This window comes from Manacus vitellinus, unplaced genomic scaffold, assembly GCF_001715985.3.
Source record: "Manacus vitellinus isolate BGI_N305 unplaced genomic scaffold, ASM171598v3 scaffold_6_pilon, whole genome shotgun sequence".
Classification (NCBI taxonomy): Eukaryota; Metazoa; Chordata; class Aves; order Passeriformes; family Pipridae; genus Manacus; species Manacus vitellinus.
In genome coordinates this window covers 40,138,056-40,208,231 of record NW_021940750.1, presented here as the reverse complement: position 1 = coordinate 40,208,231, position 70,176 = coordinate 40,138,056, and the positions used below count along the sequence as shown (strand labels likewise).

The 70,176-nt window shown below is 46.0% G+C and overlaps 3 protein-coding genes across 3 annotated transcripts in view; 1 reads left to right on the top strand and 2 right to left on the bottom strand.

The window, feature by feature from the left end:
- The window catches only part of DLGAP5 (DLG associated protein 5), a 19,287-nt gene extending 7,543 nt beyond the window's left edge, over positions 1-11,744 (bottom strand). The window contains exons 1-12 of the mRNA XM_029964362.1: positions 11,376-11,744; positions 9,775-10,024; positions 8,535-8,737; positions 7,969-8,073; positions 7,066-7,150; positions 5,081-5,185; positions 4,250-4,320; positions 2,327-2,619; positions 1,811-1,932; positions 1,606-1,726; positions 1,129-1,214; positions 387-547 (exon numbers count right to left, since the gene is read on the bottom strand). Coding sequence (XP_029820222.1) covers positions 387-547; positions 1,129-1,214; positions 1,606-1,726; positions 1,811-1,932; positions 2,327-2,619; positions 4,250-4,320; positions 5,081-5,185; positions 7,066-7,150; positions 7,969-8,073; positions 8,535-8,737; positions 9,775-10,015 — 1,593 coding nt within the window. The 5' untranslated portion in view covers positions 10,016-10,024; positions 11,376-11,744. The remainder of the gene's footprint in view (positions 1-386; positions 548-1,128; positions 1,215-1,605; positions 1,727-1,810; positions 1,933-2,326; positions 2,620-4,249; positions 4,321-5,080; positions 5,186-7,065; positions 7,151-7,968; positions 8,074-8,534; positions 8,738-9,774; positions 10,025-11,375) is intronic.
- An 8,199-nt stretch (positions 11,745-19,943) lies between these two features.
- FBXO34 (F-box protein 34) lies at positions 19,944-59,677 on the top strand. Its single transcript, XM_018082634.3, is given in 7 exon segments — positions 19,944-20,058; positions 32,604-32,682; positions 48,164-48,363; positions 56,817-57,738; positions 57,741-57,781; positions 57,783-57,831; positions 57,833-59,677. Coding segments are annotated over 5 exon segments (2,223 nt in total). The 5' UTR covers positions 19,944-20,058; positions 32,604-32,682; positions 48,164-48,286; the 3' UTR covers positions 58,967-59,677.
- A 5,706-nt stretch (positions 59,678-65,383) lies between these two features.
- Positions 65,384-70,176, bottom strand: part of ATG14 (autophagy related 14) — a 17,603-nt gene continuing 12,810 nt past the window's right edge. The window contains exons 8-10 of the mRNA XM_029964158.1: positions 69,692-69,782; positions 69,482-69,567; positions 65,384-66,454 (exon numbers count right to left, since the gene is read on the bottom strand). Coding sequence (XP_029820018.1) covers positions 66,148-66,454; positions 69,482-69,567; positions 69,692-69,782 — 484 coding nt within the window. The 3' untranslated portion in view covers positions 65,384-66,147. The remainder of the gene's footprint in view (positions 66,455-69,481; positions 69,568-69,691; positions 69,783-70,176) is intronic.

The following is a 70,176-nucleotide window of genomic DNA, read 5'->3' as shown; positions in this document are numbered from 1 at the left end:
GTTTCTGCATTATTCTCATACTGAAGCATGGAACCCCTACTTTTCAGGTGAGCTCCAGGAATTTTCCAAAATCTCCCAGCTTTTGGTCCAGATAGACATTGACTGTAGCCTCACTCCAAACCAGAATAAAATTTGGCTACACACCTTCATTCCAGAGACAGACAAGATACACAGGCCACAAGAAGACACAACAAAAGAACTGGTCCATGAATCATAAATCAGAGTAGACCAACTGCTATTATTCATTGTCAGAAAGTGTTAAACAAGGATCTGCATTTTTTACATTAAAAAATAAAAAGCAATCTGAATATTAAAATAGTTTCAATCCACGGTTTGTAAATAACTCCATCAGTTTTATTCCAGTGGGTCAACATGCAAGTACATACCTGAAAATTAATCATATCCCAAAATCCATCCAGGTCTGTACACTTTGTTTCTTTTTCACCTTGTTTAAATTCACAATTATCAACCAGCCCTTCAAACTGTTTGAACCTTTCTTCTATCAGCAGTCTTGTCTGACCAACTGTGGTGTGAATCAGGTCTTTAGCTTTAGCAACAGGAAAAAAAAAACCAAAGAGCATATTGGAATAATCCCTCATTTCACAGTTGATTTAAATCGAGTATTTGAAGAGTCTGGAATTTGTTTGTGGTTTGAACTATGTTCCTCTACTGCAAACCTGCAATATAATTCAGATGGAGCATCCCTACCCACCGACCTGGTCTAAACTTGCTTCTTTCAAAAAAATCTCGAAGCATTAATGAGTCACCTTCATTTTCCCAGATAAGGGCACTTATTCTACATTGAAAACAAATCTTATTTTTAAAAAAATCAGCTTGGTTAGAGTCCATGCATTTAAATACACTCCAAACTGACAACAGAACACCTGTTTTGATATGCACTTTGTTCATGTCATCAGTCACCATCACATCAAGTGCTACACAAATTTTAGCAGTAGCAGACCATGACTTTTTGTCTCGAGGCAGACACAGTTCTAAACTTTATCCAATACAGCTTTTATTAAGTGCTGCAGACAGCGCTATTTATCAAGTAACAGACACATGTACTTCCCTCTGTCCCCTTCAGTTCCCACAACACCCCTTTTAGGGCCTATTGCAGCCCACTCTTACCATCCTCTGGAATGTCCAGCTCGAGGTTTCCATCCCACTGGAGGCACTGAGAGAGCAGCCTCTCTGTCTGAGTCCGAAGAATGTTTCTGAAAATAAAGGGATACAGAAAAACCAACGTTTTGGAGAATTTCCTGATTTGTGGCTGTTAATGGTGACTATCCTTTTGCTTTCAGAGAAGCCACAGTCTTTGAGCAGAAGTCATTAGATTGTTTTATTTTGCTGACTGGCTCAGAGGTAATTTCTTTTTTACTGCTTTCAAGCTCGTGTTCCTCTGGACAAGGTGTTAAGTCTCCAGAATTTTCTATTCTTCCCTTGCATTAACAGTACAAAAGGGAAGACAGGAAGGTGTGCCTGCTCAGGTCACTGCTGACAGACCCCCATCACCACTAAATTAAGCTGATCTTTACAAGCTGTCTCCTTACTCATGTTAAGGACCATCAAATGGACATCAGGGAAGTGAAACAAGTGAACCCAAACCTGAAATAGGGCACATCGTGCTCTTGCTCTCCTGTATCATCTGACTTCCCTCCAAGTGCTGTTGAGACAGGAGTTGTTTCATTTGATCTCTGAGTGGAAGTTTCCTCATCTGATTCACCTGCTGAAAAATAAGGAAGGAACTTATTCAGAATCCAGTGATAATTAAAAACATTGGAACAAAAAAACTAAGCGTGAGCTTCCCTACCTTCTTCTTCTTCCGAACTTGTGGTCATTTGCTTTTCTTGAATGCCTCTAACAGAAGGTAGAATTCGACTTCTTAAATTAGGATTTTGTGCTTTAGTTTCACTGGATTTTTCATTTTTTTTGCTGCAAAGAAACAAAAGTACATTTAGAGCTAAGACACATTGAGAAGTTGATATCAAATATGGCCAAATCCACCGAAATGTAGTTTAGAAGGCAATCCTCCACCCAACACTAGAGAACTCAAGCAAATCTTATTAAAATTAATAAATCTGTGCAGAGGGATATAGGGCAGAGGCCCCGATAGCTGCTTCTAAAGTATGGACAGAATTAAGGATTATATCCATATTTGCTGCTGTATTAAGTCCACATTTAATCAGTGAGACCAACCATGATGATCAGGTGCTACAACCCCACAACAGCTTGTTCCACAGTGAATCTCACACAAATCTTGTGTCAACACATAGAGAGGTTCACTTGCATTTTAGGCCCCTTAGAAAGAAAAAAAAAAAAATCTTACACTGGAGATTTTGAGAAATTCCAGAAAGCAGTGGGTGTCAGAAAAGCCTTTGCACTTGAAGGAGTCATGGGTTTAACTTTGTAGTTCGCTAATTCGCTCGGTGGCTGAAACACAAAGTTCCCGGGTGCAAAAGAGCACGTTTTGGGTCTCCCTGGAGCAGAATTGTTGTTTTCCACTGAGGTTTGTTCTTGCTCCAGCTCTACTGGTGTTGAATGTTTGGAATCAGCTGCAGGACCTTCTGCCCCTGGATCCACTTGAGCATTTTTCTCCACTTCAAGTTTAGAAGGAATTACCTGTAACAGCATAAATAGACAAATCAAATTATTACATCAATCGTTTGCTACAGGAAATTATAACATGAATTATAACATGACTGTCTGAAAGCCACCAGGAAGGGAACAGTTTCAGGTAGGTCACCTTCTACAACAGCACACCTCTACAGAAGTGAAGATTTACCAGCATTTTTGACACCTGCAAATCATTCTAGAGACAGGAGTAGCACTTCTCTACAAGGAATGCAACAATCCACTCAAGGGGCTAAAGCAGAACAACCTCACCTACCAAAACAATAATTACAATTAGCAAATGCTTGCTCCCACTGCTAGAAAAAATGCTTTAAGGTGATAAACTCCTCAAGAGGAGAATTACTGGCTCCAAATCCAACTAGCCTGTTGAATAATCACAGTTTACTCACATCCTGCAATCCAAAGGCTGAAAACCAAGCTGAAATAGGCTGATAGCTGAGGAATGCAGCCCAAGACAAGTGCAGTTGGGACCAAAGAATGTCATTAGAGGAGAAAAAAACTAAACAGTAAGTTGAATCCACATTCTTATGAGATGTGTGGACAGACAGTCACACAGAACACACTTCTGAGATACCCAGTTGAGAGACTGGTAGCCCAAACCAGCCAAAAGAACTTCGGCTGTTTTTGAAGAAAACAGGCATCTTCAATCCATTGAAAGTCTTGTTTTACTTCAGTGACCCCTGGTAGGAATTTAAACCTTGAATTCTGCTTTGAACACACTTTTTCAAAGGAGATGACTTTGTGGTTACAGCAAGTTTATCAAGTGGCAGGGACTCCTGCCTGGGAAGAGGTATTTGTCTAAGGAAGATATAAGTGCTCTTACCTCCTGTTTGTGTGTGATTGCACAATTTCAAGAGAACACTAGAGCACACACAGGTGCAGTTATGGAAACAGGAACAGAGATGGGATGTGTGAGAGGGAACAGTGGAGTGCAAGGAAGGAGAAAAATCATTGATAGAGGCAGAAACATTGTCATAGTGATGACACCATGAACCACAATGACTGCCTTGAGTTATAAATCTTGTCTGCCTTGCAGAGAGTAGCATTTCAGCTTTATTTTTTGGTGGTTCAAAACCTAAAAATGTGTTTATTTCTTAGCTTCTAGAGTCTCAGATTGTTACCCAAGATGGAAAGGATTCAAGGCATGCTTCAAAAAGGAATCAACTGCACAAAATTCACAACTGTTTGATTAAATCAGCAAGAGAGTCTTTTTTTTTTATTTACTAGTTAAAACATCGAATGTGAGATATGCCATGTAAGAACTTCTTGTCTATTTTAAATCATTGTGCAGTTAGTAGTCAAGTCATTCATCAATCACATCCATGTACATGGTGGGATTCTTAACACTGTGCTGTGCAGGACCAGGAGGTGGACTTTGATGATCCCTGTGGGTCCCTCCCAACCCATGGTATTCTATAATTCTATAGAAGCACTAAATTTGAGCTTAATTTTCAAAATATGGCAGTATAAATACATACAGCTTCTTCCCAAAATCTAGCTTATTAGTGAATTTATTACGTCTATGCTTGAACATTTATTTCAGCTACAGTGACACTGACTGTTATTGGCTTTTAAATCAGTTTTACTGCTTTTCCATTTCAGATATTAAACAACCTACCTTCGTGGTATCAGGTCTGACAGCTTGCTTCTGCTTCCCTACATTTGTTGTCTGTCTCTGTGACTGGTTACCTAGAACAAGAGAAACTCCCAGAGGTCAAAAAGGCACCTGATTAAGGTAAATCTTCCACCAAAAGACTGCCATAAAAATCCAATTGCTAAAGACAGGGAGAGATTGCTTTTCTTCTTAAGTGGGAGGTGGCTGGAGGGAAGAAAGAACATTGCAAAAGTTCATTCAAAAGAAAACCTGGCCCAGGATTTAATAGTCTAGTAAGAGATGCATCATCAAGAAAGGCAAACAGATTTATTAAGTCATTAGTCTTTAGATGTTGTCATATACTAAATATAAAAGTCACTTTATTTCCTCAAAGGTTGAAGAGAGAATGTCAGGCCAATTCAAGCCCAGATTTTTAATTTCTATATGGATTTCTGTTGGTGAATTAAATTCTAGTAAACAGGCAAACATGGACAAAGAGCAATTCCTGACCTGAGGAACAAAGGCTCTCATCTCACCCAGAGCTATCTGTTCCTGATCCCACATTTAATAATCATATGTCCATAAACAGCAATACACCAAAGTGGCAAATCTTGACCAGTTCTGGCTTTGTTCTGTGGGTCTGTAATTACCATGTGGACACTGATGCTCCACAGTGATGGATTTTATGGGAAACTGTCCAATGCTGGTTTCAACATCTTGGTTTAAATATTGGAAGAGAGTTCCAGATGAGAGTCTAAGTGATAGACTGTTCAGTCCTTTTCTTACATGACAATTTGGCATGATTTAGGCACAGCCTAAGTACAGCTGAGCCACACAACTCACTGCCTCACTTACCTGCAGTAGCAGCAGTAGCTGTTGGTTTGAGCACCTGCCTGGCTGCAGAGGCAGCTGCTCTGGTGATCCTCACATTTGAGGCTGACTGGGCTGCAGTCTGCAACACTGCAAGAGACAATAATTCCAGAGATTTCAGGAAGCTGCACTCAAGTAATAACTGAAAGTTCAAATTTTGAAGAAATCAGAAAAGTGCACAAGCAATTATCAGTTGCATTGGTTTGCCAGAATGAGCAGGGCTGGGGGTTTTTGTCCTTCTCCACGTTCCCTGCAATCAGAGTCAGTGCCATCCCTGTTGTACAGATGAAGCTTTCTAGAACAATAACTTTGCCATGGTTATTTGCACAGCTGGAAGCTTAAGCAAACCATCAGTGTAACAAAGTGATGCCCTGGCTATTATAGGACACATTTCCAAAGTCAGAATTTAATGTAAGTTAACAAAGCATTCTTAAGAATAATTGCCTCTGAAATACTTTATAAAATATGAGAAGTTCATGCACCATATCACCCATCTTAATAATTTTCATCTTTGTGTTTTAGTACTGTTTCTAATAGCTTTTAAAAATGACAGCATTTTCCTGCACAGAAAAATTTCATGGGGGCTCTTTATTCCCTACTCTGCCTTCCTGCATTTGCCTGAGATCCAGTAGCCCCACTTGGTTACTGTTATTCATGTCTTTAATGTCCAGCTGCCATTCTGCAGAAGCTAAAATGACAAGCTGGGGAAAAAAATTACTAGATAAATAATTATAACATTTGATTTATCAAACATTCACTTCACAAACGTTTTTATACTGGTGTTTCATAGAATCACAGAATGGTTTGAGTTGGAAGGGACATTAAAGATCACCTCGTTAAATACATATATTGCATGTCCTTGATTCAGCACAAAAGGAATAATCAATTCTAGTGGATGACAATTTCTCCAAATTTAAACATTTTAATTGTTATAACAAACAGTGATAATAGATCTTTTCAGTGTTCACTGAAGGCACTACTGAAATTTATTTAAAGGTCTGCTGCTTGCTGACTTAATTAGATTAATGATGTGAAAGTCATTTCACTCTGAATTAGTGAATATCTTGAATTAACATCAATATTCCACATGACTTGGCTGTATCTACTTAAGGCACAGACATCACTGGGCTGTGAGGAAGAATTTCTAATCAAAGCTACTCCCCTAAAGGTGGCATGGATTTTTTTAGCTGTTCTTTCTTTAAGAAATATATTTAATTGTCACACAGAAAGTGACAGAAACAGAAAGGACTGTTTCAAAATACAAAAATGTAAGATTGTACTTGTCATTTTTTGAAGAAGACAATCACACATTCACTCAGTTGCCCTGGTGTGCACCAGCAGTTTGGGCTCCAGGCTCCAACATCTTATGCTGATGTGCTTTACCAGCAGGCTGTCCTTTTCCAAACCTTTTCCAATGCTGAATTACACAAGTATTTTCACTGAGAGATCTGACATCACTGTACAGATGCATCTGTCTTCAGTACAGACAGAAGACAGACCTTAGTGAAAATATTTACAGCTCATACAAACAGCTATTTTTCAGGCTATCCACAATACCAAGGAAAAATAGTGCTTTCCTTATGTCAGCTGCTTTTCATCTTTCCAGATGAAGTCTCTTGCTCTTCTGTGACAGCAGCAGTTGCTACCTGTGATATTCCTCTCAGAGGCAAACAGAAAGCTCTGCACAGCTCCAGGAGCTAAGGCAGCTGGCAATCATGCAATCCTGCCCACTGACCTGTTTCTTTTCCCTCTCCTGGGGTGAATAATCATAACCAGGAATGCCAGTACCCTGCATTCCATTTCCCCCAGCCTATGGAGGCAACAAGCACATGAGATCCCTGGATGATCTGTTAGCTTGTCACAGCTGGTAGGAATGGTCATCCTCGAAAACTCCTCATTTCCTACACCCAAAAGCAAACCAGCAGCATCCTTTCACAGGCTCAGATGTAAGGATCATGCTACTTCCACACCTTTCTCTTTCTCAGCCCCTTTGGCTGTGCCCATCTGTTCACGTCCTGCTTGTGCGGGGCGCGCGCTCTGCCCGTGGGCACTGACCTACAGGGAAAAACAAAACAACATTCCTTCATGAAATATCAGACTTCCAGAAATTCAGCAGCCCAATTTCCTTCCTCATCTCTCTATTCTAGCTCACAGTAAAACAGAAAGTCAAATAATTTGGCACAGAGGGCTTTAAAAGGCAAAGAGACGCTATTGATAACTAAACCAGGTTGGTTTAGACATGTGTTAACATCCATTATCCAACTAGTTAAGAAATTGTCAGAAAAAGAATGAAGAAAAATATTTAAAATATTTATTATGAGATGAGGTGCCAATTACTGCCACATCTCAGTACACACTGGGTTTCAAAAATCAATTTAAAAAAAAAAAAATAAATCAATATTAACTCAGTTGTCCCTTTGTAAAGTTATGACTGGAATTCCTTCAAATACACTGAAGTTTTGTAAAGTAAGATTCAAAATGCAGCTTCTTTTACAGATTCCTGCTGGTGAAATTCCTTGCCAGAACCTACTTTTTTTATAAAATTAATAGCACAAGGGACTGCCATGCTTCACAGTAAAAATAAAAATTACTTTAGTGCTGGCATGTGTGAAGAATTAACTGATTCTTACAATATGTGACAGTTCAAGGGGGATTGCACTGGGTTCCCCAAGCCAAACCCAAAGTCTGTAACTTCAGTCTCACCACCACCTCTACACATTTGCAGTCCTTGCTGGCTACAGTATCTTGAAAAATTTGACTGAAAAACTGATCCAGAACTTGTAAAGATACAACCCTGAGTTATGGTCTGAAATGGCATCCTTCTCTAAATTTATTCACTGAGGTTTATATATACATATATAAAAAAATCAAACCGTAGAGGATTTAGGTGCTGTTGGTATCAGGGTTGGTATCAGAGATTTTCCTTCTTGGATCTTGGCCCTTGATCGTGTCATCCTTCCAGAGAAAGCAGGAGCTGCCTGGAAACATCCCCAGGGAAACAAGGGTTAATATACTCCTTTCCCCTCTCATCACTGTGAGAGTGAGCAAGAGGCATAAACGTGGAAAAAACAATATGTCCATGCAAAATGGGTCAAAGTGTGTAACCTGAAAAACTTTCAAAGTCAAGTGGACTAGAGAGGAGCGAGTTACTAGTTCTAAAATAAATCAGTTGTTTCATTTGTGGATGAATCATTCCAGTTTTTGAACTGAACAGAGTCATAAATACAAAAATCCACATATTGCTAGTATTTCCGGTTTTGTTTTGAAAAAATGAGCCAAATGACTCCTTCGTTGTCCCTTCTCATAGCAGAAATATCAGCGAAGCATTTCCAAAATAAACTGTTTCTTTGGAATAGCCCACAGATTTTGTACACGAGCAGAAATTATAGTAGAATTTACAGATGTAATTAACTCAAATATTAAATATTACTCTTCTCACCTTCTCTTTTGGCTTTGCTGGATCCTCGGGTGCAAGGGCAAGAAACCCAGGTGCAGCTGGTTTGTACAACCCAACTTTGAACACTCCCTTCTTGGCTTTCTCCCTCTGCTCCACCAGCTTGCGAAGCTCCTTCTGTTCTTTGTAGCGCTGGAGCATCTCCCTGCGCTCGTTCATCCTCTTGGTGGCTGCACTTACAGCTTGTTCTGCAGCAAAGAGGGAAGACAGATGTGCTTTAAAACCATGAAGGTGTTTTTGAGCCAACAATAAGCAAGGCAGGAACCTGCAGTAAATTTTTCCAAGCTGGAAGAGGAACACCTTAAGTCAAAGAGCAGAAAACTGTCTGGAATCTCCGAATTTTTTGAACTTTAGGTCAGCTTTGGATACTGAAGTCTGCCTCTGGCTGAGAATAAATAAGGCAGAAATTATATGAAATATTAAAACCTTAAGATGATGCCAAGCTTGAATTTTACGCCTACCTGAAAATTGATATCCACTTAAAGCTGAAATTTATTAAAGATAATAAAGATAAATTTATTAAATTTCATACTTGATATTATTAAATACAAACTGCACTTATCTACCAATAAGGGACTATCCCCCAATAATCTTCTGCTATCAAAATATCGAAGGTAAAAATATTTTTAAAGAACTCTGTTAACTTTTTTAAAGATTGACTTAATTTCTTAGAACACAAGCATTCAGGAGAGCCAGGGAGGCAAAATTCAGTATATATGCAGGCCCGATTTTCTGAGGGGAAAGATGAGTTGTCAAAACCTAGCAATTTTTAAAATAAAAAAATTATGCTATGCATTTACCCATTAGTAACTGTATATATAATTATAATGTACAATTGCCCATTTCTAAGCACAGTTCAAGGACATGACAGACACCAGTTGTACATTAGATGAGATTTTAGGTCAGAGCTTTTCACATCTTGAAGGACAAAGCAATCATTAAGAGACTTCCCACTGAGTATTAATAGCAAAATGCATTTTTCCTTTAGCTGCTCCAGCCAAATCAGAGCAAAACCTCACTCGCACCACCAGAGCAGGGAAGAGGATACACCTGTATCAAGATTTTATTTTCTTGATTTTAACAGTTAGAAGGATTGGTAGTCACGGGGTTTTAAATCTTAAACCTTTTCTTCAAATTAAAATGTTGACTGCAACTAGGTCCATTTGATAATGTTATTAAATCAACTTAAAGACATTTTTAACAAAGGTCTATAACGAGCCTTTACTTTGTTTTACGTTGCTGCTCTCTTGGGAGCATGTTTCCCTTGTTTCCTTGAGTTCAGCAATTCCCTTCTCTTTGGAGGGCTGAACATTGAGGTCTGCCAGCCCGAACTGCCGGCCCTTCTCAAACTGCTTGTGCCTGTTCTCCTTCTGAAGGGTCGATCTCCTGCGGGCAACTTTGGCTCTCAGGGCCTCCGTGCTCAAATCCTTCTTGTATCGACTGGCAAACTGGGAGGTGGCAGCCATCCTGAGGACCTGAGAGAAAGATCACAGTGATTAGGGAAAAATTGTCATGTTTTCTTTTCTTTTTCATAAAAGTTTTAACACTACAAGCAAAGCCCCAAGTTCTTTGTTTCTGTACGTGTACCAGAAAAACACACTCAGATTATAATTTCAGCAGTGACCCTTTCGGTAATTTCTCGTTATTTTATTAATTCCAGGGGCTACTTCGGTTGTTGAGTGGTCAACAAGCCTGGCACAAAATTAGGAGGGGACACTGCAGCCCTGCCTGGGATTGGCCAGCAGGTCTGTTCTCACCACAGCTGTTTTCCACGTTAAGGAGGTGAGGGAGAAGATGACCACGACAAGGCTGTAGGACAATACTTGGAAGCAAGTTGGAAGTTGCCACTGAGCATTTGGATTACACCCTATCTGATGGCAAGGAATTTTTGTCCTGCATCAGAGTACTTGGCACCATTCCCCAGCTGAGTTTCCAGGATGCAACTGCAATACAATAGTGGTTATTTCAAGCAGGATTTCTCCCCACTTTTTTAACCTGAGGGAGACTTAAGGCAAATGTCAGTTGGTTTGTACATGCTGTGCTAATAGTACCTAAAGGGGCTGCAGGAGAGCTGGAGAGGGGCTTTGGATAAGGGAGAAGGCAGGGTTATATGGGATAATAGGAAAAAAAATGTTTGCTCTGAGGGTGGAGAGGCCCTGACACGGGTTTCCCAGAGAATCTGTGGCTGCCCAATCCCTGGAATTGTTCCAGGCGAGGCTGGATGGGGCTTGGAGCAACCTGGGATAGTGGAAGGTGTCCCTGCCCATGGGAGGGGCTTGGAACTGGATGGGCTTTGAGGTCTCCTCCAACCCAAACCGTTCTGGGATTCTATCATCCCCTGCATCCCACTGAACCCTGTCTCGTTGAGGGTTTTCCACCTCAAGCAGGGTCTTTCAGACATCTCATCTTCCACCACTTCCAGCTCTACAGTAAGCAGGGTGATAGAGCTAATCTAAATACCCAACAGTTACTAATTTATTGATAAATTGGTCATTTACTGAGGTCCTTCATTTCAAGACAGCAAGCTCTGATTAAACTAAAGGAGTGATCAGTGAACTGGACTGAAAAGATCAGCCTTGACAACAGGTATTTCTTGAAGTCCATCATGAACAACTGATCTACACCTCAATAAGAAATCCTGCACAGAAATTAAACCAAAACTTGAAGAAGGCAAATATAATATAAGCAGAGACACAGAGAGAGCTTCCCACAAAGGTATTTCCAACTCACTTCTCAGGTCAGTAAAAAGCAATGCAGGAAGTTACCAATGATCTCTCATTAAAAATGTATGACATGCTCAATATCTCAGTTGTATTTAGAACATACCTGTCTCTTCTCTCCAGGTCACTGTTCCTGTGTGGTACCTCGCCCAAACTGGAGCCTAGAAGATTAGTTGGGATTTAAATTGGCATAAATTCAAATAAAGACCGTTATCAGGAATGGGACAGAAGGCTTATACAAAAGATTTGTGAGTGACTAACGTATAACTACCGAACACTAAAGCTGAAAATTTATTTTTAAAAATAAAAGCGAGGGAAAAGAGCTGCTTTTGACCAGCAACACCACAAGAACTAAAGGGCAATAATAACTGGATAGTAATAATAGATATAAAAACATTTAGGTGCTCAGTTTGCACTTTTAGCGCGAACAGCGAGAAATCAGAGCAGGCAGAGCAAACACCGCTATGTTTAATCGCAGTAAGTTTAACGCTGAATAAGGCCTGGACTCAGCAGTTTCCGGACGGACCCCGGGGGTCGGGACGGGTTACCGGGCACTCTCAGACCCCGCTGTGAGGGATCGCCAACAGGACTGTCCCCTCAGCGCCCCAGGGCGTTCCCAGCCCAGCTCACCGGGGAGGCACCGCCACCACAGCCCCCTCCTCAGGCACGACCACCCCCGCCGCGGGCCCGTCACGAAGCCCATTCCAGGGCTTAAAGTCCTTTTAGGGCCCCAATCCCCCCGAGACCCCTCGGATTCCGCCCCCCCCCCGTCCCGTCCCGCCCCGTCCCCTCCATTGCACGCACCTCCACCTCCCTGCGCGCGCCGCCCCGCCTCGCTTTCAAATCTCACCCGCCAACGCTCATTGGCCACTCCCGGCCCGCCCGCCCGCCCGCGACTCCAATCGGCCGTTGATGGACAGCACCCAAATCCCGAAGCGGGACGCTTATTGGCCCCCCGATGGCTGCCGTTTAATTTTCATTGGCTGCTCCAGCGTTTCCCCCGCCCTCGCTTGCCGCTCATTGGCTGGCGGGGTGAGGGAGGTGAAGACGCTAAGCGCGCGGGGGCGAGGCCTGGCCTTGAGGCCCCGCCCGGTGCAGGGAGGGGGCACGCCAAGATGGCGGCGGGGGCAGCTGGTTTCGCGGGTTCCCTGTGCCTTGGTGGTTCCCTGTACCCGGGGGTTACCTGGCTACGGGGATTACTTGGCCCCAGCGGTCACCTGGCGGTGGTCCGGGTCACGGAGCCCTCACTCCCCACCGCGACCCAGGGACGGTGTGATGAGCCCTCAGACCTCGTGCTGCCTTCCCGTCACCCACAGAATCACAGACCGGGTGAGGCTGGAAGGGACCACAGTGGGTCGTCTGGTCCCCCCCTCCCTGTTCAAGCAGGGTCATCCCAGAGCACATGGCACGGGGTTATGTCCAAACGGTTCTTGAATATCTCCAGTGGGGGAGACTCCACACCCTCTGGGCAGTGTGTTCAGTGCTTGGTCACCCACACGATAAAGTTTTTCCTCATATTCAGGTATAACTTCCAGTGCATCAGGTTCTGCCCATTGCCTCTTTTATTACTTGGCACCACAGAGCGGAGCCTGGTCCATCTTCTGGCACCCCTTCTTTAGATATTTATACTTGTTGATGAGGTCCCCTCTCAATCATCTCAAGGCTGAACAGGCCCAGCTCCCTCAGCCTTTCCTCCTAAGAGAGGCTCCAGTCCTTTAATCATCCTCATTGCCCTCCCCTGGTCCTGCTCCAGGAGTTCCACGTCTTTCTTGCACTGAGGAGCCCAGAAGGTCCATGTCCACACCTCAGTGACCGTGCTGTGCTGCCTCCTGAGGAGCCAGAGACAGGTTTCCACAGGCCTCAAAGCATCACAAACACATTTTTAAAGGGTTTTCATTAAAGACCCTTTATTTCCTCCCGTACCACATCGTACTGACCCTGCAGCTTCGCTGGGGTGGGTTGTGCTTATCACCACTCAGCTACTGGACAGTTCTGCATTTGTTTTAAAATGATAACGTGTGAAACTAAAATGCTAACGGGGGAACCATCCGCTTGGTGGCACTGCAAAAATGTGGACGGTGTTGGGATAAAAGAAGTGCTGGCAAACGGGAAACTGCTGAGCAGCAGGAGCGATGGTCAGCGCCAGAGGACAGCCATGCCCTTCCAACAGCCTGAAAATGCGGGACCTCCGCCTGGAGTTACAGAAATATATCAGTAATTCTGCCTATAAACACGATTTTAGTACAGCAGTAAATGGATTAAAGGCCATTCTGTCAGAGCACAGAGCTGTTTCCCCACGGCAGTGATTACTGGAAAGTCAGTGTCTCTTCACATCCCAGGCTGCAGTAGTGGGAGAAATGTTACCCCCTGTTTCTGTACAGACTGACAGAGGTTACAGCACGGTCACAGACACTGACCAATGCTAATCCTACAATCATTTATTTGCTATAGATAATAAAAAATCAATGTGGAGTTTACTGAATGCTGCCAGGTTTCCCAATGGCTTGCAAAAGATCCAATTGAACAACAGAACTACAGGAGCTCAGATTTAGAGACTGTCCAGACTCCAATTCAATGCAGACCTCACGTTAGTTGATTTTTGTTACTCCCCTTTTTCCCCCATGGCAGTAAAATTTGAGGTCATTCAGAAGTTCTGCCTTATATCACGATATAGTCCCATGATGAGAGCCGTGCTGAAACACAAGTTCTAGGGAAAAAGCAAGTTTAGGAGTGTCCTTCCAACCCCAAATCATTTTTTTCTTACTGCATACCTGCATCTTCACGCTGAGCTTCACTTGTTTGCTCCTCTGAGCATCCAAACTGGCACATTTGCTACTTTCCACTCACGTGGATGTCGATGCTGAATTTAGGAAGCTGAGGTACAGCCTGGGCTTAATCTCACGAGCTCAAATAACAACATCAGCGATAACACATCTGTGTGCCCTTCCAGGCAACCCGAGTATCTGATCCAGGTCCTTGGCAGGCTCAGGGTTTGCTGTGCAGCTTTGCAGGTGTTACCTGAGCCAGGTAAGTGACAGCCAGAATGGGTTTCCTTAACGTGCTGCAGTGACACCTTCCACTGACAATATTTAGGTCACCACACGGGTCTCAATGTGTTTGGGTAATGCCAAGATTTTGAAGTATTGCAATGTTGCTTTAAGATAAAACACGTTAATCAGGTGTTTTTCACCCAAATTCCCGACTGCTACTGATTTTATTGTGTTAAGAGAAATATTGTGCTAAGAGGACTAAACATAATAGCATTAATTAGAGGTAAACAAGCGATATGAATTTATGAACTCATTATCCTGTGCAGATATTAGACATGCCTGGAAGGTTAAACCCCCCATTCTCATACAGACCTGATGATTTTATGATAATATCCCCACATTTTAGCCATCGAAGCTTTGAGAACCAATTTGAATTTCTCTGCTCCTTGGCAATATAATTGTCATTACCAGACACATTTTGTACTGAGGAGATCATTATGTGGCAATCTGCTAACTTGTTCTTTCTGCTCTTCATTCCTTCACATGGGATATTGTTCTTTGTGAGGGTGATTCTTCCCACTCTTGCACAAATGAAAATCAATATGGAAGGTGTAGGGAAACCTATCCCCAAATTTAACCCTGAAATAATTACATTTTCTGAATGTATTTTCGGTGAAAGTTCAGGCAAATGGAATTATAAAGCTGTAGCCCACAGCCACTTGCATGGAGTCAAAGAAAATCCTCTGTAGGCAAACTGTGATGCTGCAGAGGGCACAGAGTGTCCTCCTGTCAAATTTTATTGATAACCTCTCAATCAAGGATTGAACAGCAGAATCATTATGATGCATTGGCTGCTGTCCCCACTTCTGCTTTTCATCTGAAATGGTCGCTAGTTTAAAAACCAGAACAAATTGTAAGTGTGAATAGAAGTGAAATTCCTGTCTTACAACAAATAGGAAACACAGTTAAGCCTCTTGCTCTGTTCTTTGAGGTTTATTTTTTTGCTGCAGCCCATTTCTACCAGGAGTGTGAGGTAACCACCCAGCAAACCCTCAATGCCTCAGCCTGGAGGAGGGCACGGTCCAAGCAGGTAGAGAGACATTTGGACTCTCACCTGGATGGGTTTGGAGAGAGTCTTCCCTTTCCTGGGTATTTCTCTACCACCTAAATCAACACATATAACAAACATCAGATGCAACCCTGACACCCACGGTGTTAAACAGGAATTGTTGTCCTTGCTCTGATCCTTCAAAGAGTGCTGACAGATTCTGAAACCCCAGATGTGTGGGCCCAGGATCCCGAGCTGATGGAAACACCTACACACTGGCTATGCAAAGCAAGTCTAATACATCCCTCCTTTGATGTTTCCTTCTCCCAGGTCTCTCTGCTTGGCAGGTGGGAGTTTCCACTCGTCCTTGGGAAGTGTCTGACACTCTCTGGGCTATAAATAGAAGGACGAGGTACCTGACTCTGGGTATTCTGTTGCACTCTGGCAGCTGATACCCAAAAGCTGGATGTTGCAGCACATTTATAAGCTCCCTGCTCTCCCTAAAATGCAAACTAGCGATGTTACAAGTGCAGTTGGGAACAGAGCCTGAGTGGTTTTTGCCTCAGCATACCTGTACATCCTCTGTTATTTACAGTGTGTTTACACTGAATGTTCCCTGCTGATACAGATTTCAGTCAAAAGCCTGCTCCAGCACTACAGGTGAAAGCATCCTCAGCTGGCTTCTTCCTACAAGGCCCAAAGCCACATTCTTAAGGAAATCACATTCTTTCCAAACAGACTGAACCCTTCTTGGTTTTCTTCCACCGGGAGGAGTGGAGCAGGAATTAACCCCAGAACAAGTGCTGGATTCAACCATAAGCCAACCATAAGCTGAGTTGAAACCAAACTTTTTGTTGTTTCCAGAGACTTTGGAGCAGGTTACTTTGGGGGAATTGTGCTTTTATCCCCTTGAGCAAAAGCAGATGAAGAAACTGCTTAGTGCCGTGGGATTAGGTGACGTCTCAGCAGCAGGAAGGTTTCTGAGTTAGGCCAAGACTGCTGCATTTTCCTTTGAAAAGAGCACCCTTTTCCCTCCTCACACAAGACTTCTAGTAATATTGGTTTTAAATTTTGGCTGAAAACCTGTACGTATTTTTCTCAGCATGTGCCTCTGTTGTGTCTCCATTGCCCAGGATCAGAACAGCTACAGAAGCCAGATGCAACTGCTGGAGCTGTGTTTCGTCGTTGAAACAGTGTCAGTAAGGAACAGCTCAGTTTACAGAGGACAACACAAAGCTGTGACGAATATGACTGTTAATCAAGATGGAAGCAATAAAAGAGCTGTAAGGACTTGGTTAATCCTGTGTACTCTGACAGAGTTAAACTTCTCCAGGTCTCCATAGGATAGGACTGGTTTTCTTTATCTATTGTTTTTTTTTTTAATGTTCAAGGCTACTGAAATTCAGAAGGACCAGATGACCATGTAAGCTAAACAATGTGCAAGATCTTTCTTATATTATCTCTGATTGCCCCGAGGGGGTGAGAGGAGAAAGGTTGTTTAATCATTAGGAGTCACTTAGCAGCAAATGGCAGTTTTCTGTCTTTATCAACTTACAACAAAAGACTGGGGCTGTACCTTTGTGGGGCCTTTTTCTAATATGACAGGGCATGTATTTCATTTCCCTTTAAGTCATCTGGTGATATCTTGTGTGTCACTGTATGTCACTGAACTGTGGGGCCATGCTAGTAAAGAGGTTTTTTTTCCGTGTGCATTTGGTCTTATACCAAAATACAGAATTTTTCCCTGGAACACAGGAAGCTCCTGTGTCAGCAGCAGCTAAATCCCCTTGTTGTTCTGGGGTTTTGTTACAGTTCAGAGGAGAAAGTACTGGAGGGGTGAGGAACTGTAGGGTCTGATTTCTCTTCTCTCCTGATCTAATACTTGACCTTCAGCAACTCATTTTACCTCTATCTTCCCTCCTGCCCTCGCTTTGTCTTTGGATGTAGTGGCTGTAGTCAATAGGGACTCCAGAGACTTTGGGAGGTTCATCTCAGCCATCTGAGAATCCATGCTAATGTGATCCTGGGCCTTGGCTAATTAGCTCTGCCCCTCCTCAGGACTATCACAGTGCTGTGCTGACACACTTAGACTGCTTTTTAGCTTGAGAACAGCCTCAAGGATCTCCTCACAGTATTCTATTACACAGAGTAAGTAGTGCTGCCCTCCTGCAGGTCAGGGAATCATAGAATCATAGAATATCCTCAGTTGGAAGTGCCCACAAGGATCAACAAGTCCAACTCCTGGCCCTGCACAGGACACCCCAACAATCCCACCCTGTCCCTGAGAGCATCATCCAAATGCTTCTTCAATTTGGCAGAACTGGTGCTGGGGAGCCTGTTCAGTGCTCGACCACCCTCTGGGTGAAAAACCTTTCCCTAAGATCAAACCTAAACCTCTCCTGACAGCTTCATGCTGTTCTCTCAGGTGTGAGAGAAACCAGGCCCTTTTGGTTTGCTACACTGCCCTCCCCCTGAGTCATAGGTGGTCCTCCGTGGGGACCTCCATCCCTGCCCACATCCCTCCAGCTGGAAGTGAACTGCCAAAATCTTTTAAGGAGAGGGGAAGCTCCTTCTTGCAGGAACCCCTTTAGGCTCAAGCCATCAGCTGGTACCGCCCCTTTATTCCCCTTTTTCCAATGCCTTCCCTTTGTGTTTCTTGCTTGTTCTTGATACCTCTGGTTTAGAAGGATTTCTCCAGAGCCCGTTTCTTTCTCCCTGCAGGCTGAGCCTTCACCAGGATGGCACAGAGAGGATGGCTGGGGTGACACTTGCGTGACAAACCACTGCCCGGGTCTGCACAGCTGTGCCTCCTCGGATAATCTACACCAGGAACAGCAGCTCGTGTTTTCCACTGTCAAGGACAGATGACAGCAAAAGGATATTTAGTGATTGTTCCCGGGGAGGCAACGTTGGCAAAACAAGCTGGCAAGGCTAGCACGGCTCTGGTGAGGTTTCAGTACCGAGGGACACTCTCAGTGACCTCCCAGCAGCTCTTTTGGGATGGGCTGTCCAGGAAGGTGGTGGAGTCACCCTGGAGGTGTTTAAGGAAAGATTCGATGTGGCACTTTGTGCCACGGTCTACCTGACACGGTGGTGGTGTTCAGTTGGACTCGATGATCTCAGAGGTCTTTTCCAACCTAACTGATCCTGTGATTCTTTCGGCCCTGCAGTCGGGAGTTCCGCAGATTTCAAAGCCAGGAGCTCTCTCCAACGAGTTTTTGGTCTCCCGCAGAGGACCGTGTAGGTTTTTAGCCTGTTACCACCACGTTAACCTGCCGGTGCCACCGAGCGGGCCGAGAACCAGCACCCCCGCGGCTCCCAGTGCCACGTTGGTCGCCAAACCCGGGCAGGGCGCTCCGAGCCCGGGCACACCGGGGCGAGCAGCGGGGGTTGCGGGGCACCACGGGGGGGGCTCGAGTCCCGAGGAACGGGCAGCGCCCCGAGCCGAGCCCCCGGTGCCTGGCGCGGCGGGCGGCCGGTGCCTGGCGCGGCGCGGGGGCGGCCCCGCGTCCCTCCCCGCGTCCCTCCCCGCCGGTCCGCGTCCCGCCCCGCTCCCCGCCCGATTGGCGCCGGCCGCCGCGCTCCTCCGCCGCCGCCGGGCGCAGGGGGGATCCGGCCGGGCCGAGCCGAGCCAGCCCCAGCCGAGCCTGGCGGCTCCGCGGTGCCCGTGCTCCGGCCCGCTCCGGGTAAGCTCCGCGGCGGCGGTGGGTCGGTGGGTGGGTGGGTGCCGGGTCCGGCCGGTGCGGGGCAGGTGGGCGGGCCGAGCGGCCAGCGGGGCCGCCCGCGCTCCGCCGGCCATGGCGGCGGCGGGGCCGCTGCCCGCCCGCAGGAACGGGGCCGCGCCCGAGGGCTCCGCGCCCCCGCGCTCCGCTCCGCCGTTATTTTTACCCGGTCGTTTAACGCTCCCCCCCGGCGCCCGCCTCTCCCCGGGGGGGGGTTTATCGCGCTCCTCTCCTGCCCTGCCCTGCCCCCCTGGCAGCGCCTCCCACGGCTCTCCCGGCCCGGAGCGGCCCGTCCCCCCCGCCACCCGCACCCGACGCACCGGGTCACCGTGGGGGCTCGGGCATCCCCGTCCCCCCCGCGGTTGCGTAACGCGACCGCCCCACGCGTGGCCGTGGGGACAAGCCCCGCCGCTCTCTGCCTTCTGCGGACTAGCTTTTCAAAAACCCCCCTCCCTTCCCCTGCACTTATTCCTCCCCCCCCTAAATTTTGCTCAACCGAGTTGCGGTCACTTCCTGGTCCTGGTTTTTTTTTTTCTTTTACCGCACGGCTCCCCCCCCACCCCGTGTTTCACGCATCGATCAAGCCCTTCGCAGGGAGGGGTTGTGAACTCGGTAAACGTAAACAGCGATCCCAAAGAGACAGCTTTAATCGCTATTAGATGTTGTGATAACGTTTGAATAACGTGTTCACGTGGGGGGCGGCGTAAGAACCTAAGGAAAGGTTAAAAGTACAATTGCAGTGGAAGTGATTTCTTCTCGGAATTACTTCCTCCAAGGCCTTACTCGAAACAGTGTAGCTTTTAATTTCTTCAGTAAACCGAGGTTTTTGGCTTGCGCAGTGCCGCTTCCAGTTGGAGAAATCTCCTTGTATCAGCCGGAGAAGTGGATCTAAGGCTTGTCCTGCGAGGTGCTTCGTACAACGCCCAACAGCCGCGTACGTCCCTGCTCTGCTTTTAAATAACCGGCTTGGATGGGGCTGTAGAGCTCAGCTCTGGCAGCCTGGGCTGCAAAACCCGCCTGCGAGGCTGTGTGAGTACTCCAGTGGTTGACCCTGCCCTGCCGAGCGCTGTCCTGGCCGTGCCACAGCGCTGGGAATCCAGTTTTGGGGATAGCCAGGGTGGCTGTGGAACCCGGGAACGTGCGGGCGCAGACTCGGGTCGCGAGTCCTAATGAGTGTTTGCGTAGTGCTCCGTGTTTTCTCGGATGAAGGGTTTTACATAATTGGCCATTATAATTGTCTGTCACCCCTAGAGAAGAGCCAAAAAAAAAAAACCCTAAAAGCCGAGCGTGGAGGTAGGCAGGGGTTTCGAAAGTCCAAAGTCTAAACCAGTAAATGCCTGTAGGTTGTGAACGTTGTTGCTGCTCAACGTGGAGGCAGCAAAATGACTGACTGAAAAAAAATTAATCTAGTTCTGTCCTCCTTTTGCACCATTTGATCAGCGTTGTCCGGACAAATGACATCCTGCTCAGGCTTGAGCTGCTCCTTCTTTCGGTGTTCAGAAGAATTCCTAATGGGAATCTGGTTCCATGGGTGTTGTGTTGGGGTTTTGGTTTTTTTCTTTTTTTCTTTTTTTTTTTTTTTCCTTGAAATCTTAACTGGAAGCCTTTTACAGTGTTTTGATTCCTTTTTAATAAATGGCTAATCCCTTGCTGCAGGGGATGGGAGTGTTCTGAACGCAGCGTTTTTGGGTCCTGAGGGGAGGGGGAAGGGAGAGCCTTGTCTTGCTTTCTAGCAGCCACCCGCCTTCCCCGGGCCCGAGTGAAAGAGCCTTATTGACTGATTTTGAAGGTAACATGCCCAATTCTCCTCTTACACGCTAAAAACCATAAATTTGCCATAGCACAGGGCTTTGGAGGGGAAGAAATGGAATGTCAGGGAGCCTGGGCTTCATCACGAGCAGCCTGGCAACAAAGGCAGTGTCTGTTAATTGCGTCGCGCTTATCAAAATCTCCCCTGCTAATGACAAAGTAACATTTTAATAGGTGTGAAAAGTTGTGGGATTTGATTTAATACCACTGTCTTAAAACCATCCTGCGTGCTCTGTATGACTAAGTTGTCTCTTTTGTATTTAATTGGAGAACAAGCAGAGGCTGAGGTGAAAGCTGGGGATGTTTCACTTGCACTAAATGCTCTTTAAAACCTTTTCTCCGTTTAGAGAGGGGTCGTGAGGAATTGTGAGTGGCTTGTCAAGTGCTGAGCTGCAACTAAGTGTCTTATAGGGTATAAAACGTCTTTCTGTGTCTCTTCAGTTTGGAAGCTCATTTTGTAGCATGCTGTGGGTGTTCACAGAGGCTGGCCTGTAGTTCCCCTTCCAGGAAGGACTGTGGTTTTGGGGGATGGAGGTGCCAAGTTAAGTTTCTGGTGATGTGAAGTTGAATACTGTATAGTGTATGCACGATACTACCGAGGTAATAACTGACCCTGAGGTTCCAGGTGTCAACACATTCATCATAACATGTTATTTTCACTTCTCACTGCCCTGTAGCAGAGCCAAACAAGCATTTTGGTATAATCCTCACACACTGATGGCTGTATTCCCAGCAGACATGGCATATTTTAATATTCCTGTTGCAGGTTTGATACCTGGCTTCAGAGAAGAGAGCAGCTTTTCTTGTACCTGAATAGTTCAGCCTGCAAGGAAAATGTAGGACTGATCCTAAGCCTGTCATTAAAGATAGTGTATCTTGGGAAGCATCTCTCTTGCCCTTGTCTGCTGGGATTTTTGGCTCTTGTGGATTATTTGGTCATCAGATGTATCACTGGGTGTTCCTGTACATTTAAGCTTTTGAAGGAGACCTTGGTTTAGTGAAAGTTGTTGGTTAGAGATCCTCTTCCTGGCTCTGTAAGCTCTCTAGGAAGGGGGGCACAGGAATGCTGCTTTGGTATGTGTGGCTGCTCCGTTTTTATTTGTAGCATATTTTGCTGGTTTTGTTTTCTAAGCTGTTTTGATTCTATTAACTTATTAAACATAGATTCTGTTAAAGTCAGTGTGACAGACTTTTTAATGTACGAATGTTGTCCTTTTCTTAAAATGTCCTCTTTTTTGACCCCTAAAATTTGAATCAGGATCATTGCCCCTAGTGCAGATCCTGGCTGTAATTGTGGGATTTGTTTGGAATTTGCATTGTAGTTGTGGAATTAGTGTTTATCCCCCAAATAACTCTTCTCTTTTTGTCTTTGTTGTGGAAGGGGGATATCTGCTGTATCACTTGCTAATCCTGCTGTTGCAGTTTCATGCCTAGAGCATAGCTGGAGCTGTATTTACCACTGTAGGCAGGGTGGTTGGTTTAATCTGGCTATTTTGGGTGTCAGACACAGAGAAATCCCAGCAGGACTGGCTGGTGTGGGTACAGGATGGGCTTGTTGACTCTCATCAATGGTACCATGACCTGGCTGTCCAAATTTGGGCGTCTGCAGCGTCATTGCAATGGATGTCAGAGGAAGATGGATTAAATATAGCTCAGGTGTGCCTAAACATGTTGCAGTTGCTCCTCCTGGTGCAGTACAGAGCTAATAGGAATGTTTACATAGATCACCTTCCTACACACTGGAGGTTCAGCTACCTCTTTGGCAGCAAGTTGCTGCTGGGCAGCCACATGACTACTTAGAGCTGTTTGGAAAGTAAAAATACCCTACGTAGGGACGCATAGATGGCTGTTAAGAAAATGTCAGCTTTAAAAAAAATTAAATATATTATTCAGAAATGGCCGACCGGCATCTTGGGGTGCAGAAAACAGGGCTTTTCCCTCCCCCCCCCATGTGATTAAAAAATAATCCCGCTTTAGAAGCTGCTCTGTCTGCAGTTCACAGCGAAGTGATGGCATTTAGGTAGCAGGGAGGCAGAATTCCTGCCAGTTTAAATCCTGCTGTCCTAATGTGCCATTCTGTGCAGAGCTTGGAAGCTAATATACAGTGTTCTTCTGCCTTGCAGCAAAACAACTAGTGATTAAAAATTCAGCAGATGCTGTGGTTCACTTAACTACTTGTTCTTGCATCATTCAGGTCATATCACACAATTAATGTTGCTAATGTTCAATCTAGCCTTTTTTTTTTTTTTTTTGTCTAAGAATGGAAATTATCTGAACTACCATGGGATTTCAGAACTGTTTTGGCAGGAACTGGGCTATGCAAAGTAAGTTATTCAGGGCTGTTTTCGCCCTTCCCCTAACTTGGAAAATCTTCTTTTGATTTCAGAAATATCATTTGTTCGTGCCAGACAGGGCTTTCATTTCTGCAGCTTTTCTGACTTTAAAAATCAAAGTATTTTCTTTTGATTGCTTTGAGATAAATCAGACTCCCTAGCTGAGAAGGAAGAGGGGGAGAGCACTATAGGTGTAAGTGCTTGCTTTCTTACTTAAACTCTCTGTTTCATTTGGCCACAGAGGTATTTTTGTAAGAGAATTCTCATTTTGTTGCGGGCAGAGTTTCTACTGCTCTCAGTACATCTACCTTTAACTTGCAGTTTTGGTTAATAGCATTCAATCCAGCGTGTCACTTACTTGACTTTTAAATTAGAGTTAAACTTTGCTTTCCCCTCCCCATGTTCCTTCAATTATGTGAGATTTGGGTTCTTTTTGTAGCACACACAGATTCCAGAGGTCTTTGCTGGGCTACCCGAAAGTAATATTCGTGTAGCAAGACTTGCAGCTTGTTTTCACTTCTTAAGAGAAACTAAATTCAGAATGTGGAACACAGGTGGGGTATTTTGGTCAAGGGCACACGTGAGGCTCAGCCATTGCTGGAGAACTGCAGAGCTGAGGAGGAGGTTGTGTCTCTTAAGTGTGAAGTGGCAGATCAGTAACAGGAATGGAAAAGGTGAATTTATGTTACAGTATGTGATATCCAACGTAGGATGGATGTGCCTGTGAACCAGGTTTTGGAGCAGTAATGGGCAAAACCAGGAGACTTTTTGTTTACATGTGTTGTTTCAACTTGCAGTTTGGATGGCTTTTTGTGATCTGTCAATTAGCACATCAAGAGGACGTATTTTTAGTCGAGGCAGACATTTTTCTACGGAAAAACCTGTTTGGACTATTAACTCTAAATGTACTTTGAGACAACTTGTCTCAACTAAATTGTCAGCAATCAGTTTGAAAAATGAAATCTTAAATATGTAAACCCTCCCCCTTCCCAGCCTCTTCAGTGTCCTGTTTAGAATGATGGAAGAGAGGGATTCAGACTGCCTTTTGCATGTTCCTGCTTCCATGAGTGCGTGTATCCAACATGCTGTACTTGCAGGATTGATATTCAGGATAATATGTTTAATCTCCAATTGCAAAAAAAAAAAAATAGCTTCACACATAGCTAATTCCATCTGCTGGAAAAATAAGAGCGAGGCTAACTTCATCACTTATTTGGGACCTGCTTTTTGCTGTGCTAATTACTATGTATGAACTTTGGAAATTTGCATAATTTTTTGGCAAACCTAAGCGGCAGCCATTTAATTTAGAATTTTATTAACTTGAAACATCCCTAGCAACTCCCGAGCTACTTCTGGTTCATTCTGTGATTTTGGTGTTTTACAAAGTTTGGTTTAGAAAGCTTCAGTAACTTTTTTTCTCCTTGCAGTGACTTTATATAAATAACAGTGTCTCGCTGCCATTTCCAGCAACTTTCAACCTGCAGTCTAATGCAAAATTCCTTTTGTCATTCAAATAAAAACGTGCTGAAGTTAAATTCTTATAAAAACCCCTCAAACAGTAAAATTAGAAGGTAGGCTTTGCTTGCTCTTCTGCAGTGTGAGAAGAGCACTGGAAATATTTTAAGTGTAGCTGCATTTCAAAAAGTAACCTTGGGGAAACTGGGGCATGTCAAGTCTGGTCCTAATTCCACTAAAAGCTGGTCTCATGATGTGAATTTTTAAGCTCCAAAGAGTTTGGATGTAAATTCATCACTGCAGATAGCTACTAAATGTTCTTTCTCATGAAAGGCTGGGTTTTGACACATTTTCAGCTCCCTAAGATATCTAGTCATGCCGTTTCCACTCGGTTTGCTTTTGTTTTTGTGACCTCCACCTTTCACTGATTTTGCTGGTTGGCAGTCAGAATAATCTGTGAAATATTGAAGCAGTTGGAATTTTATAGTAAAAAAAATACTGTCTGCTTTATTGGAATGTGCTGTTATTTGGAATCAGCTGTTATGTCCTGATTTTCTTTTGGATGCAATAGACTGGATTAATTTTAAAATCTGAACTATTCGTGCCCAATTTCTGTCTCGGTACCACCAGGAACTTCCTATGTTGCTCTGTGCAGTTGCAGTCCTGAGTCTTTGTCCCTCTTTCCTCCTCCCTCTTACTCTGTTGATCACTTAAAAATGCAGTTTTTTTCCTTGGGATGAGCGGGGTTATATTGCTAGACTCTTTAATTCCTCTGTAATTGGCAGAAAGCCAGGCATAAAATCTTCTTCATAAGTCACTCTGGAGATTTCTTTGTATGTGCTATTATTTTCTTTGCCTGCTAACATCAGTGAAAATATTTCTTCTCTCTTTTTTTTCTTTTCCTCCCCCCAAGTCTAGACCAGGCATAATTAGGCTCGTGTGTATGTGTAGGCTTGGGTGTTGCCACGCTGCAAGCCCAGCAAGCAATTTGAAGTCCTTGGGCAGTGTAAGACCAAAATGTCTTGTAGCATCAAAGGCAGCAGCTATCCCTCTGCATCTGGGTAGGTGAAATAATTTTCTGGTGTATCTAAACTTCAAAGACTAACTCGTGGCTTGTGCCTGTGGTCTGGCTTTTTGCAGTGTGTCACACTCACACTAGAGGCTATATTTTAAGAAAAAGTTTGGATCCTGGGTTCAAGCAGGACTTGTGTATCAGTGATAGAGGCTGGTGTTGAATTGGGGTTTATGTTCACTGATTCATGTGCTTCCAGAGGCATCCCAGCTCTCTTTTGATTTATAAAGCTCTTCATTGAGGTCTTTCTGCTGAACTTTGCCAATATTGCAAAGAGTAAAAATCCTTTCCATCGTGAAGCCTTTGCTCTTGCCTTGGGCCTCTTAATGTTTTTGTCTGCAGAGGTTTTGTCCTTCCTCCCGTCCTGACTCCTGAGGTGGAGAGAAGCTCCCTGTAAACATATATGGAAGGCCTGGTAGCTTGAGACAAGTGTTGGTAAGGGAATTCTGAAAAAAAAAATACCAAACCAAACCCTTAAGGAAAACCTGTCCCTGGAAGTGGGTTTATACACCTTGATTGAACCATCAGGGCACCAGAACTTACCATCAGCTGTGGGTCAGACTGTGAGTTCCTCACATTTTTCATTTAATTTCCTCTCTAGAGGAGGATGACACTCTACCATTGTTTTTTTTTTTTTAATGAGGTAACTTTATCTTAATAAACGCATGAATGAAGTGATGCAGAGAGCGCTTGTTTATGCATCTGAAATCTAAGTAAATCTGCTGCTGCTTCTGAAACTGGGGCTGTGGGAGGATTACTGGTAGCAGTGAATCCATCTTCTATGGTGTTAAGGAAAAAAAAAAATCCCTGTCTTTTTCTTAAAATGCTTGTGGATTTTTTTAGGGCCGCAGATGTAGTCATTAAAATGTAAAAGAACTTGCTTCGAATTGGTCTCACAGCAGAAGCAGTTGGAGATGTGGCTTTGGTACAAGTTACTGGGAATTCAGCCTGTGCTGTGGATGGGAGCTCAGAGCAGTTTGAGTCATGCTTCCTCCATGGATAGGGCATGGGATGCCACCAGCAGTGGACTAAACCAGTTTTCCTGATGATTGCTTTGTTCAGCTTTAACTGCTTATGGGGCTGTTAAAATGCTGTCCAGGGATGTGTCAGCTGGAGGCCATGGGATAAATTGTGGATTAAATAGTAGCAGTTTACATACCTTTGTAGCAAATGTCTCTGCATACTCTACTTGCCTTAAAAGGGATTTTTTTTAAAGCTCTTTTTCTTCTTTTGGATCTGTAGATGTATCCAGCAAGGAAAGGGTTGTGTATGGATTTTGTGAGGTGTTAACAGCTTCATCCCTGGCCTGACTGAATCCAAGGAAGTGAAGGCACCAGTGCATCCTGCAGGGATGGCCCATTGTCTTTGGGAAAATGTTTTTAAGAAAATTGGAAAGAACTTAGCTTGGAAAAAAAGTCAAGGAACTTAATCTGAGTGTAAAATTGTTGCATCAGTAGTGGACCTATGTAGAACAAGTTCATTGTTGCGTTAATAGTGTTGGGGTTTTTTTAAAATATTTTTATATAATTTTTTTTTTTTAAGGTCTGGGGGAATCCCCCTTGTCCCTCCAGCTCTCCCTTGTGTTGCTTGGGTCACAAGTAGAGAAACTTCTCTGGGATATACATGAGGCAGAGGCTGTTGGGAGAAGCCATGTCTTTAATTAGACCCCAATGGGTATTGCTGGGGTGGAGGAGAGGAGATGAGATGAGTGAGCTTTGGAGCCTGAATAAATGCCAACATGTATTTTATCAGAATTACAGTTTGGAATCAGGGATTTACTGTGAGTTGCCATTTGGCTGTGGGGTGTCTGGGGCCTTTCTGCCTCTTCCAGCTATTAGCTGCAGTTATGGAAAAGCTGCATATACCACTTCACAAACATAAAAAACAGCTCTTTAAGGGAAGGGAGGGCAAATGACCCAGGTAAAATGAGCCAGGCTGGAGTCAGTAAACCTATCCAGAGTGCCAGCAAGCAATACCTGTGTCCTGAGTTTAATATATTCACTTCCCAGTGATCGTGCCCAGGAGGATTAATGAGAGATGCTTGAACTTAAAGCTGGTAGGTACAGCAGTGCCTTTTTTTTTTTTCCATCTCAAAAGTGGTTTGCTTTTACTGAAATAGCTAAATGCAGGCATGTTAAGCTTAATATAAATGTGTGTGTGGGGGGGTACCTGAGAAAGCATCCCATTAGGTAACCCAGTAACTTTCTCCTGGGGAGATGCTGATAATATCACCTTTGCTGGCAGTCAGGGCCAAGACAGGCTTGTTAGCAGCTTGTGACAGCCCTACTTTGCTTTGTGGGTATTTTAAATGAGAGTAGCAGAGCTAGAGGAAGAGGTGATAACGTCTGTGCTGGTTTTTTTCTTGTTAGGGGGGTGGCAGAGGAGGAGATAGGACTAATTGCATACCTTCCAATTCCAGTTACTTCATTACAGAATAATCATTGGAGCAGCCCTGCAATCTGCTCTGATAGCAGATAAGTGGTGTGGCTCGAAGCACTTCAATCTAAACAAAACTTAAGTGCTTTTTCCTTTTTCCCTGGAGTGAAGCTGTAATTTCATTATGTGAATGTTAGCCAGGACAAAGTTGTTTTTGCAGCTGTCATGAAGCTTCTCTGGGCTTTGTGTGTTTCAGAGGTATGTCCCCAGTGTATGTAGCAAAAATATCCCCAAATACTGCATTCCCTTACCTGGCAGCTTCAGCTGAAGGCTCTCCAAGTGTTTGCCAGGTGAAGATTTGTTTAGCATTGACGTTGGATGTCTCAAAGGGTTTAGATATAAACCAGTGAAGGTTTGGATTATATTCCTTTCCATAGCAATACATGCTAATATTAGTTTCTCTGTCTGCATTAGGCCCCAAAATAGTTAAGCTGAAGAGCCTGAGCACATCTCTGCTGCTTCAGAATATGGGTCCCTGTGGTGAGAGTGGTCTCATTGACAAATGGTGTCATTTCGGTTCTCCAGTGTAGAAATGGTGTTAAATGCAATCTGTGTGATGTGAGAGAGAATGATTGGGCAGAGCTTCAGAGAGGAATTTTGTCTTTCTTTGAAATGAGATAAAAATGCATTTGTGCATCAGGCTGAATCCTGAAAAATCACAACATCCTGAATGGTTTGGGTTGGAAGGGACCTTAAAGCTCATCTTGTTCCATCCCCCTGCCATGGGCAGGGACACCTTCCACTATCCCAGGTTGCTCCAAGCCCTGTCCAACCTGGCCTGGAACACTTCCAGGGATGAGGCAGCCACAGCTTCTCTGGGCAGCCTGTTCCAGTGTCTCTCAAAATACCTTTTTGGAACTGATGTTGATGATGATGACTTTGAGGTACCGGCTGAAGGCCATGAGAGCACTGCAGACAAGTGCCTGGATTTTGCACAGTGCAGTACTGGCCAAACCATAAACTTCTGTCAGGCTCATTTTTATTTTTTTTTTTTTCTGGACTGCCATAGAACTGTTAAATCCGATCTGTTCCTAAAAAGACAGCTGACTGTGCAATCTGAGCCACATAAAATTCTTTGTCTCTGCTTTGGACTTGAATGGAAAAGTAGTTTGTTTTCGCATTAAATCGACCTCAACTGTCGCTGCCCCAAAGGGGGTCTGTTCTTGCAGGCTCTGCTTGGATGAGTGCTCTTGGCTCTTGCTGTGTTTTAGGGTAAGCCTGCTAACTCAGATCAGGACAATGGGAGGATGGTAACACACTGAGACAGATACTTGTTAGCAGGTTAAATGTTTTGGGAGAGAAAATGTGATAACACTTTTTACGAGTTAATAGTTTTTGTAAGTTTGGGCTTGGTTGTGTTGGTCGTAACTTGGCTGATAGGGTTGATCATGTAGGTCCAGCTGCAGCATTAAGCTCTTGGAATAAATAAGGTGAAGTGATGGTGAATTTCAAAGGATTAAGGAGTATGAGGCCCACTTAGTTGGGTCTTATATTTTTAAGGTGGCTTTCAGAGGGAAAGGCCCAAATGTGCTTTGCAAAGGGACCTGCTCATCATGTCCTGGAGTGGGTCCAGGCTTTGATAAGAACAGTGTGGCTTCTTTTAATGACATCAACTGCATCACCTTTTTAAGAGGGGTATTTATTTATTTGTATAGGGGGAAAATACTTCTTTCCTGTGCTGTGCAAGTGACCACACACTGGAACAGATTGCCCAGAGAGGCTGTGGAGTTTCCCTCACTGGAGGTATTTCAGAACCCTCTGGACACAATCCTGTGCCATGTGCTCTGAGATAATCCTGCTTGGGCAGGAAGGATGAACCAGATGACCCACTGTGGTCCCTTCCAACTTAAACCATTCTGGGATTCTGTGGAAATCTGTAGCTGATCAGACTCCTGCATCCCTTTTTAGCCACTGATGTTGCAGGGACAGGAGGCTGCCAGGCTGGGTTGGGTATTGCCTAAATAAAAACCAGGTTTAAGCCTGGAGTGTTATCTGGCAGCAGGGCTCCCTGACCCCCAGCCTGTGGTGGAGATAACCCAGTGATCTTTGCCACAGTTTCCTTGAGAGAATAATGCAGGATATGAGTCTGGTGTGGGAGTACCACACTGCCTTTTTAAAAGAGATTGGGGGCCTTGCCTTTGTAGGGAAAAAAAGCCAGAAGATGGGCTGTGATATGATAACTTTTGTGTTGGCCAACCTGCTCCGAGGGTAGTGTAGATGGAAAGGGACTTGCCTGTGGACAGGAGGTTCAGCTGGGTAGTCAGGAAGGGTCTGCAAAGCACAGCTCCTTCCTATGAGAGGGCAGAGCTCCTCCACCTGTAAACACCATCACATACAGCAAGATTTTGGCATCTTCTGTGTTGACATGAACTGCTGGCTCATAAAACGATGTCTCTCACAGGTGTCTCAAACCCACAGTGTTAGTTGTTGTGTGTGCTGCTGTTGTGTTCCCCTTCTCCAGTAAAAAAGCTAATCCTATGTTCTCAAAACGGTCCATTTGCCTTCCCAACGCCGTGCTTAGTGTTTTTTTGGAACTGGTCTTCAGTCTGTGCAAGTTGACAAGGCTCTTGTGACCATTTGGGGATGGTGAGTTGACTTATTCTCCGCTCCTTGTCTTGAAGTGTGTTAACTGAGCTTCCACAGCAGCCCCCCAGCCTTGGCTCTTCTCAGGCCTCTGTTTACCTCTTAATGGTTGTGTTGTGTCTTGGTGCTTCCTTCCCCTCCTCCCTGTGTTTGGCTCAGGGCTTTGATTGCCCCTCTGAAGCATCACATGGATGCTGGAACCGGCACACGTGGCTGGGGCAGTAGGTGGTGACTGTCCACAGGTTTTTGCACTGATGTGTCCATGAGCTGGGATGGCTGCCCTGGGACTTCTCATGTGCTTCCATATCCAGTACTTAGTTACCATCCATCCTGACTGTAGAAAATGAATTGAAGGCAAATTATCCTTTGCTGGAGACTTTTCTAGGGGAAAAAAGTTTAATGAGTATCTGAAGGGCCACAGTCTTCTGGATTGTGTGTGGTGTCATGTGGCTGCGAGCAGGTTTTCCTTATTGCAGGAGCTGGATTGATTCCTCGGGGCTGGATAGCATCTGATTTTTATGTGAGGGAGGGGGAAAAGCTGTCTGACTTTAATCTGAATTTACTAGGTAGTTAATAAGAAAGACCTCTGCCCTGAGTAACTTGCTCAACCTATGTTGTGTTGCAGGAGCTCCATGGAGATGAAGCCTGCTGGCTTTATTTCGCTCTGAAATCCGTTTGGTGTAAAGCTGCTTCCAGAATCTCATCCTTAGTGGTACTTCAGGCTCGTGACAGGGTAATCTGCTGGGTGTAAGGGCTGAGACTGGGGCAAAGCCTGCATGCTTTGGTGGCTGAGAGGTGACACTGGCCCGTGGAGCTTGTCCTTCAGGTGACAGGCACATTGCTGAGGGCAGTATGCCTCTGCCTGCCTCTCCCCTTTGTAATCTGCAACTTGTATTTAAAAGTAGAGGGATTTAAGGTGTTTTTTGTGCAGTTGTGGTCCGTGGGAGCAATTGGCTGCCGTGGTGAGTGGCACTGGAGCTGCCTGTGGTGGCTGGTTGTGTAAGCTGGTGTTGCTAAAGCAGCAAGTGAAGGTATTTGCAGCAGTCACTTAGAAACTGGGATAATTCAGGTCTGAATCAAGCTCAGGCTCAAACAGGTTGTGGAATTTATTTATACAACGCCACCGGGGTGTGTGACGTCGCAGAGCCAAATAAACAATGGTTCCCAGCCCCAAGGCTTGTGTTGGGTGTTAGATAACGAGGTGTGGGGTAATTACAGCCAGGGACATGGGTGGAGGGGTTAGGAGAGGGTGAGGGTTGCATCCGTGCCGAGAACGTGAAACGTGCCTCGTTAATGGCAGCGTGAAGAAATTGTGGGTGCGTCCGGGGTTATGGGGAGGATGGAGGTCAGCTTTGCAGAGGGAGGTGCTGAGTGAGCTGTGGGAGACACGTGGATTAATAAGGGAAAGCGGAAGGAGGCGAAATGAAAGCAGTCAAGCGTGCGGGGAGGGGCTGGTTTTCACAGAAGCTGCCGTGCAGAAGCGGTGGCACTCAAGGGTCTTGAGGAATTTGGGTGTTTAGAGCAGCGACTGGGAACCCCTGAACATGTGGTGTTTGATGGGAGCAGGTAAAGAAAGGGGTCCAGCCTGGCTACTGGGAGCTTTGTGTTCCTCCTCTTTGCTGTCCCTGCACCCTGGGCTGCCAGGGTGCCAAAGTGCCTTCTGCCCAGCCACCTGTAGTTGGTGGGCTCTTTTTGGGGTGTACTCGGTCAGTCAGCACTGAAGACCTTGAATTGGTGGTGCTCCACGTCAGCAGTGCAGGGGTGCCTGTTCCCATGTGCCCTTTTGCTCTGGGCAAATCGGTCTTTTGTGTCTTAAGAGCTGGTTGGTGGTTGTAACACTGTTACTGTGTCACTAATTTCCTTTTTCCTTCCCTTTTGCTCTTCAGAAATGCCATTCTCGTGAGTGTGCAAGGAACCTACAGAACTGTAATGTCTAACCCTACATGGAATAACAACTCTTGGAAGGTACCACCCTTTTTTAACTACATGGCTTTGTTACAGGTTGGGTTAATGATGATCTTTGCTTCACAGCTCGAAATTGAAGAACTGTGTCTTATGTAATGCTTTCTCTTGGAAAGGGCTGACAGGGCTGTGATGCTCCAGTCTCTGATTTCCAGAAAAACTGTGCAACCCAGCCCTTGGCCCGAGGGTGCCGGGGGGCCATCCCTGTTTCTCTGTGAACGATCTCTTTAGGCAGGTCTGGTGTTGCCTTAGGAACAGATGGTGGTTTCTATTCAGAGAGCTGAACTAAGCTTTCTTCATACTTGGTGGCCATCCTTGGAAACATATTGCCCTTCTTTAGTGATGCATGATGGCTCTGTTTGTCTTCAGTGACCTTCTGGATCGTCTTTCTTGAGGCTTCCAGCCATATTTATGAGGAATATTGTGTGATAAAGTGCAGTCACACTTTAACATTTAGATTGAAATGTCTTGGCTGTTCGTGCTGCATTAACCAGCTCTGAGGCGTTGGCTTGTTCCGCTGTCTGATCCCACAGTGATGCCATAATACTGAATTTTGGACTGCCCTGTGCATTGCCATGGCAACAGACTGATGTCACACGCTCAAGGACATGACTTCAGTGTACGATCATGCAGAGGCACAATCAGATTTGTGGAGGAGAAAGCTGACTAATGCACATCTCAAAAGCAAACAAGGGGAATGCAGGTTACAGCTGACCAAGCAAGGTGCCTCAGTACGAAAACTCCCCGCTTAAAGAAGGTGCTGATCATGTCTTTAAGACTGGAACAGTTGTCTTGGTGAGCTTTTCTTTACCTTGGAGAAGGAGATGACTTGCAGGTGTCCCATGTCTTTAAAGCAGGTGGTGTTCTGGGGTGGGGAAAGGCTCCCTGGTTTCAGAGCTTTGAAAGGGCATTTCTTTGTTTTAATTTTAAAGAGCTTCTCAGTGGTCTTGTAAGAACCCTGAGAGCACTTCAACTTGCTTAATGTTGTTCAAACAGTTTAATTGGTTTTCCAAAGCTTTTATTTTATCCATAACATTGGAAGGTGAAAGGGGAACTCCGCATCTGCATTATGGTCACATTTTCCTATATCCTATTAGCAGATTCCAAGATTGTTTAATGTGATCTCCACCCATTTCATTTGGCTGCAACCTTTGCTCCCATGAAAACAAGGCTGATTGTTCTGAATTGCTGTGTGTATGTGCTTTGGCACGGCATGAAGGTACCTATAATAACACAACCATTGTCTGGAAAAAAAGGCAGTTTGCAGTAATAACTACAAATAAAAGGGTGCAGTCCCGGGGCAAGACAGATAATGGTTGTTTTCCCACCCGTTGCATGGAGGAGACTCTCGACATGGTCACCCCTCAGCATGACAGGGCTGTGGGCTCCAGCCTGGGATGTGAACGTTGGGAATAAGGGACTGAAATATTTGCATGTTGTTCCAAGTTTCTCTTTCCTGGCCGCGGTTCCACTGCTCATATCTACGGATGGGGAGGCTCTGAATGACTTTTGCACAATGCGGTGTTTTATTTGCATGCTGTGAGCAGTTTAACAAGTGTGTGTGTGCTAAATGGAGCATTCCCACTGTTTCAGTGAGCAGCTGACGCACCCTGAAAATCCAAAAAAAAAAAGAGAGAGAGAGAGAGAGAAAGTGCCTTTAGGTTGAACAGTGGGGTTTTGAGGGGTGACACTGTGCTGTGTGTTCGAGCGGATGGCGGGTCGTGCCAAGCCTGAATGTTAACTCGGAATGCTGTGAGGTTCAGCGAAGAACCGGCTCAGGCTCCTTCGTGCTGAAGTAATTTTTGCTCATCTCTGCACTTTTGTGGAGTAAAAGCTGTTGCAGTGCAAGGTTTGGGAGTAACATAATTGTTTTAAGTGTTCAGTGTCACGGGGATTGTGGGTGTTGAACAGAGGCTGGCATTTCTTGTGGCAGTTTGGTTGCCTCCCAGGACAGGAAGCCGTGGAGTGTTAAATAAGAGGCAGGGAAGGAGTTTAACAACCCTGTCTGTAAATCAGGATGCTTGAATTGAGATCCTGGCCTTGAGCTGAAAGGACTGGAAGCTCTGCAAGATCCAGTGATTCAAGCTGCTCTGCAGAACAAGAAGATAATGGTGATGGACTATCAAGAAGGCAGCCTTGCTAAAAAAGAGAGCCTTTGTGATACGGTCAAGGGGAAGGAAGTCTGGAGAACTTAGAAAAGGAACAGATGTTTTTGGAGGTGGGGAAAAACTTAACTATCCCTGTAGTTTGCTCTTGCAGCAGAGCCAGCAGAAGGAACTTGATACCAAACAAAAGTAGGCACACCCAGGATTTAGCACAGGGATCCTGGAAAGCTGATTTTTCACTGCTGCAATGCTTTTCTGTTTGACAAATAACCTTACACAGTGGCATCTTGCAGAGACAGATGTGAATAATATATGTGAGTGTGTGCAAAGGTGTGTGTGTAGAAGTTTGAAGGTGCTTGCTGCTGTTCTTTAACAACAGTAGAAAAAATACTGATATATGAAATGATACTCAAAGTGGGGAGCCAGGAGGGGAGGGGATGCAGTTCCCTGAGAAGGAAATAATGACAGAAGATGCATTAAAAAAGAGGGAGAGGTTGCTTCTAGGGTGTGTTTATGTACTGTGATGACTGGAAGTGTGATAGAACAGATTGTGGATCCTGTGTATCAAAGTACCAGTGGCAACGATTCTTCAAGTTGTTGAAACTTGCATCCACAAAAAAAAAATATATTTTGTTCTTCCTAATAGGTTAATCCACTGTAATTGACTGTGAAATAAACCTGGGGGAATTTTCCCATCTGTATGTGATGCACAGCTTCTTTGCTGTCTACTTGGCAACAGTACCTTCAGATAATTAAAAGCTGTTTTTTAAACCCACTCTTCTTTCAACTCTTGTTTTTCTGCATCTTGCTGCTTCTCTGAGAGCTGTCAGTCACTCTTCTGGTTAAGGTGTGAAAATCTAGATAATGTGCTTTTAGGAAAGGAAAACTGCATATGATCTCTTTGCTTTTGAAAAAACCTAGGTGAATATGTAAGGCTTTTTAACATGCACATCACTGCTCCAGTTCTAAAAGTAACTCAGCTTTCCCAGTCCAGTATGGAAAACTATAAATTAACTTTGACTTTCAGAGCTCTGGTGCCATTTGCCCCTCTAAAATCAATAACCAAGCCTCCATGGTTTGCTTGGGAGGCAGTTCTAATTACCCAGAAATTACAGGAGTTGTTCAGCACAGGGATCCTCTGGTTTCAGCACATAGTTTCGTTGCTCTGTGGTGTTTTGAGAGGCCGAAGGGTGGGATGCAGCTCCAGTGAGTTTCCAGATTCCTAACAGTGTGAGGGACTGTTTTTAATAGTGATGATAAAAACAGCTATTCCCAGTTGGAGTTTAGTCAGTGGTACAATTATCAGAGCTATGAAATAGTGCAGGGATGGCTCGGAATGGAAAAACGACAGCTCAAAACTTATTTTCTTGAGGGAGCTTTTGAAATTATTTCCTGCAAACTCTTAGAGAATTAGTGAGAGATGTCAAACGCTGAGGGATCAAGCTCGGTGATTGCTCTGGTAACTTAGTTTTTGGGCTTGAAGCAAGCTTCAGCTGGCTTTTGGGAGAGAGTTGGTTGTTGAAAGCCAGCGTGGTGAGTAGGATCTCTGGAGCTGGCCTGTCGGATCTGTGAGGGTATGTCCTTCTCCAGGGTGTGCTCACACCAGCTGCTCCACTGGAAAACGTGCTGAGTATTTCCACAGTACAGTGACAGTGCCCAGCTCTGAGGCTGGTTCACTTAAACCATCCATTTTAAGCCACAGTTGTGGGTGCCTTATTTTCTGCTTTGCTTCTTAGTGGTTTGGTGGGTTTTTTGTGTTCTCTGAGAAGAGAATATTGATTGTACTGGAGGGAACAGCTGGAATACTGGGTTAGACAGCAATGCTTATGTTTTTTCCTTTTCTGTCTTGATTATAAAGCTGTTTTTAGACTGTTAGAGCGGATCCAGAGGAGGTCATGGAGATTCTCAGAGGGCTGGAGCCCCTCTGCTCTGGAGACAGGGTGGGAGAGCTGGGATATTTCATCCTGGAGAAGAGAAGGCTCTGGAGAGACCTTAGAGCCCCTTCCAGTGCCTAAAGGGGGTTTATAAAAAAGAGGAAGAGTGACTTTTTAAGTGGACAGATAGTGATAGGACAGGGGGAAACAATTTTAAAATAACAAAGGAGAGATTTAGATTAGATATGGGAAGATAAGGGTGGTGAGGCCCTGGCACAGGTTGCTCAGAGAAGCTGTGGCTGCCCAACCCCTGGAAGTGTTCAAGGCCAGGTTGGACAGGCTTTGGAGCAACCTGGTCTAGTGGAAGGTGTCCCTGCCCATGGCAGGGGGTTGGAATGAGGTGATCTTTAAGGTTCCTTCCAACCCAAACCATTCCATGATTCTATATTTTCTAGTGTTTTGCATTAAAAAGTTTAAAATCTTGTGAAACAAACTTCTGTTTGTTTGCAGAAAAGTCTGTACTTCCAAAATGGCCATTAACCTGGAAAGAATTGCACCAGAATTTTCTGGAGTCCTGTTGTAGGTCTGTGCAACTGAATTTTGAAGATGAAACATGAAAAAGGAAAGATTTGCAGCAAAAGTTCTTACAGTTGACAAGACACTTTAGTGTGTGGAAGCTGTCCTTTACTAAAATTTCAGTGCTATTTTGGGGCCTTTCTTTTTTCTTTAAAGAGTGAATTACAGTGGAATTCGTGCTATGCGTGGAATTTCTGAAAATTTAATTGTGTTAGTTGCTAGGTGTATAGACTATAAAGCTCTTAAAATATCAAACTATTTTTTACTTCAGTAACTCTGAGTTATTAATGGAAAAAAAAAATCTTTTATCTTTTTTTGGCTCTATTTTTAAAGATCCACAGAACTGGTAGGTTTCCAAATTAGCTTAGGTTTTAAAAAGTCCTTTGAAAAAATCATGCCCAAAGATGTTGTGTTTAATCTTGCTCTCTACTGCAGTTTACCAGTCAAAAATCCCTGAGCTTATCTGTAGCCGAGTTAGTTCAGCAGATGTTCTGTGTATGTTGTTCTTTTAAGAATTTGTGTAAAAACCAGGTGATACTTTGCCTGGGAAGGATTTGTAGCGTGTCCTCTTGCCTGCTTTGTGTCTTCATCTTAAGCAGTTTGGCCATGGTGTGTCACACTCCTGTGCTTCGGGTGTTCAAAGTCCTTTCTGGTCCCTTCGAGCAGGTTTTGTGTGGTGGTTTTTTTGTTTTTGTTTTTTTTGGGGGGTTTTTGTTTGTGGGTTTTTTTCTTGTTGTTTGTTTGGTTAGTTTTTTGGGGGTGGTGGTGTTTGTTTTGGTTTTTTGGTTTTTTTTGTTTTTATTTGTTTTTCATTTTGTTTTTTTTTTTCCAAGCTGCAAAGCAGTGTGGTGGTGAGAAATATCCTCCTCACCCTGATGTTGTTTTGGGATCGTCCACCTGCATTTGTGTGGCCCCAGCTCCACTCACTGCTGCCCTGTTTCCTCCCTGATCCTGTTCCTGCTGATCTGTATGTGCTTGGATGAGCTCTGGAAGTGCCTGGTTTTGTAGGACAGATAACCAGGGGTCCGCTTGGATTGTGGTGTCACGCCAGGTGCTGTTGTGAGTCTCATCAGCATTACTGTGTTATTCCTTCTGCCTCTGGATTGGATTCCATCTTTGATTTGCTGGCTGTCCCATTTCCTTGCCTCTCCTTGTATCCCTTCATGCTGCAGGCCTGGAGCTGTTGGAGAGGTGCTCCTTCCCAGCAGCTGTTGAAGCTGCTGCTCTGGCGACGTCAGAGGGTTCCACCCATCCAGGCCTGATGGCAGCTCATGTAGCTCTGCGGGCCTCTGGTTGTAAAGAGGGGCTGGTGCCTGCCCAAGAAGCTGGGGCTGAGAATCATCTCTGCAGAACGTGTGTCCTCAAGGAGCTGTGTCACCAGGTCAAGGAGTTCCGTGAGGAAGTGAGAAGGCCGTGTAGCGTTTGTGAGAATGAGGAGCCCCGTGAAGTTCAACAAGTCCAGGTGCAAGGTGCTACACCTGGGTCAGGGCAGTGCCAGACATGGGTATAGACCAGGAGAAGTCATTGAGAGCAGCCCTGCAGAGAAGGACTTGAGGGTTCTTTGGGGTGGAAGGCTGGACATGAGCCAACAGTGTGTGCTCACAGCTCAGAGGGTTAACTGTGTCCTGGGCTGCATTGGAAGAGGAGTGGTCAGCAAGTTGAAGGATGTGATTCTCCCCCTCTACTCTGCCCTTGTGAGACTTCACCTGGAGCACTGTGCCCAGGTCTGGGGTCCTCAGCACAAGAAAGTCGTTGACCTTTTAGAGCAGGTCCAGAGGAGGCCATGGAGGTGATGAGAGGGCTGGAGCACCTCTGCTGTGGAGATGGGCTGAGAGAGCTGGGTTCCTTGGAGACCTTGGAGAGAAGGTCCTTGGAGACCTCATTGTGGTACCTTAAGGGGGCTTATAAAAAGGAGGGAGAAGGACTTTTTATATCGGTAGAGAGTGACAGGACAGGGATAAAGTTTTTAAACTGATAGAAGCAGGTTTAGATTAGATTTTGGGAAGAAATTCTTTACTGTGAGGGTGGTGAGGCCCTGGCACAGGTTGCCCAGAGAAGCTGTGGCTGCCTTTTCCCTGGAAGTGTTCCAGGCCAGGTTGGATGGGGCTTGGAGCAACCTGGGATAGTGGTAGGTGTCCCTCCCTGCCCGTGGCAGAAGGTTGGAACAAAGTGGTCTTTAAGGTCCCTTCCAACACAAACCATTCTGTGAAACAGGATGTTCTCAGAGAGCTTGGAGACTCGGGAGACTGGACCCCCCTCTACATCAGGGATGCAGGTGGGATCTGCTCAGTGTCTCACAGTAAGTTAGAAGTCAATAAAAGAGGAAGACTGGAAACTGGTCACTCTCCAAATAAGGAGGAATATTCCTGTCCCTCCTGAAGACTTGATGATAACAATGCCAGACAGGATCACCTGGGAGAAGCAGCGAGTGGTTCCAGTGGGTGACTGCACCTGACAGGTTGTCCAGGGAAATTTATTGCCTTCCAGGGGCTGGAATCAGAAATGGCATGGAAAGACTGCCAAGAGAGCTAAAAGGTCAAGATAAAGTTCAGGAGATTACTGATTGCTGTTGCGGAAAAACGAACAAAAAAAAATTACTGACAGTTCAAATAATAAAATAGTAGTAAAATCCCAAGATAAACATGAAACAAACATCTTTTCTCTCCCGTTTTACTAAAGGGGATTACCTGCTCTGCCATGGAGCCTCCCCTCCTTATCCTTCTCTGACCTTGGTGGGGTTTTTCCCTATCCTCTCTCTATCAGGTGTTTTTTACCCTTTCCTAAATAAGTTTCTCCAGTGGTACCAGTTGCTTCACTGATGAGCTCAGCCATGTCCTGTGGTGGGGCATGGTGGAGCCACCTGGAAAGGGCCTGGGGCAGCCCTGACCTCCTCCTGCAGAGGCCCTTGTAGAACCTACCACTAATTAGTGATTTTTTTAATTATTATTTATTTTTTTTGTTGTTGTCTTAGGCTGTAACCTGTTCTTTAGGGGCTTTTTGTTTTATCAGATACATCTGGAAAGCCCAGTGAATCCAAAGCTTGTTCAGAGGGTGTGGGTGGTGCTGTGTCTTCTTTGTGGGTGGGTAGGTTGGTTTTAGATGCTCCTAAGGAATCTCTTCTGTTAGAAGTTTGCTGTCCTCATCAGATGTCATGAGGCATTTTGTTCCAAAATGTTCTGTGAAAAGTAGTTTGAGCTTCTTTTTGCATGAAATGTGTCCTGAAGCTGGGTATACTTGGGATAACTGTTTTCCCAAGTTTGCAGAGCAGATTTTTTTTTTGTAAACTGCTGACCTATGAGTTTGAAATTTCAGGGTTCAGCATCTTTTACATCATCCTTGCAAAGTGAAAGATAGTTTTCTGTGAAGGTGTGACATCGGGGCACCAGCAGTGGCCTACTTTAAAGAAAAATTGGAAAGGATTACAGATTTTATGACAAATCATGAGATACTGGTGCAAAAAATTGTGGAAAATGCTCGTATGTGAGAACAGGGTGGATTCAGGAATATGACAGAAAAACTTGGGCCTTTTGAAAGACAGAAATCATAGAATCATAGAATTTTAAGGGGTTGGATTGGACCTTAAAAATCATCTAGTCCCAACCCCCCCTTGCCCTGTGCAGGGACATCTCCCACCAGACCAGGTTGCTCAAGGCCTTATCCAACCTATCCAAATATTTGCAACTAATGGCACAATTACTTCTACAACCTTTTTTTTTCTTTTTTTGGTACTGTTATATTTAATCTAGTGTGTGTTCTGCTAAATAAGGTTTGTTGAATTTGGTTTTGGAGACCCTTAGGAAAAATTTGGGTGCTTTAGGGTTGCCTAGTGGATATTGTAACCTCTCAACGCTGCAGAGGATCAGCAGAATTGATCCGTGTGAACTAAACTGTCCTTCTGCTTTGAGTATTTTATGTGGATTCAGTTTGGTTAAGGTTTTTTGAGGGGTTTTTTGTTTGTTTGTTTGTTTTTTGTGACTGTGTCTTTGAGAAGGTACCCACAGTGGTATATAGGACAGAGAAATCCACAACATAACCTTTTGGTTAAAAGGGTAAGATTCAACAGAAGTAAACAAAAATTAACTATCCCTTATTCTGCTAAACTGTGTAGGTCTGGCCCTGTAATCAGGGGATGTGGGGTGGTCTCTGAAAGGAGAAATGTCAGCCCAAAGGCTGGGCCAAACCAGTTAGAGCCATATAAACCTGTTAAAGCCATATTTAATTCAGTGAATTGAGTTGTAAAGCTGATGAATTTAGTGCTTAACCTTGAGGCACCTGCTGTGGGGTTTTCCTTATTAGCAGAGGTCTGAAGAAGGAACTGTATTTATTTATTTGCTGGATATTTAGAAGTCAGGTGCAGCTTTGTTCTTCTGTTTTAGAAGCCATTTCATACCCTGTGGAGAGATGTACAGAAGGAGTTGTGCCATGGGACAGGGGGTCTTCTTGCCTATGTAGTGTCCAGTATGATATTTTTGGTTTCCTGGTGACATTTTACTTTGTCACTACATGCCAGTAAAAAGGCCAGTCCTGTGCTGGAGTACACAGATGCAAAGATACACAAAGATAAACAAAGATACACTGGTAATCAGAGGAGTTTTGCAAATGAGTGGTTTTTTCCCCCACTGTGTTACAAGAACTGCCATGAAACAGGCAAAGGAAACTTTAGGAATTAGAGTGGGTCGTTATGCCCTGCTGCTGGATCACTAACCAACTATTCCAGGTGAACTCGTGAGGAATTGCTGTCAGGAAGGCCCATGTGTTGGTCAGTTTATGAGCTGTCACAGCAAAAAGAAATCTACCAAACAAGTCCAGTGCTCCTCTCCAACCGGAATCCCTGACATCCACAGGACAAACGGGGTGATGAAATGATTGTTGACAATCCTAATCTGCCACCTCAGTGTTGTTGTAATAATAGTAATAATCATCATCATCAGGATCTTTTTTAGCAAGCTGTGTTCTTGAAAAGGGTGGGCTTCTTCTTGCTGGTTTTAACTGGCTTTCTCCAAAGTGGGTCGGGTTGGCTCTCTGTTGGCATTCAAGCTGATCTCTTCCTTATAGTCTGTTTGGGTTTCTCTCTCTGGTGTTTGTCCTAAAACTCCCTTTTCACGTCAGTTCTGCATCTTGCAGTCATTCCTACCCATCCTTGCATGTACAGGAGCAATCCAGTGAGACCTCAGCCTCACAAAACCAGGGCACAACGTCTCCAGAGCTCTGGGAATGCTGCTCTACTATTTTTGGAACCAGCTCCTATTGCTTCTATAATAGGAAGGCTTCTGGAAGCTTTCTCCTTACTCTCGTCCCGAGGAAGCAGCCCTTCAGCTGAGCTTTCATTAATTCAGGATCTGCACGGCAAAAAGCAAATCTAGTTTTATACTCTAAATAATTCAGGCGTGGCTGGGGGGGGTCACGTGGCCCTGAGTGTGGTGTGTTCAGTGGGTGGGTTTGCCCACACCCCGTATCCCGAGGCCGCAGCAGCCGTGGCTGGTTCGGGGTGCTCGGCCACCCCCCGTTTGTCATTCGGGGCACGAGGCAGCAGCAGGCAGTGCCAAGGCAGCTTTCTAGAAAGCAGAGGGACGTGTGATCTGGGGGTGGTGGTGGGTGTTTGTCACCAGCACTGCCCAGTGAGGGATTGACTGGTTTTGTTTTCCTCTTGGATCAAGCAGGACGAATCTAATGAGCCAGTTCTTAACACCTTCCCCGTTGAGCAGCGGGTGATGTCCTTGCCCAAATCGTCCGAGACAGCTGAAACCTTTCAGGAATAGTTGAACAAGGGAAACACTTGTAATATTATTTTTTTTTCCAGTACTCAAAATACAGAGTTAAGAGGGTGCAGCAGAGCTTGTCTTTCCTTTATTTTCTCTTTCCCTTCTGAGATTTTCCTTTTGAGGGGGCGACTTAGTCCTTCCAACGCTTACCCCACCTAGAGAGAAGGCAGGATTGCTACGAATGTGAAGCCTTTCATTCTTCATTGACATGATCTTGGAAGGAAGACAGGTTCTCCCTGTAGTGCTTCATTAGAATAAGCATTTCATATGCTTATCAGTACAGCAAGTAGCGCTGCTTGACAGCAGTGGAGAGTCAAATGTTGCCTTGGAGCCCTACACGCTCATTTCCCCGCTTCCGAAACACTCTGCATTCTGCCCACTGTGCATTCAGAAGTGTTCCTTTCCACTGCCTTGAAAGAAGCTAAAAACCACTTTGTAGCAGGCACCTTTTCCAGCACGATTCCAGGTGTGGATTGGAGGTGGCTGAATCCAGGCTGACTTGCTGAGAACTTCATCCTGCCGGGCTTTGTGAGTTCCTGCCAGGTCTTGGGGGTAAGTGGGTCAGGGAGCTGACCACTTCTGGGTTAATTCTCTCCTACTTTCAGCTCCCTGAGCTGCTTCAGGTGAGAAATCAAGTGGGAAACCAGTGCTGATAAAGGGAAAGGTGTGAATGAGCTGGGAGGAAAAGAGGGATGAGACCTCAGCATGGCAGGAATTACAATGACTGGAACAGCCATGGGGCTGCACAGTGTTTTGGAGCATCCATGTGTTCCCTGCTGACATGGATGTCCAAGCTCAAATTTAGAAGAGAATCACAGAATTATTAGGGTTGGAAGGGACCTCTGGTTACACAGGAATGTGTCCAGAGAGGAATGTCTCCAGAGAGGGAAAATCCACGACCTCCCTGGGCAGCCTGTTCCAGTGCTCTGCCACCCTAAATGTAAAGAAGTTCTCCCTCATGTTGAGGTGGAACTTTTTGTGTTTTAATTTATGGTCATTGCTCCTCATCCTGTTGCTGGGAACCAATGAAAAGAGTCTGGCACCATCATCTTGGCACCCACCTTTGAGATATTTATGTGCATTGATGAGATCCCTTCTCAGTCTTCTCCAGACTAAACAGGACCAGCTCTTGCAGTCTTTCCTCATAAGAGAGATGCTCCAGACCCCAGATCATCTTTGTGACCTCCACTGATTCCCCTTACATGGGAATCTTCAGATTTCAGTTCAGTAGCTGCTCTGTCTGGTGTGATCCAGGGTACAGAGTATGGATGGGAGTGAGGGAAGGGCTGGAGTAAATTTGGTGGCTAAATGAGCCAAGGCAATGGTAACAGGGTCTTGCTTTACCAGCTCTGGTTCCTGGTGCCTAGAAGAAGTGGCATCAGTTGGTTTTGGTGTGTGAGTGGACACAGGAAGCTCCCCTACATTTATTCCAACTGGAGCCCCTATGGCTTATTGTTTTTAGATTAGATAACATCAGATCTGTGCAAATTTATCCTTTTTGACCATCAAACAGTGGGGAAGCTGAGCACACAAGCCAAATTATGTCTGTGTTGGCTCCTTTAGTGTCAAAAGGCAGTTCTTTAAGGTGTTTTAAATAGGAAGATATTACATGAAGGATGGTTAAAAGGGAAGGGTTGTGTTCCTATAGGTGTCTAAGAGGCTGACTATGAGGATTTGGTGTATCATCTTGCTGTGCAGCCTAGTCTGGGAGCTGCTGTGGATTGTTCCCAGTGGGAGTATGGGATGAGGAAAAGCTTTCTGCCAAAGCTTCTTGCTTAGGAAGTTCTGGTGCTGTTATAGGTGTCCTGGCAGGTGTTTGAGAGGGAGGGAGGGATGACTAGGCTGGGAAATGGCAGAATTGCCTGTCTGGTGAAATATAGTTTTAGAGGCAGGTATCATGTAACAACCTAAACTTGAGCTCAGTGGTGGGGGAATGGACTTGGAACTCGGTTCTTGCAAGAAAACAAAACTCTATATCTTTATAATAAGGCCTCAGCACTGTGTTGTTTTTTTTTCCCCACCATCATAATGACTGTTTCTTGGTATTAACTCCTCTGAGTTCCCCTCTGAAACACTTGCTGCTGCTTTCTCCTGCATCCTGGCTGTGCTGCTGCTCTTTGCCCAGCTCGTCCGGTGCCATGTCCCTGTGGAGCATCCTTGTGTGGAGGTGGGGTGGTCAAATGTGTTCTCACACATGTTTTTACCAGCAGGGTGATTGCTGCTCAGATCCAGTCCCGAGGCCACGGCCTCCTTTCTAGAAAGTAAATTTTCTGAGAGGATGTGCCCACCCTTTGAACTCCTTTGTTGATGGGTTACTGTTGCTACAGCTAAAACACACTTGTTCTTGCGGTGAAGCTTTAGTTCAAAATATCAAAAGCTTTAGTGCTTTTTAGTGCTGCACAGATGAGGAGACCTTGACCCCCCCCCCTTCATCCACTCTGGCTGAGTTAATACATTTGTTTTCCCGAGCTGCAGCAGCATTCAAACCTGACGATAAGACGGGGAATTCTGTGGGACCGACCTGCCGTCCGTGGCCGGGAGGATGTGATGCTTTACTGCTGCCAAAATCCGAGTCCTTCCCACATCTTGTGCACGAAGGCATATGTTTGGGGGTGGCTTCAGAAAGGGAGAACAACACCATTATGTTTTTAACTTCCTCTCCTGTTTTGTTTCTCTGTGCATCTGTATTTCAGTCTTTCTCTGTGCAAAACTAGCAAATCGGCTGAAGCACCTACTGCTAAAGATCAGCCTTGGTACAGAAACAGTGGTAATTAAAAGGCAGTAAGTATCTTTGCTAGCTTGGATGCTGATTTTTTTTTTTTTATTTTCCTTCTTTTTTTCCTTTTTTTTTTTTTTTTTTTTAATTCACAAGCACAGCTTTTTACTCCTCACACAGTAGGAATTTGTCAGGGGCTTGCTGGCATTAATAGTCTATTTCAGCTCTTTTCTATGGCCCAGCAGCTATAGAGGAGGGGAAAAAGCATGCTTTGTATGGAGCTGTGCTGCAGTGCCCATCTGAAGTTGGCTGTGTCTATTTTGCCAGCTTTTGCCTCCCTCTGGTAGGTGCTGGTCCCTTCCTAAACACATGACATCCCACTGTATGATTCCTGTGCTTGGATCAGGGTTGTGGCTGCTCCTGACCTGAATCCCTTCTTTTCATGGTTTTGCTTCTCGAGCTCTTCACGTCAAACAAGATACCTTTGGGTTTCAGTTTTTTGTCTGACTTTTATCTTTTACTTCTCAATTGATCCCCAAAGGAGTAGGACTAGCACAAAACATATGGTGTTTCTAACCAGGGATACATGGGAGGGAGTTCTAGCTCTTGAAAAAGTGAGTGGCATTCTTGAAATGGTGTGGTTGCGTTTATTTGGGTGTGGATATAATCATGTTTTTTGTGATACAGCTCCTGCTGAGTCTGAAATGCTAGTGTCAGTAAAGCCAGAAGGAAAGCCAGACAAAAGCTTGGAGAAAAGTCAGGATTTCAGTGCCTCTTACTGATGGTTCATGGGAAAGTAACGATTTTGTGTTTAACTTTGATTTTCCCAAAGCACCAGGCACATGCTTTTTTTTCCCCCTCTGTGAATTACTGTTTGTGAAAACGTATTTTACAGCCCACAAAACATCAGAAACAGCTGATTTTTGTGCCTAGGTTTTGCTCGTAGGGGTAGGTCCTTGTTACAGACCCTGGGTAGTCTGATGAAAGTGGTGTTTAACTACAAAGCTTCAATTTCTGCTAATCATGGCAACCTGACTCCTGGTGTTCCTGAATTCCCGGAGCTGAGGACATGCTCTCATCCCCCTGCTCTGCTAGTGCAATGCCTCCATCTTCTCCACCCGACACGTTTCTTAGCCTTGTGTAGAACTCAGCAGAGATTTCTCCATGAGGACTGGAATGTGTTTATATAATATTTTATATATTATTTTAGGCTCCTGCTACTCAAATGTAGGCAAATGATTAACCTCTCCATCACCATCAGTAGACGAATCGTGGAATTGCCGTAGCAGAAAGTCAAGTAAGATGGGTCTAAACCAGCTTCTGTTTTTTCCTGCCTGGAAAATTCATCCTTCGTGGCTTTCTCAGCAAGTGTGGCTACCAAGAGCAGCTTTTCCAGGCCAGGAGTGTTTAGTGGGAGCACTGAGTTGTAACCACACTGGTCAAGCACTGGTTGGTGTGTAGGCTGAGGCTCTTCTGTGTGGGAGGTGTTGGGAGGGGGTTGATGTGAGAGGCTCCATCTCTGCAAAAGCAGGAGTAGGGCAGCAGCAGGAACGCTGGGCAAAGCTGCTGAAAAGGAGAGAACAACCTGCTGCACTAAATCACAGATCCCCTGGGGACACAGCTCTATGTTTAGCATCCTCAAATGGCATTCCTTTATTACGGCATCATTGAGCGTGGTCCTCTAGAGAGGAAGCAAACGGTCTCTAAAACAATCTGCTGGCAACTCGGGCTGGAGCATTTGAGGTTTTCCAGGGCTCTTCTGCTGTGTCACTCTTCCCTTTAATGTTCCAGCTCGAAGGTTGTTGTTCTTTCACCATCAGAGTCCGTTAAGGCGCCGGTAAGAGTATCTGCTCCAAGGACAAGGTGTAGAAGGCAGTGAGAACAAGAGATACTGCAGAGCAGTGTTGTTTTTGGTGTAATCTGCCTTATCAGCATGTGATGCAAAGACAGGGCAGTTTTCACAGGACTTGGAGGCTGCGTGGTGACATGTTTTCTGTCCTGTATGAAATCCACCACGTTATTTTGATTAGAACGCTAACGTAACTCCTGGCAGCCTCAAATCTTACTGCCAGCAGCTATTTCCCTCCAAAGCCCGGTGCAGTGCTAACAAGCAGAAGGATCTCTCGTGTGTCCTGTTTACGAGGAGCTCTGCAGACGGAGGTGTTCCGTGGGAGGTAACAAGGTAGCGCTGTAGCCGTGTATATAAGGTGGAAAAATGTGGTGTGTGCAGACAGGCTGTTGTGTTAATTTGTGTTTGATGGTGTTCAGAAACTCCAGCTGCAATAACGGCATGATGATGTTAAGTTCTTTTATATATAAATGTATATATTTTGTATCTGTGCATGCACATATGTGTATATATATTTTTTGTCTCGTGGGAGAGTCCGTGTTTGGATCATCGGTGCTTCAGCTGCTGCTGTACTTGAATGTGATTGTCTTATGTTTGTTCAGTTTTTAGGTGGCAGAGACACAGTGAAGCTCTGTGTGGGGCAAGGAGAGCTGATGGGGGAGCCTGGGGTGTGACCCAGGATGGATTGGCTGTGACGGCGTGCCTTAGCTGGAGAGGAAGTTACCATGAAGAGTTCCTGCAGAGCTGGCCTCCACAGGGAACCGCTGAATTCCACATCCTCCACCTTCCACCAGGTCAAACGGTATGAACAGACTGGCCTGCCTCTAGCTGACTGTTCAGCACTGACTGAGCCTTCTCCTTGCTTTGCTATTGTCTTGTCACTCAACTGTTTGGTCTAAATTCTTCCTTTCGGATGGTGTTTAAGTGAAATGCTGTAATGGCTTGAGGGCAGAAATGTTCTTTTGACGTTTTTATTTGATAATGACAACTTCAGATTCCCTACAGCTGGCAGGGTGCTTGGAGAAATCCTTGGGTTTTTTAGCAACAGCTGTATAAATTAGTTTGGGAACACGACTTTGAAGTAAAACTTAATTGGCGAGTGGCTCGTCAGAGGAGGCTTTAGAACACACAGTCAGCTTAGAGCAAGTGGAAATGCTGGCACTCATTGTTGCGGTTTGTCTTACTATGGAGTAAGTAATTAGATTAGTTTAAGCTCAGATTTTGCATTGCTCACTCTCCTGTGTCTCTTATTAAGAAGAAATGCACGATTGATTTCAAACACTTGTGCTTATGTGACAATTAAGTGAACGCCTCTCACTGTGTCTCGTTATAGGAACACCGGGCAGAACAACTTGTCCTTATGCAAATGCAAGAACATGCTGGTTTGTTTGAGTTCAGACTACTTCAAAATATATGTATCTTCTTTTCTTTTGCTTCTTTTTTTTTCTGAAAGCAAGGCTCCTAAACTTCCTCAGCCTGGCGGAAGAGCGCCAGCTTTTCGGTTTCCAAAAGCTGTGTGGGTTTAAAGCAAACTTTTAACCTTTGTTCTTTGTGGTTGTGTAGACAGCATATACTTGCTATGTTAGTCTCATGGTAATTTAGTGCTGGAAAAGACTTCCTGGGTCACCTATCTCTTTGCTTTCCCAAGCAGTAGCTCATAATCCCTTTTGTGAACTTAGTCTAGCCTAAAAACATTTACATCTTTTCTTACATCTCTTCTTCTCTCCTCCAGTTTATTAGGCCTTTACTGAAGATGACAGATCTAGCTGTGCAATTAGGAACCTTCTTTTGATTCTCAGACTAAACATTCATGACAGTTTACATGCTTATTTGAGTTTCTGTTCCTTTATTTTCCTTCTGCTTTTCTTCCCACTTCTTATTTTCAGTGGTTTACCTCTCTTGCTGCATTCTGTAAAATGGGGTTGTGACCCTCACCTGTGGTTTTGTGGTGCTAAATGGCCCAAGTTTTCTCAAGTAGCTTCTTGAATAACAACTGTTGTTGTCCTCAGTGTGGATACATCTCAATCCTGGCTAAAATTCTCTGCTGTGCTCCAGGGCAGATCTGGCTGGAGGGTTTTCTTGCTGCTGCCTCAAACGTGTGACAGAGTCACCTCCACTTACTTGTTTCTATGGTGGCCAATTCACCTTAGTTACTTCCAGAACTCCTTGGTGTTCCTCTTGCTGGTGCATCACTGCCTGTATTTCAAAACCCTCCTCAGTCTCTGTGACTTGGAGCTTTGTGCCTCTGCTGTTTTGGAACTGCCTCCAGTTCTGTGGGTGCAGTATTTGTGCTGAGGTCATTCCTAACAAAATCAGATGTTCCCCAGGCTGATTCTTGAGGCATGTCTTTGGTTTCCAAGCTGGTATTTTCTTATTCAGCATCACCTGGGGCTGTCTGCTGCTAAACCAGCTCCTTTGTCTGTTTTCCCATTCCTCTGCCAATCTGTCTTCACCAGTAAATCTCTTTGTGCTCTCTGAAGACCATGTGAGTAAGATATAGTAGATTTGTCTAAAATGATCACTTTTTTTTTGAAAACCTTGAGGTTAGTCTGGCATTTTGAAGTATTCCCTCTTCCCCCTTTTTCTCTGTGTCACATTAATCCTCTTTGCTTGCAAAGCACCTTTATATTGGAGTCAGAATACCAGCCCTGGAGAGGCTGCAATCATTCTCCCTTCTCTTTCTCCCCTGCAGTGCCCCCTCCAATGTGCCACATGTTTATTATCTCCCATTGTTGCCTTTCAAGAGGTTTATAAATCCTGTTTCTTGGCCTGCAGTGCGTGAGCCTATCTGTTTTGGATTCTAAAACTGAGATGAGCCAATCCTCACAATTTTTATGAAGCTCTTTAATCCTCCCCCTGCCAATGTTCTTGTTCAGATTAACGCCTGGGCTTTTGCCCTCACGATCGCAGTTACCACCCCTCTTTAAAAATGATGCAAAGTCAATTTTGGTATTTTGTGTAGCACTTGGAATACTCTTAATCTCTGCCCTGCCCTTGCTTGCAGCCCTTTTTCTCTCCCAGTCCTTTCTCACAAACTGAGGAACCTTTCACTATTTCTTTGTTTTTAAATATCTCTGCAGTGACCTAACGCTGCACCACTTCTCATGTTTATCCCTGGACTTTTTGAGCTCCAAGATACGAGTTTCTAAGTGATGTGACTTGAAACCTGCATCTGCTTCTTGTATCCTTCACGAAAAAGGATCACATCCAGTTGGAGTTTCTTCAGTTCTTGTTTGGGATGTGTTCTTAATAATGAAAACACCTTTTGGCTCCTGGAGAAATCTGTCTGCAGTGAAATCTTCTGCACCACATCTTGAACTTCATGAACCAGTTCCTTTCAGTCTTGAGTTTCAAAAGAGCAACCTTATGACTTGCCTTCAGATGTACTTTCACTTATTCTTTTCTTTTGAACGCCGAGTCTCCGACTGATCGTGTGGTCCAAGGTTAATTTCTACAACCTTTCATGTGTTCTCATTACAATATGCACAAAAATGAAGGCTATAAATAGCATCACTTTGTGTTGGTTCGTTAGCTGTTTGAAGAAATACATGTTGTGCTATGATGTGAAGAAAGGTCTTGGTCCTGTTGCTGTTAACAAATCAGAAAACAAATGTTAAAGTAAGAGAGGTAAAAGACTTCCAGAAGGAAGCATATCACGTATCTGTGCTGCTCTGGGCAGTTTTAAGCAGAAGATCTATAAAACCACCACTGTTTTTCTTACTGTCCTTCTGTGATTTCTTCTCATCTCAGCCTGTTCCACCACAGGCACGTGGTTGTCTTTGAGCTACACGTTTCTGGAGCAGCTTATAACCTTGAACACCAAATCTGTCAGTTCATTTTGTTCCCTTCTGCTTTATGTCATCCCTGTGTCATCTCCAGTGTGGTTGGGAAGCAGGGAGCAGGGGTTTGAGGTTCCTGAGGCTCAACAAAGAACCGCTTCTACGTCACTCGCTTCACGGTGAGTGCTTTTATACAAAAGCCTGGCAAAGCAGTGTCACTTCTTCCTGTATAAAATTTAGAAAGTAGCCAAGTTGACTGTGCTTTACGTTGAAGAGTGTGTGGGTGTTTAGTATAAAATGTGTCCAGAACATTAATGGGTGGGAGCCCTCGAACTGGAGTGGTGTGTGTTGGGCTTGGGTGTGTGTTGTGTCACCTGAAACCTCTGTGTGGTGAGGATGATGGACTTCATGCCTGTGTGCAGCTACATTTGGGTGCTGTCTCCCCCAGAGTCAGGTTATTTGAACACCTGATGGGGTGAACACTCAGTGTTAGGTGTTTGCTTTGCATTCAGTTCCTCAGCTCTTTTGGGCCAGCTCTGCCCCACGTTTTTGGCTTGCTCCCCCTTCCCCTAGGCTGGCCACTTGGACAGAGAGCTCTCCCTCAGCAGCCAGATACCTTCTGTTTGCCTTCAAATCCCATAAGAATCCTTGCTGGCTCTCTGAGAGATGCAAGAGGCGTTTTGCAGGCGCTGGGAGGTGGGTCTGGAGCAGCTGCTGCTCCAAGGGAGTGGGTTTTCTAGAAATCAGATGCCTCCACAGCTGCCGGTGTCGAACCCGCCCCAGCTCCGGAGCGTCGTGCTTCCCAACCCGCCCTTCCCCGAGCTTGGACACTTGCCACGTGCCAGAACAAGCTCCAGTGAGCAGCAGAGCCTCTTCCATCCCGGCTGCTCAGCCGGGACTTTCCCGCCCCGGCAGAATCCGTGGAATGCCTTTGAAGCAGCTCTCTGTCTGCTCTGCCTTGCCCTGGCAGTGCAAAGGGGATGGAAATGGTACTGGAGATTGAGCCCAAAGGACCCACCAAGCCCTTCCAGAAATAACAAGTGGTTGACCATAGTTAACTCACATTCAGTGCTCAGTCCTTGCTAATTGTCAGTGTCCTTTACAGAGGAGCTGAGCCCTGTGGACAGAGAGCTGGCATGCCAGGGAGGAGAAAAGCCTTGCCAGAGGTTATGCTTGGTGTGGGTTTTTATTGTAGTTGATTTTTTTTTTTTTACTCCTTTTTTATTATTTTTTTTTCTGGCTTCTTCTGCCTTCTGTTAGTGTGTCCTGAGGGTTTTTTCAGAGTTGTAGCTGGCACTGGGTGCGCAGTCAGCAACACGAGAAACTTTTGTCGACTGCAGTTGGTGTGTTTACAAGAAGAAATCCACAGGAAACTTGGGGGTTTTGATGGAAATTTTCTCCTTAACAAAACCTTCCGGTGCTTTGCCCAGAAAACTTGCAGTGTAAATATTCTGTTTGGAAATATTGTACTTTTTGTTGTTGTTGTTGTTGTTGTTGTTGTTGTTGTTGTTCTTGCTGGCCAGAGGAAATCTTTCGGCTTCACAAGGGCATCATGAGAGTCCCTGACAGTGAGAGGCATTAAGGTTCTCTGTGGACCTCACAAAGGAGTTGTAAAAACTGAGCCTTTTTTTACCAGTTTTCCCTCCAACTTTGGAGTTTCCACTAAAGCAAATGTATTATTTTTTTAGGCTGCTGTGATTTAGGACATATATAAGTACAAAAGGATGCAGGAAGATTCTGGCCAGCTTGGCAAGTAAGAATCATGGAATGATTTGGCTTGGAAGAGACCTCAAAGACCATCTCATTCCAACCCTTCTGCCATGGGCAGGGACATGTTCCACTAGACCAGGGTGCTCCAAGCCCTAGCCAGCCTGGCCTTGGACACTTCCAGGGATGGGGAGTCCACAAGTGGGTCTTCAGTGGGAAGAGGAGAGGGCTGTGTGTGTGTTTGTGCTCATATAAAGGAATATATTTCTGTATCAACAATGTGGAGTAACTAACTTGATAAAACTACAGTGGAAACAAGCTGTAGTTATGACTTAGGAAAACAGCAGTGTCATTCCAGCAGTGCAAGTATCCTGTTTTTCAGACAGGGCTGATTAGAAATAAAAAAACCTGGCCCCTTTATTTCATCAGCTTAAGGATGGAATAACAGCATGAAGGCAGCACTGCTCGTTGTTTCAGTGCTGATCATTCCTGGCAGAATTCTCTCTTATCAGCAATTTAAAACCACACGTTTGGGATTGAAAACCTTTTTATGTGTGCTCTGTGGACTTCTGAAGAGTCATTGTCTCTAAAGATAAAATTAGAAAGCTTGATAACTTAAAGGGTGGAGGAAAGCAAACAGAATTATTCTGGAATTAAGTTTCATAGGGAATTGTCAGTGACTTCACCTTTTAGCAACTATTTTTGGTGGTTTTAAATATTTAAAAGCTTTACCTGCAGCTGCCACAGTTCTCCACTTGCCAGCACTGAGATGTTGCAGAAATAGGGGAGTCTGTGGGTGGGGACTGGGCTCTGGTTCATCTTCAAAGCAATTTCTGCTGGGAAGGCTTGTTCTAATTCTAGGAGCTAGAGATGAAATGTGCTGCTGACGTGCAGGGAAGAAGCTGTGTTTACCTAAAAGTTCATTCTTAATATCCACAGCAAAGGTGGAGGCTCGTTTTTTTCCAAATGACACTTTCAGGTAAGGTCCATTACTAAGATCCCTTTTAAAATGGAAGTTCTCTTCCCTGCTGCTGGAAAACTGCGAGGCAGGTGACAGCTGGTCAGGTGGAGTTTGCAGTGTTCTTTTATAGCTGTCTGAAGTTATTAGATGAAGATTTTCTTTAAATCCAGATCCATTAGAACATGTGCAATGAACTGGGTGCTGAATTCAAATGAGGCAATTATTCTGGCAGTAAAACTTCTGAGTAAGGCATAATTTTGTTATGTAAATTATAACTTTTCAACCTTAAATGGTATTGTTGGCTGAGCCAGGGACTAACTGAAACACAGGAGGAAATATAACCTTAAACAAGAAATCTGTGATAGGTGAGGCAGAGCTCTACCCTTTGTCTTTCTCCATAGACCAGAAATAGCTGGGAGCAGCTGAACCAACTTTGCTGGCTAAACGTGTCCCCTGAGCCTGTTGGGGTAACCAGTTTGGTCCTGTTTTCATTCTTATAATACCTGGTCTCACCTTCATTTGCAGCTTCTCTTAATAAAGGGTGTTGAGCCAATTGTCCTCCCGGATTCCTGAAAACTGCTTGAAGAAAGCCTTTTATGAACAAACTCAGCTCATTTTTCAAACACCTTGGCATGAAAACTCATGAATGAAATTTGATCTTCTGCTCCTGGCTCAGGAGACTTCAGCATGCAAATCTTGTATTTAATTGCATTCACCTCTTCTCCCCAGGGTACGGTGGCGGGCGGCCACCGGAGCTTTTTCTCTCTCTCTAATCTGGGAAGCACAGCTCCAGAATGTCCTTCTGGAAGGGAAGGGAGGGCTGCAGGCACTGTTCCCTGCAGCAGTTTGCTGCAGTGCTTCACCTGCTGCTCCTCTGGGCCGGGCTTTGGCCGGGGCGCATCGGGGGCCTGACCCTGCTTCGCTGAAGTGCAGACAAAATGAGCCAGACCCTGTGGAAAATGAGGCCAGAGCAAACTCCAGCACCCTTGATCTCCCATGTTCTCTTCATGCATCTGTTTCAGCACCCTGAAGTTCTATTTTTGTGGGATTATTTCAGCTTTTAGCATCCAACTGGAGAGGCAAACAAAATAGCTCAGTCGCGTTTTGCAGAGGAGACTAAACTGGGAGGTGACCCAATTCCAACGAGCTGGAATTAGCAGGCAGGAGGCACAGGGAGAGAATTAACCCAGGAACTGGGTAGGTGTATCTGCAGCACTGAGATCTCGTACCCCCACAGTCTGTAGGTGAGATGCAGATGGTTTTGGCGCTGTCTGGTTGCAAGAATGAGGTGATGGTTTCCCTATAAAATCCAGAGGGAAAGAACGTAGGATAGCATCATCCTTTCCAGGGTCTGCTTCCTGGCCTTCAACGCACTGCGTGGAGCAAAGGGGCACAGAAAGGTGAACTAAGCCCTTCCTCTTGATATACCTCCCCCAAGCCCCTATGCCTGCCCCTCACTTCTTATCACTAGGGCCCGAGGGAAATATCCAGGGAAAGCAATGGTTAAGCAGCATGGCTGCTCCTGGTGCTGGAGGCTTCCTCTGCTTGGGCAGCATCAGCTGTAAATTTGTCAGACTTTGTAGATGTTGTGCCTTAAGGTTTTTAATTAAAAGCTGTTTTTAGGCTACAAATGCAGTGCTTAAGCAACTGTCTTGGTGGTAGCTCTCCGGGGAAACGTGTTCAGTGCCTGAATGTGTCCGTATCGGCTCCTGATGGATGTGGCATTGAACCTGCTGCTCCTCAGCTAGCAAGCACAGATTATCCCCATTTCAAAGTGGAGGCCTTTGAGTGTAACAATTCAAAGATTACCATGGAAACATAATTTATAGTTAGTTCTGTAATGTGCTTCTGTGATACTCCTGGGAGAAGAGCCTGGAGTCTCCTGATGATTGCACCCTGTGTGGCAGCGCCCCGGGCTCTGAGCTTTGAATGGAGGGTGACTGTGAGGGTGTGACAGAACGGAGGAGTTGAGTGCTGCAGGAATGCTGCTGCTGCAGTGTCAGCAGCATCCAAGTGGTCCTTCACAGCTCTTAAATTCCTAACCATGAAAACATGTCCTTGAGAGTGGGTCTCTTCAGCTGTACGTGATGCTTCTCTCGCTTTTGGGGGGGTATCTGATGTATAATGTAAGGACCCTTATGAGAAAGTCACCAAATTTGCCATTATCAATATTCTAAAGGGTAAGTTTCATTGCCCAGGGAAGCTGTGGCTGCCCCATCCCTGGAAGTGTTCAAGGCCAGGTTGGACAGGGCTTGGAGCAACCTGGGATGGTGGAAGGTCTCCCTGCCCATGGCAGGGGGGTGAAACGAGGTGGTTTTTAAGGTCCAACTCAAGCCATTCGGTGACTTTGGGTGGTATTAGGAATTTAGATACCCACTGGGGTCTCTGGTGAATGTAATTACACTTGCTAATTTCTCTTTTCAGCTTTAACTGTACTTTATCTGGACATCCACTATCAAATATACTCTTTTCAGGAGACAGACTCCATGACCCACGTGTACCTTACAACTAACTGGATTAAGGAATGAATGGGCAGAAGGATGCCTCTAACTCTAGAATGAACCACTGGCTATGTTTTCACAACTGATAAACTCCAGGATTTCTCCTTGCAACAGATTTATCTAATGGGAAGTTCTCTTCTACTGCAGGAAGTTTTCCAAGGGTGGATGTTGGAGATTTGGTTGCTGTGTTTTCCTTTCTCATGTGGTTCTTCTTGAGGTGTGGGATGCTGCCTACCCCGGGCCACCTTCTCTAATTCCAGACAGACATATTTTGCAACTATAACTTCTCCCCTCTCTGTTTTTCCAGGGTCTCTGGTATGCACTTAAAGCCATATCTCAAGTTACAGAAGAAAGAGCGATCCCCAGAAATAAGCCAGGATTCCCTGCGAGGCCACCAGGGATCAGCACAAGGAGAAAAATACACCACCTGCACCAAACTGAGCGTTTTCCCAAAACCCTCCCTCGTGACTCCATCTCAAAAGCTTCTGGGGATTATTTATCCAAATACTATGTGCAATATGAACGGGAAAGGTCCAGCGGATGGTCCAAGTGCAAGGGAAAAGAAGAACGCCCTGTCTGCAACGATCCACCAGGGAGAGGAAGGGGAAGGGCCTCTGGATGTCTGGGCCGTGGTGAAACCTGGCAACACGAAGGAGAAGATCGCGTTCTTCGCGGCCCAGCAGTGCAGCAGCACCAGCAGGGTGGGCTCCATGAAAATCAAGAGCACGTGGGACATCGACGGGAGGACGGCCAAGCGCAGGAAAAAATCGGTGGACCTCAAAAAAGCCAAAATCCAACTGGAAAGGATGAGGGAGGCCAATGCCAGGTGCTCCCAGCCGGAGCCTTTTGCCTGTGGCATCGAGCACTGCTCGGTGCACTACGGGAATGACAGCGGAGAGGGAGCGTTCCCGGGCCGGTCCCTCTCGGTGATAGAGATGGTGGCTTTCCTGGAGCAGCGGGCGAGTGCTTTGCTGGTGGATTGTGCTAAAACCTGCACGGCCGCCCCTGCCACGAGGCCGAGCGCTCAGCCCAAGGGGGCCCTTCCCAGCTCCGACCCCTTTTCCTCGGCCGGGGCGTGCGAGGTGCACGCGGAGCAGCAGGGCGAGCCCGTGCGCGTGCTGGACATGGTGGCCAAGCTGGAGTCGGAGTGCCTGAGGCGCCAGAGCGAGCGGGAGGCCGGGAGCCTCTCCGGAACAAACAGCTTCCGCAGAAACGTCGGGAGGGTGGCTCCTGGCCAAGCGGCACCCAGCCCGAGGGAGAGGCGGGGAAGGGGTGCCGGGGTTCTGGCTCAGGGGGATGGCTTGGGGGGCGGGGTGGCAGAAGGCTGGATACGGAGGTCGTTGTGGTGCTCTGGGTGACGCCGAGTTGTGGGATGGCGGCGCCTCTGCTCGGCGGCCTTTTCCTTCGGGGCTGGATACCCGGATGGGGAATGTGAATTCGGGACTTGCTCACGCGGTGCTGGCGATGGCAGCCGCCAGGAGCGACACTGAGACACGGATTGAGCCTCCCAGAGCTCTGCTGTCCTCGTGTCCAGCTCCTGCTGCCAGGCTGCCACCGGATCCCTTGCAGAGCAAAAACGCGACCGTTGATTGTACGTCGAAGGAGCCTGTGATTTTCCCAAAGCAGAGCCTGCATCCTGCGAGGAAGGAGCCCTTGTGCATCAGTATATCCGTCACCAAGACCGAGAAAGGGTGCAGGAAAGAGAAGCTCTCCAGCTCCAGTTCTAGTGAGGATTCGCTCCCGGGGAGGCTGTTTTTCCTCCAGGACGACCAGCCTGCTGCTCACGAGCAACAGCCACCACGGGAAAGTACCCAAGAGAAGCCAGGAGAAGTAGCCCAGAATGAGGATGAGGATGCTTTGGCATCCGGCGGGTTGTGTGTCAGGAGCAGTGTCCCTACAGAGCCATCGGCCCCCTCTGTCCCTCCCACAGAAGGGGCCTTGCAAGTACTTGACGCTTCCTGCCTGAAAAGGCAGGTTTCGCATGACTTTCTGGAGACCAGGTTTAAAATCCAGCAGCTTCTGGAGCCTCAGCAGTATATGGCCTTCCTGCCTCACCACATCATAGTGAAGATCTTTGGGTTGCTCCCTACCAGGAGCCTGGTGGCCCTGAAATGCACTTGCTACTACTTCAAGTTCATCATCGAGTACTACAACATCCGGCCGGCGGACTCGCGCTGGGTCCGGGACCCCCGGTACCGGGAGGACCCCTGCAAGCAGTGCAAGAAGAAGTACGTGAAGGGGGACGTGTCGCTGTGCCGGTGGCACCCCAAACCCTACTGCCAGGCCCTGCCCTACGGGCCTGGCTACTGGATGTGCTGCCACCGGTCCCAGAAGGGCATCCCGGGCTGTAAGTTGGGTCTCCACGACAATCACTGGGTCCCCGCCTGCCACAGCTTTAACCGCGCCATCCACAAGAAGACCAGAGGGGCGGGAGCCGAAGTGGAAGAGGAATATTAGTGCACATACACTTTTCCTGCGAGATTGTTTGGGGTAGGAGGAGATTCTCATGCCTTGTGCTGTTTACAGTGTATATAATTGTCGTGGTTATTTTTTTTTTTGTTTTGTTTTGTTTTGTTTTCCACAGGGCTATGAAACTGCACATACTCAAACACAAGAGCCTTTACCTTTTAGATTAAAGAGAGCTTTTAGTCCATCTCTGTAAATAACACTATAAAAAAACCCCTAATTGTACATACAGAGTCTACAGCTGGCTGAACAAGGTAACCCCCTACAATGCAGCTATCCCAGTGTTGCGGCTATAGGTGTGTGTGTTTTTAAGTGTCTTGTTTCAAAATCTGTATATTCCGCATAATATATGAATGTTTCTGAGAAGAAACTCTAAATAGGTAAAGGTCAACTTGTTTAAAGAAGCTGCAGACAACTTAACTGGACAACCTGAAACTTAGACTATAGAACAGACCCATTATAGTAGCGTGGCAGTGGATTTAAAAACAAAAAAAAAAAAGAGATGAATATTATTGTATAGTCAGAATATAAAACAAAAATATTCTTGTCTACCTTACCCATGTTGTCTGGTTTGGTTTTTTTGGGTTTTTTTTTTTGGTTTTTTTTTTTTTTTACATGAATAAAACGTGCATTCTAGATCTGCCTTACCGGACTTTCTCTTGTAAGACTTTTGCCCCGAAATAAAAATGCTGTAAAACACGTGGCAGAAACTTGGTGCTGTGCTGTAGTTCAGACGTGCAGTGAGCTTCCTCTGGCAAACCTGTCCTACTAACAAAGGAACAAAAAAAACCACCCCCCCCAATCTCTATTCCCTGCTGTAACATTCACAGATTCCAGCTTTTCCTTCCTGTCAGCCCTGCGTGCAGCAGAGGCTCCTGTTGTCGGGAATTCTGGTGCTAGGTGTGTAAAGCTTGCAAAAAACAGGGACTTTCTGGTCATCCTGCTTCTTGGCTCTTGTGTGGGCACCTGCCTTGTTCCCTGGAAGCTCCAGGACAGACTATGGGTCCGGTAGGATGGATGTGGAGTTGCCTTGGCTCTGTGATGTGCTGGAAGCTTTGCCGTCTGCTCTATGTGGAATTTGTCCCTTTCACCAGAAATGCTTGCAGTGCTTTGCCCTGCTCTGCTGCAGCCTCTGGCATCTCATTCCTTGGGTGTGAGTCGGTGCTTTCCAGGGGAATGGTGACGGTTTGTGTTGGGTGAACAGTGATTGCTCAAACTGGGAGTGGGAGCAGAGCATGGCATCTGTTGCAGTATTTCCCTGAATGCATTCCTCTCCTGCAATGCTGTGATCCAGACTCCAGTTACACCCCTCTGAGGGTGAGTGGCTTGGAAATCTGGGAATGGACCCTGGACAATCCAGCAGCTACGTTCAGCTCCTGGGAGCTGAGAGGAGCAGCAGCCCTTTTTCCAGGGAGCCAAACAGAGTGTGGCAGCTGTGCCTTTGCACTGTCCAAGTCCCTTCTCTCCCCACACTTGGTGCTGTTTCTCTGCCCCTTCTCAAGGCATGGATGGACTCCTGGACCATTCCAGCTGGAGCAGCCAGAATCTCTGACCTGGTGCAAGAAGAGCCAGTGCCACCTTCCTACGGGGCTCATCCCAGGCCTTCCTCTGCCCTGCAAACCCCAGGGGGCACCTGGAAAGGGCAGGAGTTCTGGATAAGGTGGCCCTGCCCCTGGCTCATCCTGTTGGCAAGGTGTGGAAAACTGCTGGCTGTGGGGGCCAGGCTGAGCTTCCCACCTCCCTCCACTTCACCTGCACTGGGATCACATGGAGTGACCCCCCTGGTTCCGGAGCGAGGACAGAGAGGGTTTGAAGGTGGATGCTTTTATTCTTTCCCTTAACTGTGAGAGAAGGAAAATGGAGCCCTTGTAGCCTGATGAAGTATGGGTTTGATGAGCTCAGGGAGAGATTTAAAGGATGTGCTGGGTTTATTTTTTGCCTTTACCTGCTCCTGCCACCCCGGGCATCAGACACCCCTCCCTGGCTGCTCAGCCTCCCTGCGCTGCAGACATGATGACAACCACGAGGAATGAGACCAGGAATCTAAGAGGAGGGTGCGGCCCTCCTTGTAATCGGCTGGGAAGAGGGAGAGGAAAAGCAGGATCCCTGGTTAATCCGTGACTTCATCCCATAACGGGGCGCAGGCTTCACCCAAACTTCCATCTGCTCCCTCCGGATGAGCAGCAAAGCAACTGCCAGGCTGTTGTTTGGCCAAAGGCATCGGCATCAAAGGCCTCCAGCTTGATTTTGATTAAGGGAAAGGGGAAAGAAGCTGCTTTCCTGCCCCCCACCCAAGACTCTGGAAAACTTGAGGCTGAGCAGCAGCGAGGAAAGTCCCTGCAAGGCTGGAACGGAGCGGCAGAGGAAAATATTTTGTAATTAGATAAGGGGCCAGTGAGGTCATTTTTTTTGGAACAGAGTGTGAGATCTTGGTCACCTTTGTTGAACAAGGGGAAAAACAAGGATAAAATAATATCATTAGGCTATTTTGTTCCTTGGAACAGGTAAATCTGGAGGACAACTTGTTATCTACCCTGCCCCATCCCTGCCCTCCCCCTGAGGTGGCCAGGGAGCGTGGGCTGGTTTATACATCATTTATTACATTGTTTGCTGGAACTGTCCCTGTTGCACAGCATTGCTGTTAAAAATTGTTTTGCAGAACAGGCTTTTGCATCCAGATGTGGGTTGGTTCTGAGTGTTGCCATGCTGAGCTGCCTGCAGGCTTTTTCTTTCCTAAAAAGTAGTGAAGTGCAGATTTCTGTTTCCTTAACGGATGGTTCAGGGAGAAACCAAGGTCCAGTGAACTTTTTTGTTTCCTACGAGTCAATTAAAACAACAATCCAGTGTTGGATTTACAAAATCCAGTGTTTGGAACTGAGGATGAAGGACTGCACCATGTGCTTGACTTCCCTGCCTGGGAGCAGTTGGAGTGTCTGGACTGAATTTCCAGATATGCCAGCGAAGAAGTTGTAATAACATTTCCATTGTCTGTGAGCTTCCAGTTTTCATCAAGCTCTGGGACTCTCCTGGCATGGACACCACAGAAAAAGCTGCCCATGACTGAGGCTTGTGTTTGGGCTCTTGCTCCATCCTGGCTGTTCCTGCAGCAGCTTTTCCCTTTGCTGTGTCTCTGCTCCCTGGGATGAGGTGCTGAGATGCTGCAGTGGAGCTCAGGTCACTTCCTGCAGTTTCTGCCCCTATGGCAGCCCCTGGAACTGTCATTAGGGCCATGGAGATGCTCTAAGGGCTGGAGCACTGTTATGGAGAGAGGGTGGGAGAGCTGGGGGTGTTCACCTGGAGAAGGCTCCAGGGAGACCTTAGAGCCCCTTCCAGTGCATAAAGGGGCTCCAGGAGAGCCGGAGAGGGACTTTGGACAAGGGCCTGGAGTGACAGGACAAGGGGGAATGGCTTCAAACTGACAGGACAGGATTAGACGGGATATTAGGAAGAAATTCTTGGCTGTGAGGGTGGTGAGGCCCTGGCACAGGTTGCCCAGAGAAGCTGGATGTGTCCAAGGCCAGGTTGGACGGGGCTTGGAGCAAGCTGGTCTAGTGGAAGGGGGCCCTGCCCAGCTGTGGCTGCCCCATCCCTGGATGTGTCCAAGGCCAGGTTGGACGGGGCTTGGAGCAAGCTGGTCTAGTGGAAGGTGTCCCTGCCCATGGCAGGGGGTTGGAATGAGATGGGCTTTAAGGTCTCTTCCAACCCAAACCATTTTGGGATTTCACACCTGCACAAAACTGCACTGAAACATCCAACCTCTGTCTCGAGTCCCACTTCTCGCAGAGTGGGAATGGTGCTGAAGCCTCACCCTGGGCTGTTTCTCTTCCCAGCCTGCCTTTGGCTGGTCCAGGCAACCCTGGAGTAGGGACAGGACTCAGGGCATTGTCAGGCTGCTCTCCTGCCACAAACCAATGTGGGCAGAGGACAGAACCTCCTGCTGCTGGCCCTGCTTAAGCAGAGCTGACCTGAACATCCCATAGGCATGAGCTGAGCTCAAAGCCAGGCTTGCTTTGCCCTTGGCCAGGACTGACTGTGCTGTCACTGGGGCAACAACCTGCCCCCAGCTCTGCGTGCAGGAACCCCACGTGGCTGCTGCTCCCACTCCTGAGTGTGCAGCAGCCAGGAATCACAGGCCATCAGTCCTTCCCATCAGATACATCACCAAAAATCGAGTGGGAGGGGTTGGTTTTCCTCCATCATTCAGCAGCCTGAAACCCATGGCCTGCCAGGCCACCACGTCCCCAGGGCAGAGCCTGCTCACCCCTTTCCCATCCCTGTTGCTCAGACACTCCCTGCCTCACTTTAACAATTAACATCTGTAAAAAGCCACATCTTGCATCCTGAAATGACCTTGTAAGGAGGAGCATCCCCCTTTGCACGCAGCAGGAATTCAGCACCTGCAGAAACAAATGTCACCCAGCACACGAGCAGCCCCGAGCCAGGCTCACAAGAGATTCACCCGTTTACATGTACATAGAGGGATGTGTGTGTGTGTGTGTGTGTGTTGTGCAGGAACCCACCTCCTGCTCCCCTGGAGATGCAGTTATTTTATGTAAGAGTATTTTTTTAGAAGGGGTATTGCTTATTCCACCGCTGTACGACTGATTGCACTGTAACAGGTCTGGTCCCTGTGATGCTTTGAAGGCTGGAAATTCTTGTGTACTTTCGCCCAGCATGGTGAAAAACAGACCACACAGAGGTAACAGTTATAAATATACAACTTTAAAAAAAAAAAAAATTTACTGTTAAAGATTTATTGCAATAATACAATAAAATTTAGAAAAAAAAAAAAACAACAAAAAACAAACCAACAACCAAACCATTTGTGTTCAGTTACATCGGAAGTTGCGGAGAGAGGCCGTGAGTTTTCGCAGGTGAAAAGCCACCCCTGGGTGTCCCATCTGAGACCCTTCAAAGGCACCTGATTGGGGCTGGGCACCCAAAATCAGGCCCTTCCTTGGCAGCTCAAAGTGGCCACCCCAGGTCACTGGTCACGGCCAAAAGTCACGGCCTGAGCTGAAATTCCCGTGTTCGTTCATGCTACGCGAAGTGTTTTGTAAACTCTCAGCTGGCTGCCTTCAAATATCTATAACTACAGATATTCCTGCCCTCCCTCCCTCCCCAAACAACCTGGAAAACGGTGATTGCACTCAAGGTTTGGACACACACAGTTCTCCCTCAGCTACACATGTGCAAAAACACTTTTAAAAAAACCGCCACAACTTTTGTGTTCTGTTACAAAAAAGCCTTCCATGAAAGCCCCACCCCAACACGTTTGAACACCCTCACCGTGCCCTTGTGCACTCTCAGAACGTGACATGGCTGCCAATAAATTATTCTGGAAAACATGGATAGGAAGTATATGGCTTAGAAAAGTTATTGTGTTGATTTTCTTTCCCTAAGTTCATTCAGTGTACGGAGCTGAGTCATGGCCTGACCTTTCAGGGCTTGAAGTAGCACAAAGGCAGCAATGAAAGAGGGACTGAAATGCCTATGAAAAACAAAAAGAAACACAACCAAAAAGGTATTTAGATGGCAGGGTCCAGTGCAAAATAAATGAGCCAGAAGGGGCTGCACAGTATGAGCCCAGTATCTCATACTATTGTGTGCTGGTTGCTCAGAGCTGCAAAGGATCTGAGAGCTGCAAGTCATAAAGTGCCATGAGCCAACAGTGCCCAAAACCCCTGGGCCCTGATCAGGCTCCAGTAGTCAAGGGAGCCTGGGCTGTTCTCTTCAAACAAACCCAGCTATTAGACCAAAAGAGCGGCAGGAGCGAGGGTGTTGTCCTCTAACAACATGTCTGTGTTGCTAGTGTGGAGTTAAGGGTCTTTGGTTCAAAAAAAAAAAAAAAAGGAAAGAAAAATTAACTACTGACAACAGATGTCCAACCCCAAGGCCAAAAAGAAAGAGCTGCCATACAAGGGATGGGGAGGGGGGTGAGACTCAGCTGGAACCCCCCATGTGGGGTACGGGGCAGAGTGGCAGAAACCCTCCCTCGAGCAGGGAGGGGAGGATGCCCTTACCTTGGTTGACCCTGTGGAGAAAATGTCCCAATCCTAAATGTAAACTGCACATTGGGAGTCTTGCTGAGCAGCCCTATCCATGAGTGCTCCATCCCACAAGGCAGAGGAAGGGGAGGAGCACCTGTCAGCATATCCCACTTCCCGTGGTTTCACCAGCCAGCTGCGCCAGGGAAATGAAATCAAACTTCTTGGCATTCAGTAAACAAACCCCCCTCCCCCCCAAAACATAAAGTAGAACAGGGTTAAAAACACATGTAGTGTGGAGAGCGTGTGACTTCACCAAACTGGCTTGAAATGAGGTTTTTCTAATGCTGAGAAGTGGCGAGACGGTGTCGGAAGGGATGGATATTATTGCAACAACACAATCCTGGATCAGCATTGAATGTGGGTCTAGCGAAGAGAACGTCCAGTGTTTCTTTGGTGTATGATATTAAGAGTAAAGAGCCTGTGTGCCTTGGACAGCACAACACGAAACTTCTAGAACACCTACCAGTGGAAACAGCATGAAACAAGCCAGTTTTTCTACGGCAAAACTGGGTAAAAGATTCACAACCAAAATCTAAAACAAGAGCAACTTGCTGTGTGAATTCCCTGCCCATGCTGATTCTTTGTATTAAAAATATGGCAACAGAGATTAGAAAACATGTTAAAAATGCATAATTTTCATGTCCTGAATGAAAAAAATTTAGAAATACGCATTTCTGCATTATGCAAGACAGATTTAAAACACACACACAAAGGAAAACCCTGTAAGGAGTTAAGAAAGTGGGAACTGCATTTGCACCACTGTCCAGACCGCGCCCTGAGCGGCCTCCTCTGCGCCCATCCCGATCCAAATGCTCCAAAATCTGTGTCTTCTTCAGAAAGTAGAACTGGAGGTTGCTGGGTCCTTCGATATTCAATGCAGACAGAACCAAGACACCAAGTGCTCTCAGAGAATCCGTCAGGAGCTAATTTACAAAACGGGTCCGTCACAGTCACCTTGGGTAAATAAAAAGGTGTGGGTTTGGTTTTTTTTTTTCGGTTTACAAAACGAAAGTCCTTGACCTCTTCTTTGTTCCAGGCACTACTTAACTGAATATGTAAGGTTTCCTACAGCACTGTCGGGGAGGGGTTCCTTCCACAGCTCCTGTGACCCTTTGTCCCCGGTTAGCGGTGCCCGGTGTAGGCCTTGAACCACGAGGTCACCGAGGCGGCGGCCGACGAGATCATCCCTCCGGCGCTGCTGCTGGCGATGGGCTGGGACACCTGGGTGCTCTGGCTCTGCAGCATCTCCACCTGCTGCGAGGGGATGTCGCAGAACCTGGGGCTCGGCAGGTTCTCCCAGTCTGTGCCCAGGTCCGTCTCCTCGTCGCTCACGTGCTCGTCGCCGCTCTCGTCCGTCTCGCCGGCGGCGCTGGGATCCACGAACTCCATGGAGTCCTCGAGATCAGCGCTGATTTCGAAAGGCCCAGACCTGTGAACACGGACACAGTGAGCCCTAGGAATGCCACAGCTCTGTCACGGGTCCAGCAGAGGGATCAAACACCCCTGGTCTTTATCAGCTGGCGGAGAAACTCGCTGGTTGCAGAGCTGTGTTAGGACAGTGGTGAAACAAAAACACTTGGCCAAGGAAGTGACAGGGTTCCAGACCACGGAGCAGGAGCCGTTCTGCTTTGGCAGGGATAGTGGAACACACACTAGTGATGATAACTCAGAGCTCCACTGGTGAGAATCTCAGCTTGATGTGGAACAGCTTTCATTTCCAGCACTAGCCCTGGCCAGGTGAGATGGCTCAGCTCTGTCTCTCTAACTTAGGAGACCTGGCACAACTCACTAGTGGAGACTTCTCACCTCACCCTGAGCAACACCCTGACACCTTTTTCACTATGAGACTGGTCAAACACTGGCACAGCTGCCCATAGAGGCTGTGGGGTCTCCACTGGAGATGCTCCAAATGCCACCACACAAAACCACAGAATGGTTCAGGCTAGAAGGAACCACAGTGGGTTATCTGGTCCCACCTCCCTGCTCAGGAAGGGTCATCCCAGAGCACATGGCACAGGATTGTGTCCAAATGGTATCTGAATATCTCCAGCAGCGGAGACTCCACACCCTCTCTGGGCAATCTGTTCCAGTGCTCAGTCACCTACACAGGAAAATTCTTCCTCATATTCAGGTGGAACTTCCTGTGCATCAGTTTCTGCTCGTTGTGTCTTGTCCTATTGCTTGGCACCACAGAGCAGAGCCTCATCCACCCTCTTGGCTCTCTCCCTTCTGATACTGATGGACATGGATGAGGTCCCCTCTCAGTCATCTCTTGAGGCTGAGTAGGCCCAGCTCTCACAGCCTTTCTTCATGTGAGAGATGCTCCACTCCTGAGAACCTGGCTCTGCTTTGAGCAAGGGCAATGGGCTGGATCTCCAGGAGTCCTGGTTAAACCCACCTGCACAATGACTCTGAGTTCCCTGCTGCCACTGCCTGGTGGGAGAAGCGATTGCATCCCACCCCATCCCACTGCTTTGGGCTGCCTGTACTCCAGCCCAAATCTGAATTACCTTTACTGAGCCAAAGCAGGCACTTTCAGAGGCCTGTGACCCATGGTTAGAGACTGTCAGGGTTTCACAGAAGCAGAGAAAGGCACATTCCCCACAGTGAGCAGCATCCCTACCAGAATTCATTCCAAAGCTGCTCAGTGAAACATGAGAGAGAATTTCACAGAATCATGGAAGCATTTAGGTTGGAAAAGACACCCAAGATCACCAACTCCAACCATAAAATACAGTAACTGTTGTAACACAGGCAAAAGTGTTTCTCCAGCCTTAGTGGGAGAAGGAGCCTGAAGCAGCGATTTAGCATGGAAAATTTTAATCCAGACAATTAAAGCTTGGCAGAATTATATGTATATGAAAACAGTAGTGTATAGAGGAGATTATCAGGCAACTAAATGCTTAGGTATCTTTTCCTTTCTAAAGGAAAAGACAGAGAGCTGGTTGCTGCAAACTTTGCAGCCAGCTTAGAAATTAAAGGCAAACACTCCCCTTTCATAATCCAGGAAGGAATGGGAGCGCTGCCTCCTGGCAAAGTGTTTTGCTTAACGAGGCAACATGAGAGGAGAGTCATCAAGTTTGAGGCCAGAAGGGACCATTAGATCATCCCAGGTGACCTCCTCTATGACAAAGGCCACTCTGTTCCACCCGTTCTCCCTGTCCTGAGCCCAGTGACTCCTGCCTGGTGACAGCATCCACTCCAGAAACTCATCCAGCCTTGGGAGGATGACAGAAGGAAGCAGAATCCCCACCTTCATTCTCGTGGGTAATTAATCTGTGTTTTAAGCACATGTGCCTCATTTCAACCAGCTCATACCCTTTGCTCCCAGTGGTGTCTCTAAAGCCATTCTGCAGTCTGGGAGACATTTTATCCAACTCTCCTGTGACCCCTTCTTTTACTACCTGGACCCAATGGATGCACCTGGAGCTCTGTGACACCTGCACAGGTACCCACTGTGACCCCTGGACCTTTTACAGTAGCTGCTTTCCAGGACACAGTTCTCCATCCTCTGGGTATTTCCTGCACTCTCCCTGTTTTCAGGCAAGCAGCAGTAAGCACAGATATTTTTTTTTCCCCAAACCAAGCTGTATTACAAAGATCTGGCTCCCCATGTCTTTGGGCTGAATCAGTAAGGATATATCCAGAGAGCACAAGGTAAGTGGGAAGAGGCAGTTCCTCTTAGTGGCACTGCAGGTTTTTGAATAAAACTAGATCCGTACAGGAGAACAAAGTGGAAAAGGAGATTTCAGAACACTACGTTTAAGGGGGGAAATAAAGCATTAGTCACATCAAACAAATATTTGCAGACTGTCTCAGGAACAAGTGACTTGTGGCTGGATTATCCCAATGGGAAATCAATGTTGTTTGCTTCCTTATATTTAAGTTCAAAAAAAAAAAAAAAAGATGATTAAACCTGGTGTGTGCAAGGCCAGGAACTGACGTTCTTTTCGTCACGTACTGAGTTAACAGAAGAGTTGTCTTTAATCTTAATTTACATATAAATTAATATCATTTGAAGTGTCAATTTTGGTCTGGGGAGTTCACTGACTGGGAGTACTTTGGGAAAGGTCTGCCTAGGATGCTTGTCAGGGTTTATACTGCTGGATGCTCTCAGGTATTCACATGTTGGCAAGGCGTGGGCAGGGTCATATTTGGAGCATGGCAAGGCTGCCTGGCATATGTGCTGCTGTTCCCTGGAGGGAAGGAGTTCCTGCTTCTGGGCATGGGGGAAATAATTCCATCATCAGCTACCAAAGCCTCCAGCTGGGCCTGCCATACGCTGAGACACAGCAAACACACGTCTCTGGAATCTGATTTCCTACTCAGGACACCCTTTCCCTGTTCTCTCTTGTCTCCTCCTGTAAGTACCCTGAATTTCCCTCTCTGGGAAAGGCATAGGTATAAATTCAGAAGGGATTCAGCCACAAGAGATTTGAGATTTTGCTTTCCTTACCTGCCCAAGTTCTCAGTGTCTGGGCTGACCAGGTACATAAGGTTCCTGAGGGTGTGCAGTGGGTGCAGCAGATCTAAATTTACATGCTGCCAAGGGGAAGGAAGAAAAAAAAAAAAAGGAAAACACATGATCAGTTCCTGGAGGAAACCAGCAGGCACAGGTGGTATTTTAAAAGCTATTTAAAAAAATCCAAATGTGCATTCCCCCTACCTGAGAGAAGCAAAGGTGAAGGATATTGGCATTCAGCTTCTTCACTGCCCGTGTGAACCTGTGTCTGCTGAGATTCTCTCCACAGAATTCGCTGTTAAAACACCACACACACACACACATAAAGACACAGAAAGCAAAATGCTGTGAAAATACACTTGCTGGAGACATCAGCATTCTGATGTTAGAAAGCCCTGGCTTCCTAACAAACCCTGGAGTAAACATCCTCACAGTGAGCACTTGTTTAGAGTGTACAGCCAGTTTTAGAGTGCTCAGGAGATTAATTTTTCACCTGGCAAGACTGGTAGCATTTTATCAACAAGCACTGCTTGCCCTGCTCTCACCGGTTTCCACAGGACAGGTGGTGTAAACTGTATGAAACCCAAAGATCCACTGTGGCCAAACTGTTTCAGGTCTCCTTTTAAACCTTGCATCATTTCCTGTTCCCAACCTTTCCCTTCTGTGAAGGCTGGTGACCCAAATAAAAT